At 50.0% G+C, this 57,782-nt stretch overlaps 4 protein-coding genes across 6 annotated transcripts in view; 3 read left to right on the top strand and 1 right to left on the bottom strand.

The window, feature by feature from the left end:
• SSC4D (scavenger receptor cysteine rich family member with 4 domains) overlaps positions 1-2,721 on the bottom strand; it is a 12,721-nt gene extending 10,000 nt beyond the window's left edge. Inside the window, exons 1-3 of the mRNA XM_066636391.1 lie at positions 2,604-2,721; positions 1,586-1,621; positions 959-1,264 (exon numbers count right to left, since the gene is read on the bottom strand). Coding sequence (XP_066492488.1) covers positions 959-1,264; positions 1,586-1,621; positions 2,604-2,721 — 460 coding nt within the window. The remainder of the gene's footprint in view (positions 1-958; positions 1,265-1,585; positions 1,622-2,603) is intronic.
• Positions 2,722-9,740: 7,019 nt separating this feature from the next.
• DTX2 (deltex E3 ubiquitin ligase 2) lies at positions 9,741-34,327 on the top strand. 3 transcript variants are annotated; one of them, XM_066635880.1, is made up of 11 exons: positions 9,741-9,808; positions 11,557-11,653; positions 14,730-15,099; positions 21,467-22,061; positions 24,699-24,757; positions 26,626-26,748; positions 31,048-31,118; positions 31,410-31,568; positions 32,012-32,173; positions 33,125-33,214; positions 33,791-34,327. In XM_066635880.1, the coding sequence occupies exons 3-11, from the start codon at positions 14,820-14,822 to the stop codon at positions 34,013-34,015; spliced, it is 1,764 nt and encodes a 587-aa protein (XP_066491977.1). In that variant the 5' UTR covers positions 9,741-9,808; positions 11,557-11,653; positions 14,730-14,819; the 3' UTR covers positions 34,016-34,327. The 3 variants fall into 3 exon arrangements, with proteins under 3 accessions (XP_066491977.1, XP_066491979.1, XP_066491978.1); XM_066635881.1 differs by lacking the exon at positions 9,741-9,808 and adding an exon at positions 11,182-11,276; XM_066635882.1 differs by lacking the exon at positions 26,626-26,748.
• A 7,400-nt stretch (positions 34,328-41,727) lies between these two features.
• LOC136659339 (uroplakin-3b-like) lies at positions 41,728-50,400 on the top strand. Its single transcript, XM_066636476.1, has 6 exons — positions 41,728-41,799; positions 43,722-43,923; positions 44,321-44,543; positions 46,083-46,159; positions 49,220-49,349; positions 50,229-50,400. The coding sequence occupies exons 1-6, from the start codon at positions 41,728-41,730 to the stop codon at positions 50,398-50,400; spliced, it is 876 nt and encodes a 291-aa protein (XP_066492573.1).
• Positions 50,401-54,734: 4,334 nt separating this feature from the next.
• The window catches only part of LOC136659338 (uroplakin-3b-like protein 1), an 8,708-nt gene continuing 5,660 nt past the window's right edge, over positions 54,735-57,782 (top strand). Inside the window, exons 1-2 of the mRNA XM_066636475.1 lie at positions 54,735-54,804; positions 56,166-56,318. Of these exons, the coding sequence (XP_066492572.1) occupies positions 54,735-54,804; positions 56,166-56,318 (223 nt within the window). The remainder of the gene's footprint in view (positions 54,805-56,165; positions 56,319-57,782) is intronic.

Raw genomic sequence — 57,782 nt, 5'->3', positions numbered from 1 at the left:
GTCCCTTTTGGAAGATTGGTGGGGCCAATTCCCCTGTGGGTCACTGTGATCCAGAACTGCAGTACAGGCAGCCACTTGGCACTCTGCCACCCTTCCAAAAGTCAGGGAGGAAGGGCCGCTCAGACCAGAGTAAAAAGGTAGTACTCCCCAATAGATCTCCCAGGCCTAACACTACAAGGCCCAACACTAGATACTCTTGTGTACTTAGGTGCAGAAGAATTGGGGATAGTCAGATGGGCTCCCTGGACTTTTCTTTAGTAATCCTTTAGTTTCCTTGCTGTGGGAACCCCAGGAATTGGGCTCACTCAAGAAAGGAGGGAGGGCACAGGAGAACGACCCTCTTTTTGGTTTTCTTTCTCTGGTGGCAGCAAACTATCCACTGAAGGAATGATTGTGTCAGGGTGCCACATTTGTCACAGTCTCCCCATGAGGGACCCAAGGGTGTCCAGGAAAGTCCAGTGCCTGGAACATGAGACTTTCCTGCACGGAGGGGCATGGAAGTCTAACTGGGTCATTAAAGGAGGTGATCTGGGCACTGGGGGGGGAAATGTAGGGGTAATCCAGGGTGGGTGTCAGGGTGTGATAGGGTAGAAATATGTGAAGGCAGAGGGCAGCACAATCCTATACTGAACACTATCTCCTGATCTTGTCTGATCTTGGAAGCTAAGCAGGGTCAGGCCTGGTTAGTACTTGGATGGGAGACCCCCTGGGAATACCGGGTGCTGTAGGCTTATACCATAGTCTTTCCAGACTGAAGGTTGCCAAGCCGAGGGCAGCAGCCAGCCTTGTTCCTGGGCACCAGGGGGCTTGGCCTGCTCGTGTCAGACAGGCCTGTCCCCTTCCCTCCAAGTCTGGTCCCATTTTTAGTTGCAAAATGTCAGAGGGTAATTTTTTTGTGCAGCCTAAAGCTCAACTCCTTCCCCCTCCATCACAGCCAAACCAAACCAAACATTTGTACCGTTACACGTGACGGCCACGTCCTCATAGTGGTAGCAGTTGTGGATGCCCCATCCGTGGCTGCTGCACTCACTGAGGGCTGCCTCTCTCCCCTTGCAGTCCACATTGTCCAGGAAGATGGGCCCCCGCCCTTGGCCAAAGGAGAGGGTTGCTGGCATGGCAATGGCGTGGCCGCAGCCCAGCTGGCGACACACGATGTTGGCGTCCACGATGTCCCAGTCGTCGTCGCACACAGTGCCCCAAGTGTTGTTGTAGAAGATCTCCACGCGGCCCTGGCAACGGCTGCGCCCGTTGACTAGTCGCACCTCTAGAAGGAAGAGGCCATCCAATCAGGGCTGGCTCCGGCTCCTTGGGATCCACTAGGAGGACCCCACAGCTGGGATAGTGAGAGCCAAGTCATGGCCACTGAAGGGCCAAGCAGAGGCAGAGCGTGCAAGTTAAAACAAAAGGTGCCCCAGACTTCTGAGCCAGAGAGAAACATCTCCACCTCTGTCCACCCCCTTCTAGGAACATCCAAGATCTGCTGTGGAAAAGCTTTCAGAATTGTTCTCTCAATTCTCTGGTGTTACAACAAGCTGAACAAGAAGTAGCACAATTTTTCTTTGCTTTATATAGAGCGACAACGTACCTGAAATTGGCACCTGTGCAGCTGCAGAACCGCCGACTGAAACAAAGAAGGTCATTAAAAACAGGTTGAATTAGCACATCTGAGATCCATACTTGAGAGCAAAGAGAGAATGTGGGCATTTAATGCAGACTCTGAGTCCCCCCAAAGAGGGACTATGGGACTCCTGAGATCTTGTGCGGCACCACGACCTGAACGGGGCAAAGTAGACATGAAATAGATAATTGAGACACACACACTCACGAGTGCCAAGGCACATTTCACAAACGGCAGGGTTCTGGAATAAAAAGCATCCAGTTTCACCATGAAGCAACCAACGTGATCTGGTTTTTCCGTAAAGTCCCCTGAAACAGAACCAAGTTGTGGACTTCGTGCCTGGATCATATTTAAGATCACTCAGCCCAGATTAGATAGTTGAGATTTGTTCACTGACATGAAGTGTAGGGAACCTTGGCCCATATCTAAAGTTGGAAAATATAATCATAGTTGTTGTTTTTTTAACTGAACTTTAATTGAAGTTAACTTGAAATTAACTTTAACTGAACTTGAAATTCCCAGCCCAGATTTGAATCAACCATTGGCATAGCTAGAGGGGGTGCAAAGCACCAAGTTTTGCAGGGATCCTCACCACAGCAAATGCCTCCATTTTGCTCCACCCCCCCCCATGGCTCTGAAGGGGAGGGGTCACTTGCATGCTGCAGTGAGGCTCCCTGCAAAACTTAGCGCTTTGCACCCCTCCCAGCTATGCCACTGCCGCCAACAGCTGCTTTGATTTTTGCCATTTGGACTGGGCAAGTCAAACGCAGATCTCTCGTGGGTCATCCATTTTGGCCAAAGGATACTTGGGTTGGTTCTCAGCAAAAACAATCACACGCATTTAGGGCTGGACACAATACGTGCAGACTGGCAGGACCCGAGAACCAAGTCTGAGTGACTGCTGAAGGGAAGCGGAGAAATGCCAGCGGCACTTGCTGCCTGGTGGCTGGATTTCTGCTCCAGACACACCAAACCAGCAACTCACCTGTGGGGAAAAGGAAGAGGAGATGCCCCAGCGTGGGGAGGATGAGCAAGGCAAGTGGCACCCGGAGTCCAGGCCTCCGATCTCTGTTCCTGTGTCCTGGGCAGGGACTAATTTTCATTTCTGCTTTTTACAGGGTCTGCAGAGGAGGATCTTCCTGTGGTTCCTGAGCAGATCACCGGACAGCCACACCTGGAAACTAGTGGGACAGACAGACAGATGCCTCACTCAGTTTGGCTGGCGGTCCATGTCCAGCCCTGGGTGCACAGTACTGATGGGAGTAGCAACTCCAGTTCAGGGCGTTGCCCCACTGGGACTGCCAGTCACGCTGTTAAGGTGTTGGTCAATCTCCATGATTTTAGGTGAGTCAGGCCCAGCCCAAGCTGGCCCACCTCCTCCTCTGTGAGGTGCATGAGAAGGGCTTTGTGGGGGCAGCCCTCTAAGCCAGCCCACTCACCTGTCACCTTCTCCTCGGAGATGGTGATGGCAGCCAGCAGTGGGGGGGTGGGGCACCCTCTTCCCAATCCAGGGTGGGATCACTGCTGGCGCACCTCCCCCCCCACCTCTCCAGCTGAACTGAACATAAGAACATAAGAACAGCCCCACTGGATCAGGCCATAGGCCCATCTAGTCCAGCTTCCTGTATCTCACAGCGGCCCACCAAATGCCCCAGGGAGCACACCAGATAACAAGAGACCTGCAAGGCTTCCTGGGAATTGTAGTTAAGAACATAAGAACAGCCCCACTGGATCAGGCCATAGGCCCATCTAGTCCAGCTTCCTGTATCACACAGTGGCCCACCAAATGCCCCAGGGAGCACACCAGATAACAAGAGACCTGCAAGGCTTCCTGGGAATTGTAGTTAAGAACATAAGAACAGGCCCACTGGATCAGGCCATAGGCCCATCTACGTAGTCCAGCTTCCTGTAGCTCACAATGGCCCACCAAATGCCCCAGGGAGCACACCAGATAACAAGAGACCTCATCCTGGTGCCCTCCCCTGCATCTGGCATTCTGACATAACCCATTTCTAAAATCAGGAGGTTGCGCATACACATCATGGCTTGTACCCCATAATGGATTTTTCCTCCAGAAACTTGTCCAATCCCCTTTTAAAGGCGTCCAGGCTAGGCGCCATCACCACATCCTGTGGCAAGCAGTTCCACAGACCAACCACACGCTGAGTAAAGAAATATTTTCTTTTGTCTGTCCTAACCCGCCCAACACTCAATTTTAGTGGATGTCCCCTGGTTCTGGTGTTATGTGAGAGTGTAAAGAGCATCTCCCTATCCACTCTGTCCATCCCCTGCATAATTTTGTATGTCTCAATCATGTCCCCCCTCAGGCGTCTCTTTTCTAGGCTGAAGAGGCCCAAACGCCGTAGCCTTTCCTCATAAGGAAGGTGCCCCAGCCCTGTAATCATCTTAGTCGCTCTCTTTTGCACCTTTTCCATTTCCAACTGCTTCCTCCTTCGTCTGCTGCTCTGTTTTGAAATACCACTGCAGAGTGGGTGGAACACGCGAGCATCCTCCCAGCATCCATGTTCTGCCAGCCTTGCCGCGCTATTTCAAGCCCTGGAGCAGCAGACGAAGGGATGAGGGTGGAAGTGGAAGCTACGTCAGGGAGCTGTAAAGGGGGCTGGTGGGTGCCACCTGCACCAATCTGCCACTTGAGACAGCTGCCTCACCTTGCCACATGGCTGGGCTGGCCATGAGAGACAAGTCCCTTTATGGCTTCACTCTGCTTGACATTCTGGGCCTCCTCAATTCTAGTTTAACAACCCAATCCTATCCTATGCACCCATGCCAAAACAGGCTCTGCTGCATTTTGTGGTGGGGGGAAAAACCTGGAGGCTTGGAAGAGGAAAGGGATTCTTTTGCATTGATTGTTTTGGTGTAGTGTTCTACTGACAGGCATATGTACTCCTGCACTCAGTTGTTTCATGCCTATAAGTTCTTCTTCTTAAGGAACTTTTGATAAGCTTTCAAATTACCTGGGCAACCCAAATGATCAGGGGGTAGAAGCATGACCCTTAAGAAGGCTTAAAACATTTGGGACTCTTTAACTGAGAAAGAGAGAGAGAGAAAGAGAGGGAGAGAAAGAGAGAGAGGAGGACATCATAAAGGTTTGAATAAGTATATGAAGTGTGGAGAAAGTAGGTAAAGAGAAAATTCTCTCCCTCTCCCATAACGCTAGAACTCGGGTCATCCAGTGGACTTGATTGAGAGTAGTCTTGGGACAGACAAGAAAAAAAAGAACAACTTCATACAGTGCACCATTAACTTGTGGAACTCACTGCCACAAGATGGATTGATGACCAGAGGTTTAGAGGGTATTAAAGGGGGATTTAAGACTTCCATGGTCTATCCATACCTATTAGTCATGAAAGCTATTCTGTTGTCTCCGGTCTGAATAAGGACCAATCACTACTATCACATTAGACAATCAATTAACCTAGTAATGCTGCAGGGGTAGAATTCTTGTATTGCACTGATAGACGGAAGATGTTCTCACCAATCGCACGTACCTGGTGCACCCTTAAGCTTCTTACAAGACCAGGTCTGTTGTATTTCCTGCTTTTTGACTCCCAGGTTCTCAATCCACCCCCCACCCCCCAATATCCATGCCTGCCAGCTTGCCTGCCTGCCTGCCTGTTGAGGATTTCATTTCATGCATCTTATGAAGTTGGCTGTAGTCCACAAAAGCTTCTACCAAAACGAATTTGTCAGTCCTTCAGTTGCAATAAGATACTTGGTTGTTGCTGCCGTTGCTACAGACTAACATGGCTGCCCTTCTGGAATGCAGTATGGAGCTTCCATGTACAGAGGCAGTGTACCTCTGAATACCAGCTGCAGGGGAGTAATAGTGGAAGAGGGCTCTTGCCTTTGCTCTCCGTTTGTGGGCTTCCTGGATGCATCTGGTTGTCCATTGTGGGAAGGAAGACAGCAGACTAGATGGGCCCATCTAGTCTGATCCAGCAGCCAAGCTCTCCTTGGGTTCTGTGCCCCCAAACACAGTCACAGAAACCACTGACACACCACTGGAAACCACTGGAAACCACTGGAACACACCACTAGAAACCACTGACACAGAAAGTGTGTAGGCATCTCGCCACAGTCTGTTGCCCTTCAGACTGCTAGCAACCCAAGCGACAGCAGACCAATGGCACAGCCACACTGGGGGATGAAAAATAACCTGGTCCATAAGGTTGTGTCTTTTGAATGCTCTATTCATCCATCACGCTGGGAGATGACTCCGCGAATATAATGTTGCCTTTTGTCCAGAGGGGCCCTGCCTGCCTTCCCAGCTTCTGCCATTCGCTGAGCACGACTGGATGATGGCAGACGAGATGGTCTCCAGCCAAGAGCCTGTACCCGTCCTGGCCAAGGCCAAGGTGTGCAGCTGGTTCAGGTTGTCCCCTTTTGCCCTTCCCCCAGGCTCAGCAATTTGGACGATCTCCACCTTGATCTCCATGGGTCATGAAACATGATCTGTGCAGCATAGGCTCCCGGTTTTAAAGTGGATTGACCTTCTTCCCAGTTGGGACATCCAATCTCTCTCTCTCTCTCTCTCTCTCTCTCTCTCTCTCTCTCTCGCTGATATTCCCAAGTACTATTAGCTATGGAGAAGTAAAAAGTGGGAATCTCTCTCTCTCTCTCTCTCTCTCTCCCCCCCCTTTAAGTTGGAGTCACAGTGATGGGCTAGATGGACCGATCTGACCCAGCATAAGGCAGCTTCATAAATTCAGCTTAACGTAGGAGGATTATCAGAGCACATTTGCAGGCCAGCTGCTGCATCTCCTAGAGTCAGGCCATGATCCTCCTAACCAGTTTTGTATTTTCTGCCTGGCAGTATCTCAAGGCCTCAGGCAAACAGGGGTCTTGCAGCACTGGCTACCTCATTCTTTTACCTGGAGAAGCTTGCAAGAATCGCAACTGAGCTCTTATGCAGGCAATACAAGAATTCTACCCCACACCGTTGCCACTGCCCCAAAGCCCCTTTGAATGGCCCTGTTATGCAGCTTCAGTTCTCCTGTCTGTTCATATTTCAGAATACTTGTGTGTTGAATGGGATGGAAAGTCAGGCTCATTCACACCATGTCATGAGTGCAAAATATTCATGCACTTTGCCCAGCCTTGAAGGTGTGGAGGTGTCAAATTTGACTCCTGAACCTTTAAAATGTCCAAATCAAGAGCCCCCAGCCTGGTTGCCGCTTCTAAGTATTTTAAAGGGACAAGTACCAAAATTTTGCACTCAGGCATCTGTTCCCAAGTGCAAGTTGTAAAGTATAGCCGTCCATGACAATCTAAAAATGGAGGACAACAAACCCCTTCCATCAACAGAAGTATCTGGCAGTGTCCTTTGCAGAGTTATTAAACAACAGAATGATACTTTTATCAGTTTTGGCCAATAGAATTTGAAATACTTAACTTGATCCAGATCACTTGGGTAGTTTTTATTTAAATCAGCATCTTTCAGAGGCAAAATAATATTTCATAGCGCCAGAAACTGAGAAGCAAACACCAGCCTTTTCTGGTGAGTTGTGTTTTTCCAAACACTTCCCCCTCCCAATGACGGCATTTGTTCTTTTGCTGTTGTTTCTAAATTGGGTTTGGACACCCTTCGTTCAGATCAAGTGGAAATGAAGTTGTAAAGGTCACCTACCTGTTTGCAATTCTGTCTTACACTGTAGAAAGAATGATAGACTTAAATTCCAAAAATCTAATTTTTGGAGATACCAAAGCAATCTGGGTAATTAAAAAAAAAAAAAAAGGTATCTTTTGAATCGTGTAAAATCTTCACGCACGCTGGTGTCAAAACTCCTTTTTTTCCTTTTCTTGCAAATTACAAAGCGAGATGGAGAGAAAAAATCTCTCATCCATTAGTTCAGTGGTTCATCGTGGTCATCCTTTGGGAATGTCGGTAGTCCGTGGAAGAAGAGGACTAGGCTTGAAAGGGTGTTGTCTGGCTCCCTGTTCCTTTACAATCATGCATCCTGGTTTGGGGTTTAAAAAATGATCCCCATTTGCAGAGAGGTAGGAGAGAGAGAGAGAAAAGTGACAATAAGGACCCCTTTAAAGATACATAGTTCCGCAGAGAATGGGTCGGGTTTCTAGAAGGAGCGACAGAAATGATCTCCCGCAAGAGGTGTTTGCTCCCGAGCGATGACAGAAAGCGGAGATAAACTAGTTTAGGCACTCTCAAGAGAGGAGACTGAGGTGTGTAGGGAGATTTTTCTTTTCCTCTTTAAGAAAAAAAATCTAAATTGGGAGGAAGTCTGTAATGATAATTTGACTGCAAATATTTTGGCTCCAGGCCTTGAGGCCTCTGGTGAGTCCCAGATGCTGGCAGACAGAAACTATATGGAGTGTCTCACTGCTTTGTGCTGTTTTTATTTTTTGACAATATGTTTTGAAAAAATAATGATTCTGCCATGGCTGGCCCTGTGCTGATCACTCCCCTTTCAGCCTCCATGTTCCTTGCCTGTAAAACGGGACCAATAAAAGGTTGCTGTGGACCAGATCTTTGGGTAGCTCTGTGGGACAGCTGCAGAGTTTAGCGTCAGAATTCCTGATCTGGAATAATGTGGGTACAGATTTGTACTTGTGGGTCACCCCACTGCATGGCTTATGGAATGAAGTAGGTCATGAGCTCTGCCACCTGAGTCACCACACTGCCCTGGCTCTGGCTGCTGAACCTCAGGGCATGATCATAGGGCATGACAAAATGGCAGCCTCCTGCCCCAAGGGGCTTGCAATTCTAGGACTTTCTATTAGGAAGGTGCTGTGCCTCAGTGATAGAGCCCCTGCTTTGCATGCTGAAGGTCCCTGCTTCAGCCCCTGGCAAGATCTCCAGGCAGGGCCACAAAAGGCGCTGTCTGAAACCCTGGAGAGAGACTGCAGATTGATGGGTACAATACTGAGTTAGAGGGGCCAAGAGTCTGACTCCAGAGGAGGTGCCTCCCTGTCTTCAGTCTGTTGAAATGAGTTTAAGCAACACATAGGAATTGTAGGTTGTCTCCGCATTTGAGACTGTTGTAGCCGCAAGGCAGCGCTTGCCCCAAAGTAAAGAAGAGTCTTGCAGCTGCACGTGCCAGTCCCAGACAGAACAAAATCACCTTTGTTCACTTAGGTCATTCTGCTTTGCTCTGGGCATGAGTGTCAGACCATGTCAGTCAGGCAAGGGGTCGAGTGGGGCAGCAGTCCAAGGGCACCCTGTTGGAAAGGGCTTTGGTGAGTGCCAAATGGCTTCAGCAGGAGAGACCCACAACAGCTGCCAGGGAAGAAGCCATAAAACTGCTGCTTCAAATGCACAGTTCCTCACCAGTCCTCCAATCCTGCATGGAGGATTAAGGGTGGCACACTGGACAATTGACCAGTCCAGCATTCTGGACAGCCAAACCAGCCCAGCAGGGTGACCGTCACAAAGACGGAGTGGCACGTGGAAGAAATGCCCCATGTGGGGCCCCCCTCTGGCCCCAGATACCAGCCCTGGCCAGTTTTCAGACAAGTAAGCCACAGGTGTCCTGTTGTGAGGTCTGGCTAGGTCTCTGTCCACTAGGAGTCTGCAAAGCAAATTGGGCCTGTCTGGACTGAGAAGCCAGTGACCCCACCGATGGGAGGGATTATGTGGCCTGGGCACTGCTGCCAGGCACGCTGCAGGTTCCCCCTGGCAGTGGTGTGGCTAGAAGGGGGGGGCAAAGCACTAAGTCTTGCAGGCAGCCTCCCTGCAGTGTGCAAGGGGCCCCTCCTCTTCGCAGTCATTCGACGCCATGTGCCTCCGTTTTGTACCCACTGCCTGGGTGGCTCCGAAGAGGACGGGCCCCTTGCATGCTGCGGGGAGGCTCCCTGCAAGACTTAGTGCATTGCCCCCCTCTAGCTATGCCACTGGTGGGAGGCTTGTTTTATTTTATTTTAACAAGGTGTGTCTTGAAGTGCAGGAAAACGAAGCCTCATTGAAGATCTTTTTAAAAGGAGTCCTAAAAGAACCACTAATAAGCACATTATGAGCCTTAGAGGGACAGGTATTAAAAACCAGAGTACTACCCAGCCACAGGGCCACGTGCACACTCTCTCCAATGACTACAACCCCCACAATGCTCTGCGGCGGACAGGCGGCGTGGAAGGGGAGGAGCTAGAAAGGGCACCAGCGCTGGGCTGGCGCATGCGTGCTGGGCGCGACCGTCGTGGGAGCGGAGGCGGCCTCAGGTGAGGGTCTGGGTGGCGCTGATAGCCGCAAGGAGGGCTTCGGGGCCCGGGGGGCCAGTTGGGGGGGCCAAGCCACACCTTGGGGGAGGCCGGCAGCCTGAGCACGTGCCCTGAGCTCCCGGGACTGGGGAAGGCGGATGTGGCTCGTGTCTCCTTCCTTCCCCGCTTCTCTTCTCTGCCCACAACAACTCTGCGAGGTAGGCCAGCCAGCCAGCCACCACAACAACAACCCTGCGAGGTAGGCCGACCAGCTTGAGAGGCAGGTCATCAAACCGCAGCAGCAACAACCCTGCGAGGTAGGCAGATCGGCCAGCCAACCACAACACCAATCCTGTGAGGTAGGCCAGCCAGCCAGCCTCCAAGCTGGGCCAGTCAACCACAGCGACAGCAGCAACTCTGTGAGGTAGGCAGGCCAGCCAACCACAATGACCGTGTGAGGTAGGCCAACCCAAGTTCCTCCCCTCCCCCCCCGGAAACTTTCCAGGGGAGCAGAGACTCTAACCCAGCTCTTCCTCTTTTCTTGGTCGTGCCAGGTCCAGTGCTGCAGCTGCCACACTTCAGCTGTGCCATCTTGCACATGCTTTCCCTTGGAGTAAGCCCAACAGTGGGGCTTGCCTCTGAGTAGACAAGCATATGCAGAGGTGTAACTAGAAGCCCCAGTGCCTGGGGGCAGTGATGTCATGCTGTTACATGATATTGTAATGTCACTTCCTGGTTCTTCCTGGAGGAAGAGGGGCTGGCGGCCTCGTGCCCCCTTCTGGCTCCTTCTCCGGTGGAGGCTCCCAGAACCACTACACCATCCTGCCTCTTACTGTGTGCGTGTGCACATGCTGTGGTTTAGCGTTCTATGAAAGGAAAAGTTGTGTGGGAACTTCCAGATGCAAAGGCTGAGTTGGCCGAAGGGGGACAACCCTGCTTGTTGACTTACCAGAAGCATCTGCTTGGCTGCTGCTGAAGGTGGGACACTGGTCTGGTTGGGGGCCTTTGGCCTGATCCAGGCAAACAGTTTGGGGCAGGTGCTTTGTTTCTCCACTCCGGCCCCTTGGCTAGGCACCTGGCCTGCATGGGTGTATATGCCTGATAATGGGCTCTGCTGTACAGATAATATTTGGTTAGCTGGCTTCAGAGGAGGGGTAGGCGGGACCTTGTGTCGTGATCCCCGATGTCTGTTTCCTGTGCTAGAGAAACTAATTATGGGAAATTCGTCTTTGTCTTTCCTGTGTCAGCAACTCTAATTGGGAAGAGAAAGATGAGCACCACCCAGCTGTTCTTCAAAACCCGCATCACTGATGAATTTTACTGACGCTCATTTCTCCTTTCAGAAAGTGCTCCCTGGCATTTAATTTTCACCTGGGATGTGGCCCTGGCAGCCTTGGCATGTGCCCTTATTTCTTGAAAGCTCTGGACTTTGTTTTCTCCTCCCGCCACCCTGCCGGCACTGTGGGGAAATAAGTTGCGCAGCCTGCTTGTGAGTGGGTGGAATCTCTTCGTTAGTGTGCCAGGGTTGCTGTGGAGAGCAAAGGAAACACAAACAGCCACTGAGTCTTGCCAGGCTTGGGAATCCTGGTGATGGCACCCTAGATGGGGGGGCCAGGGGGTTGGAAGGCAGAGATTTGACCACTTGGTTCCAGTGCTGGGATGGGCCGTGGACACTGCTTGCTCTTATCCTCAGTGCTGCCTCCTTGCAACTTTTCCTAAAAGGTGTATTTGTTTAAAAGATTGATTTGCTGCCTTTTGGTCTTACTCAGGGAGGCTCACAATATGCAAGTTCAAGCAAATCCAAAGCAGAGCAAGAATGCCCTTAACTGAGACCAGGGGAGAATAACAACAAGCTGAATGAAAGAGGTAGGTCTTGACAAGCTTCTGAAAGACTGCTCGCAAAGGAGCCCAGTGGGACTTGGGGGGGTGTATTCCACCAGCTGGGTGCTGTCACTGGAAAGATGGGTGATGAAAGGGGGCCTCAGGTGCTTACAATTGTCCCTTGTGCTCTAAAAATTGTAGAAGCTGCAGTTAAGGCAATTGTGTTAAATTCCACACTGTGTAAGGAGTTAAAAACTTGGTGCAGCCTCATATGTTATGCTGGCTAGACTCCATGCGTCCACACATTGTCTTGATTTTTCAGCATGACGTTGGATTGGGGGAGGCTGTGTCCGAGAAATGGTGGCAGAAAATGCAGGAGGTCTGGTCGCTTGCTAGAAATGTACTTACTAAGGCCTTTCTGATCCCTTTTATGAAGGCACAGTGCTTTCCCCCAAAGCCGCTAATGGTAGTAAATGTCCTCAATGTGGGAATTGGTGACATTCACTGCCAGAGGAGATGGTGATGGCTGCCAGCTTAGGTGGCTTTAAAAGGACTTTAAAAGCGTCAGTGGCTGTTGACCACTAGGGCTATTTGAGGTCTCCCATGTTCAGAGGCAGTAGGATGCTATCCTGCTCTCCAGCATAGAGGGCTGTTGCCATCGTGCCCTGCTTGTGGACATCAAACTGGTCACTGTGGGAAACAGAACGTTGGACTGATCTGGCAGGCTGGTCTTAAACTAGCCTTATGGTGGATAGGCAGTGTCAGCTGTGAGACAGTTAGTAGAGTCAAGTCTGCATGTTCAGAGGCTGTCTGTCTTTGAATGGCAGGAGCTGGAGCAAGCAGCAGTGGAAGGCTCTTGCCTTCATGCCTTCCTGTTCTGAAGTGTCCAACCAGTGCAAGAAACAGGATAGCAGATCTTTGATCTGGCCCAGCAAGGCAGTCTTTGTTGTCCTGTGCGTGAAGTGCTGCTGTTGTCGCTGTTGCTAGTCTAGAGTTGTTGAAAGAGTCTGGATTTTTCAGAATGAATTCTGATAGCCCCATCATGCCCTTCAAAGACAGAGACATATTGCTTAGGAGCTCCAGCAGTAAACAGCAAGGTGAATGCACAAGTTGTCATTGTTCAGGTTATCTCTGGAAAACGGAACTCCAAATTGGAAGATCCTCAGGGCAGGGACCTTTCTTTTAGTTGCTTTGTAAAACATTCCAGCAGGATTGTGAATTGGCCCACAAGTTTTTTGACTTGAATGTGCTTCTTCGGGGTTGCTTGTCTGTCACCTGGGTTGTGTTTTTCTCATGCGCTGAGCTCCAAAGTGTCATGTCTTCCGAAGAATCTAGATCACTGTTTCCCAAATTCCTACAAGGAAGTTGGGAGCACTGTGAGTTTTTGTGGGGAAAGGGGGAAGGCAGCAACACAATCCCCAGGACCATGCTGCTGCCGGGGACATGAGGGGGTTTTCTACATACCTGCAGCCAGCACTGCAGCCGTGGGGAGTCTGGGGAGCCCTCCTCAGGGCTCCCTATGTCTGCAAAAGTGTAAAAAAAGAAAAAAATTGGCACTTCAGGAAGTGGATCACATCACTGCCTTCCCTCCCCCCCACCCTTTAAAGGGGCATTGGTCCAGTGCTTCCAAAGCTGGTGGGTCACAATCCACCAGTTTGGGAACCAGTGATCTAGATCCAGTTTTGACTTGGAAACAGTCTCTAGCATTTTTTGCAACATGGTGAAAGCTGTGACCTCTTTTCCTCTCCTCTGTTGGCTTTTGTGGTTATTATGCAGGCTTCAGGATTTTGAGAATTTTTCAGCCAGATGTCCTTCCTCAAAACCTGCAGTGATGCTTTAAACTATTATCTTTTTGAAACTGCTCCACAGTCCTCTTGCCTCCTTGGGGCACAGTAGAAGTACAAAGTGAAACTTAAACACCAAGAAGAAACCGACAAGATAACATTACATCTCAGTCCGCCATGTGGGAAGACACCTCTTTCTCTGTCTGCATTACCTCAAACCATTTAGACTGTCCTTGTTTTTGTTGGCCTTGCCCTTCCGACTACCCCAAGAGAAAAAAGGACGAGACAGGCAGAGTTTTTGGCAGAACCTCCCTGTCTCCCAGGCAGAAATTTCTTGCTGAACCTGCCCTGGATTCTTGGTTGTCTGTCTTAAGGTAGATGTCCTTGTTTCCGCCTGTAGTTTGTGAATTGATCTAGACAGGGGCTCACCACCAGTGGCTGTGGTAGCTGTTGGGGCCTGTGTGTGTCACTTTTACTGAGAGGTTTTTAGTCACATGAAGTCTTGGATTCAGAAAGGGGAGACCAGAACACCCCTAGGTTTGTTTGTTTTTATCTTTGATTCTCCTTCTCATGCTGCTCACTGTCAGCCCCCCACTTTCTTGCTGCTGTTCCTGATTCTGTGCAAACACGTGATGTGCATTACCTTGTTAGCAGTTTAAAGGCTGCAATGTTCAGTTCTGTGCAGCCTTTTTTTAAAATTATAGTTTTATTTTAAAAGATCAAGAATTGAAACATACAAACGCACAGCACAATCACTGCATGTTAGGCTGGTGCAGGTCCCTTGCGCCACCCCGGAGGGTGCACCTCCTCAAGAGGAAACTGTGCCAGCACATGGAGGCTGCATTCAGCTTTCGTGGCAGCTTCCCCCAGGTAAGTGGTTTCAAGCCACTCTGCTCTCCTTGAACTTGTGCCACCTCAGGAAGTGGTACAAGTCTGAGGAGACCCATAGGGGCATAAGGGTGAGAGTTTCCCCTTACCTCTGGCTGAGCCACTTTGGGCATCTGTCCTGCCCTGGATACGGCTCAACCCTCTTGGCTTGCCTATTCCAGCACAAGCTAGGATTGTACCCTCAGTAAGTTAGAAATACAAAATAGAAATAAATGAAAATAAAAATTAGAAAAGGAAAAAAGAACAGATATTGAAAGTTGTGTGGCTGGTGTGGAGTTCTCAATCTACGTTTCTTTGTTCTACAAAATCATGTAACATGTTGGGTATCGCATCTTAGACAGTCCGGTAATTATTCCGAAGTGAATTTTCAATAACAAAAAAAGAAAAAAATTATATATACCTCTGTGTAGTTTGGTGACAGACATCTCTGTGTTCCTCTTCCACCACAGGCCCAGCTAGCTGCTGGAAAGATGAAGAACTGAATTCTGGTTGACACCCTCCTACAACTCTCATTCTCTTGCTCTTGGTTTTAATTAAAAATGGCCACTTTGCCAGCTGCCTCTACTGGCCCCCCCTCCACTCCACAGGACCCAGGGGTGGCAGTGTGGGAGTGGCAAGACGAACTGGGCAGCTGGAGGCCCTATTGGAGCAGTGTCTGCAGCTACATCGAGCAGTCCTTCCAGGCGCTCACGCTGAAGGGGCAGCGATCATCAGGGACCTGGCCAGCCCACGGTAGCATCCCTCTGGGGCAGGCAGATCCCTCACTGGCCCCCTACGTCATTGACCTATCAAGCCTGACGCAGTTTCGGCAGAATACAGGTAAGAGAGGACGATGCCAGTGGGAGAGGGTGGGGATCTATGCTGGCCCCACCCATCTGGTCCAGTTAACAGCAGCAGCTCCTCAAGCAGGCATCTGGCCTCTCGCCCGCAGTCCTGCGCTCACTCAGTCTGATGAGCACAAGGATGTCAATGTCCTTTATGGGGCGGGTGCTTGGGTGACTGAGATGTAGGTGAAGTCCTTTGACCATTCGGAAAAGTGCTGTATAAAGGCTGTTGGAGGAGGCATTTTAACTGTCATGGTGCCAGCCTAGCAAAACCCAGGCACTGCCACCTGAGTCTCCCCATGTTCTGAAGGACCTGGGCATTACCTTGCTAGGTGTGCATCCACTCCACCCTCCCCAATACTGGCCAAATTTTAATGCCCACCCCCACTGCTCTGACCTGCACCATTGAGACCAAGTTCTGTCTGGGAGGAGATATTAATCTGCAGGTTTTCTTCATGTTTTTAAAAGAATTGACTAGCTGTTTTCTTGGTTTTTGTCTTTTATGAAGCTCTTGGGAATTAATAAGTCTAGTTACTGACAGAAGGAAGTTAGTGTGTGTTTGCGAGAGAGAGAGAGAGAGCTGAGTGGAAATCTAGAGCAACAGTCTGAAGTGTTGTCTAGGGCAGTGATTTTTGATTGGTGTGCTGTAGGACTTAGGAGATCAGTAGTTAAAAGTTGCTGGAAAACTCTTCTGGGTTCCGCAGCTCCATTTCTGGGGCAACTGTCTGTAGTAGTGACTCTGCAGGCAGAGGAAGAGAGACAGGCAGTTGCCCTGCAAACAGAGCTGCAGGATCCAGAAGAGTCTCCTGGAAGCTGGAAGTGGCAGAGCAAGAGGCAAAGACCATAGAGGTCAGTGTGCCATGAGAAGAAGAACATTGACAATCGCTGGTCTCGGGTATGGCCTTGGCACCCCTGCACTAGAATATATCTACTTTACCTGTCTTCCTTGTGTATCACATTCAGATCTCTGAAATCCACCTGGCTGCCCTCTTCTAAGCCCCAGAGTGTTGTCTGAAAGGCACATAATGTAGCAGTCTTTTTTGAAGTGAAGGTGTGGGGTTGGCTGGGTGACTGCCTGGGTGCCCCACATATCACAGAGTGCTGGAAAGGATCTTGGAGGCCATCTGGTCCAGGCCCCCGCTCAGTGCAGAACTATAGCATCCTTGATAAATGGCCATCCAGCCTCTGCATGAACACCTCCAATGAGGGAGAGCTCACAACTGATGAGTGCGAGGGAGCTGTTATAATTAAGAACATGAGAAGAGCCCTGGGTCAGGCCCATTTAGTCCAGCTTTCTGTATCTGACAGTGGCCCACCAGATGCTTCAGGGAGCACCAAAGGTACCAAGATCCCTGCATCCTGGTGCCACTCCCTTGCACCCACCATACATAGACATGCTAACTCTAAAACTCAGAGGTTGCATATAATCATGGCTTGTAACTTCTGATGGAGTTTTCCACCATCCATCTATTCAGTTCCCTTGTAAAGGCATCTAGGCCAGGTGCCATCGCAACATCCTGTGGCAAGGAATTCCACAGATTAATTTCATGCTGGGTAAAGAAATATTTCCTCTGCTGTCTCTGCTGTTACAGTTAGGAAATTCTTCCTCATGTCCAGCCTAGATTGACCTCCTGTAGTTTCACTGCATTGGTTCTAGTCCTGCCCTTTGGAACAACTGAAAGTAAGGCCTCCTCTTCTTCAGTATGAGAGCCCTTGGGACATTTGAAGGTGGCTCTCATGTCTCCCCTTAGTCTTCTCTTCTCCAGCCTAAACATACTCTTTTTTAACCATTCCTCTTAGGATTTGGTTTCCAGACCCCTCACCATCCTAGTTCCCCTTCTCTGAACTGCTCCAGCATATCAGTGTCCACCTTAAAACGTGTCCAAGACTGGATGCAGTATTCCAGGTGCAGTCTTGCCACTATATAAATTTTAAAGAGGCCGTCTGTGTACTAAGTTCAGGCATCTTTTAGGTGTTGGAACAGGACAGTGTTTTTAGAAAGTGAGGTGCCTTCTGTAAATGCCCAAAAGTGACCCTCTTTGTCTGAGAGGTAGCTTGTCGATTTATCTCTTGTTGTGTTTGCCTTTTCTTCTCCCAAACATCCTGCTTGCTCCAGCCTTTGTGCGACAGATCTTTTTGATGAGGCCAGCTGAGAGGCTCAGGAGCAAGGAAACCATCCTGTCCCACAGCTGCCATTCCAGTGGCTGAGGTGGCTGCTTTTAATGTCTCGTAGAGACTACGATTTGCCTCGTAGCTGAAAGTTATTCACAGAGTGATGATGAAGGGCTGACTCATTGGGTGGAAAATACCCAACAGAAGAGGAAGCTGTCTCCAATTCCAATACTGCAGAAATGCTGGTTTTTATTTTTCTTGACCTGGTCAGAAACACACTGGGGGACCCTCCCATTCTGTGTCCTCCTTTGGTTTTTGTCTCTGAGCATGCATCTCCACTGCCATGTGTGTGCATTTAGGCAGTCAGCTGAAGGGCATAATTGGCTTGATGTGGGATACTGGTGTTTTGTTGGTGGTGGTTGTTAAGAATATTTACATACCCTTTTCCACAAGGAGGTTTAGAGAGAAAATCAAATAACACAATGGCCCCCTGTCCCAAAAGGGCTCACAATCTAAAAAGATGTGGAAGGAACACCAGCAAACCAGAAAAGACACTGGGCTGGGGTGGAGAAGGACAGTTGCTCTTCCCCCTGCTAAGTTTAAGAGGGTGTCACCACTTTTAAAGGTGCCTCTGTTTAAATCTTCCCCCTTTCACTGCGGTCCCAGTTTAGATCCCTGTTAGTTTTTACCTGCAGGGCAGATCACAGCTGTCTTATGTTTTTAATTGTGAAAAAGAGCACAGCAGGAAAAGATGGGACCTTCACCTTCTTCCTCCCATCCCATATTTGCCTTCTGACTTGGCAGGACTGTTCCCAACCCTGAAAATGCTGTTTATCAAGAACTCTCCAGAACAGCCATTTTCAATGTTTTCCTTCTCACAACACACTGATTGTGGTCTTCTCTATGGTGTTTGCTTCTTGTGATGTCACTTCCTCTTCCAGAAGCCGGTGGAGGAAAAGGGACAGACAATTTGTTACTATAGGCAGTTGCCCTAAAAACAGAGCCGCAGAACCCAGAAGAGTTTTTCAGCTATTTTCAGCTGCTGTGCTCCAATCTCCCGCAGCGCACCTGTGGACATTTCATGGCATACCGGTTGAAAAAGGCTGTTCTGGAGGATTTTAGTCATGAATCTCCTATGATACATGTGGGGGGGGGGCGGAGCACCTGCTTTGTCTGGAGAAGAGCCCAAGTTTGATCCATGAGAGCCAGTGCAGAAGTGGTTGGCCCGTCAGATGTGGGCCAGGAAAACAGAGGTTCAAGTCCCTACTCATCCCTGAAGCTCACCAGCTGTCCCTTGGTTGGCTGCCATCTCTGGGGCTAACTTTCCTCACAGGTCATTGTGCAGAGTAAAGGAATGCGAGGAAGGATGGTGTGTAAAAATGTGAATAAAACAAAAGCATGGAAATGTCGGCCTCTGGCCTGAATCCCTGGAGAGGCCCTGCCAGATGAAGTAGCCAGTGCTATGCTAAATGGGACTAAGGGCTGACTCGGGGGGGGGGTTTCCTGTGCCATGTTCAGTTTGTCTTCAGAACAAAGGCAGATTTTTTTTTGGGGGGGGGGAAGAAAACACCACTGGAGGTACCCTTGGGGTGAAAATCACCCACTGCCCACATTAGTCACAAAACATCCTGAAAATCTCTCTTGACCTAGAAATGGTCCCTCCCCGACTATGGAGGAATGATTGATTTCTCTCTGACTTTTACGCAGTCAGATGATTTCTGCCCTCAAGACCTCAAACTGTGCAGGAAACACCTTTCTAAAAATGTGCGCTGAGTGCAGCAATTAGACACCAGCCTCTATGTTCTGCCTGTCATCTGCCAGCTTGCAGACCAGGCTCTTCAGAGGATGCTGGGGAAAATAGCAGGAAGGAAGACTCTCTTCCTGGGCTTGTGAGCAGTTGGACGCAGGGAGCAGCAACTGCAGGGGTGCGCCCCAAGTACTGAGAGCTTCCGCCAAAGAAGGAGCCTGCCTGATGGCCCGGGGGGGGGGGATGCTCCTGTCTGCGTGTCTGAACTTCCTGCAACCTGACTTCCTAGGGATGGGGCTTGGGGCCCAGTGACAGGGCAACTGCTTTGCTTGTAGAAGGTCTTGCATTTCATCCCTGCAACATCTCCAGATATGGGACCCCAAAGCCTGTGAAACCCCAGAATTCCTTGGACAGCATTGGGTTCAGTGGGCAATGGGTCTGACTTGGGAGAAATTGCTTTCACATGTCCAGTGTGCTAACCCCAAATTAGACAGAAGGACCTTTATTGGCTGCCGTAAGCAAATAAACGCTGGCGGTGCAGTTTTCCTCTGGGATGCAGTTTCCGCTGAGGAAATTCAGTGTAGAACTTTCCCGACTTACAGAGATTTGAGTTTCAAATGGGCTTGGTTGGGGCTTTGAAGCAGGCATAACTGCAAAGACCTTGGCAAAACAAACAAGTTCACACTGGATGAAAACCTGGGGTTTTGGGGGGGGGGGGGAGAAGGGACAGAGAGGACAAAGAGCAGCAGTGCACAAGGCATGGGGGAGTACTGATACTCTGACCACAAAAACGATAGAATATGCCACCTTTTACCAGAGAGGAAAAGAGGGAGGGCTGAAGCTGTGCTTGATCACGGCCCTCTGCAGCTGCTGTCTGCTCTTTTGGCAAGGCAAACACAGAGAAAATCTCACTATCTAAATCTTATAATGTAGTTATGATTAATCTGATTAAAAATTAAGGAACAGAGAGCTCATAACAGCTCCCTTCTGTGTTGTAATTGCTTTGACCCAGTGAACATCCAAGAGTCCCACTTCTGTCACAAGCAAGTCTTTGGAATTGCACCAACTGCCCGAGTTCCAGGCAGCTGAGCTGGTGCTTTTGCAGAGGTGTGACACGTCCTTTGGTGGTGCTTTTGTGCGGTGCTGTAGCACTGAGCCAGCAAGAACATCAATAAGCTAGAAAGTGAAAAACAAAAGGATATGTCCTGGGACCCGTGCTTTTCAACCTCTTCATAAATGACCTGGAGACAGGGTTGAGCAGTGAGGTTGCAAAGTTTGCAGACGACACCAAACTTTTCCAAGTGGTGAAGACCAGACGTGATTGTGAGGAGCTCCAGAAGGATCTCTCCAGACTGGCAGAATGGGCAGCAAAATGGCAGATGTGCTTCAATGTCAGTAAGTGTAAAGTCATGCACATTGGGGCAAAAAATCAAAACTTTAGATATAGGCTGATGGGTTCTGAGCTGTCTGTGACAGATCAGGAGAGAGATCTTGGGGTGGTGGTGGACAGGTCGATGAAAGTGTCGACCCCATGTGCGGCGGCAGTGAAGAAGGCCAATTCTATGCTTGGGATCATTAGGAAGGGTATTGAGAACAAAACGGCTAATATTATGATGCCGTTGTACAAATCTATGGTAAGGCCACACCTGGAGTATTGTGTCCAGTTCTGGTCGCCGCATCTCAAAAAAGACATAGTGGAAATGGAAAAGGTGCAAAAGAGAGCGACTAAGATGATTACGGGGCTGGGGCACCTTCCTTACGAGGAAAGGCTATGGCGTTTGGGCCTCTTCAGCCTAGAAAAGAGACGCCTGAGGGGGGACATGATTGAGACATACAAAATTATGCAGGGAATGGACAGAGTGGATAGGGAGATGCTCTTTACACTCTCACATAATACCAGAACCAGGGGACATCCACTAAAATTGGGTGTTGGGAGAGTTAGAACAGACAGAAGAAAATATTTCTTTACTCAGCGTGTGGTTGGTCTGTGGAACTCCTTGCCACAGGATGTGGTGATGGCATCTGGCCTGGATGCCTTTAAAAAGGGATTGGACAAGTTTCTGGAGGAAAAATCCATTACAGGTTACAAGCCATGGTGTGTATGTGCAACCTCCTGAGTTTAGAACTGGGCTATGTCAGATGCAAGAGAGGCGCCAGGATGTGGTCTCTTGTTATCTGGTGTGCTCCCTGGGGCATTTGGTGGGCCGCTGTGAGATACAGGAAGCTGGACTAGATGGGCCTATGGCCTGATCCAGTGGGGCTGTTCTTACGTTCTTAAAAGAAAGACCTGGATTGTTTTTATTTGAGACAGTTAAAAAAAAAATTCCCTGCCTTTTGTGGCACCCTCAAGGGGACTTGCAATAAAAAGCCCTATCAAGGAAACAGGAAATAAGAGGCACCCCAAACAGAGCAAGGAGGGTGTTGAGCCGGCATGCTCAGGAAGGGCATTCCGTCACTTGAATACCGAAGGTTCAATGCCTGTGGCCCTCCTTTCTCCCCACAGGGACCATGCGTGCCGTCCGCAGGCACATCTTCCCGCTGGACTCGGCAGCAGGGCAGGGAGTGGTCTGGGAGTGGCAGAATGACGAAGGTGGCTGGTTCCCTTACGAGATGACTATATGTGTTTATTTGGAGCAAGTCTTTGCGCTCAGTCAGCCCCAGGGGGACCTGACATCTTTCGGCTTCAACTACGAGATTGACTTTGCGTCACGCACCCAGCGGAATAAGACCACTGGCTACCAGCGGAAGATTCGGAGGCGAGTGGACTCGCCGTATCCAGTGGCCACAGTGGCCGGGCCCCCTCACACGGGACCCACGTGCTCGTGCCAGCAGTGCTTGCTGAACAGCGGAACTGGGCCCATTACCTCGCGGTACCGGCACTCCATGGGCAACCTCCCCGGGTCGTCCGGCATGCAGGGGGCTGCTGGCAGGACAGCTGGACTTAGTTCTTCCCTTGTGGGCTTTGTGCCTTATAACAAACCAACCATATCTGGAGCGCGGTCGATGCCAAAGCTGAACGTGCACAATACGGGGACAGCACCACAATCAGTGGCTGTCGGGGGGCCCAGCTCGCTGCATGCTGCAACCGGAGGAGTCAGGTACGCTGTCTTAAATTTCTGAGCACTCTCTCTTAAAATGCAGATGTTGCTTGATGTGGACATGTGTCTCATATGTGTCAAAGAATTTCAGCTCCGTAACGTTGTCTCTGTAATCCTGCAATGATATACTTTGCTTTGCAATCCTAAAGCGCTTGAGGAAATTCATGAGAGACGTTGATAGGATTATGAATGACTTACCAAGGCTTTGAGTGAACTGTTTGCTAGTCGTCCCTGGAGATGCCGCTAGGAATCAAACCTGGAACCTTCTGCATGAAAGCAAGTGCTGTACCATAGTTCTGTGGCTTCCCCCCGAGGGAAACGCTTTGGCAAACTTGGAGAGTCATTGCATATTGACTGGGACCAGGCGCAGACCTTTTGAAACTTGTGTTCGGTTCCGATTCAGTACACCAGTACTGTAGCGCCCCCCCACCCCAATCCGTGGGGATATGTTCCAAGACCATCCATGGATGCCTGAAACTGGAGAGTAGCGAGTCCTATATACCAGTGGGCTTCAACCTTTTTTGTGGCAGACCCTAATAAAGTATGAAACTGGGGATCCACCTACAATTCCATCCGCTTCCTGGAACCCAGTCTGCACACCCATCCCATTTCTTCCTTCTTGTCTTCACAACAGCCCTGTGAGGTAGCTGCCTGTACAGGGCTGACTTTAGTAGCTGTGGGGCAGGATAGCGAGAAGAGGCTGTGCAGGATTATTTCAGGAACTCGGTTTTGATAAGGTAGTACCGTTATTGGATTGGCTCCAAACCCCCTCTTGCACAGGCGTTGAAAGGTTGCAGTGACCTCCCAAACTTCACAACTCCATTAGGGTTGCAACTCACAGGTTGAAGAACACTGCTATATACAGTGCAGTATTTGAAGACAGTCTGCTTAAAGACCCAGAGGTAACCTGCCTATGTGATGAGCTGCTTCCGTGGTTATATTATTATTATTATTATTATTATTATTATTATTATTATTATTATTATTATTATTATTAACAACAGTATTTATAGATTCCGGAAGCATCCTTGGGCTGGAGGAAGCCATCAAATGTGGTGCTGCAACCTACTTTTAAGAAGGAAGGAAGGAAGGAGAACTTGCTGTAATTTTTAAAAAAATATTTTCAATCCATGGATAACAGAGACCATGGATACGGGATCTACAGATGGGGAAGGGGGCTACTGTCTTTTCAACTCTCTAGTCCAGTTCTGTTCAGGCACTGACTTTCAAAAGTGGATCGGGCAATTATATTGATAAGTTTCAAGTGAAATAATTATTTAGCTTGCCATGAAACTGTGGAAACTAAACAGAATAATGATTTAACTTGAGAAACCAATACTTATTAAAATGCTTTATCACTGGATGTTTTAAAAGGTTTCTACAAACAGAATATAATCATCCAGTGGAAAGCCAAATGCCAAAGACTCCTTTGAGGCAGTGAGATGTAGGGCTTGGTTGAGGCTAAAGGCAAAGGAGGGATTTTTAGCTTCAGTTGCCATTGGGTTTCCCTGAAATGGTTTGGGTCAGACTTGATGTGCCTCTCTGGTCAGGACAGAGATTAGGCATTCTTCCACCTTACTGAGTGGGGCTTGATACAGGATGATCCATCTTGTCAATTCTGCCCTCCAAGTGCCGCTGCTCTCAGTGGAGTTGCGCACTTATATGCATGTCTATGTGAACCACACAGGTAATTAATTGGGGTTCAGAATGGGACCATGAACAAACAAGGATTGAGAAAACCTGATCTCAACCACTGTCACGAGTGAGTTGCAGTAAGCTTCAGGCTGGTATGCCTCCCCTCCCCTCCCCAGAAGGGGAGGGGTCATAGCATGGTAGCAGAGCCATCACTGCTTGCTTGCAGAAGTTCTTTTGTTCAGTCCCCAGCAGCATCTCCTGGTAGGACTAGATCCCTAGAGAGCTGCTGTCACTCAGTGTAGGCCATCCTGAGGATCTGAACTGTGATAAGGCTGCTTTGTATGGAATTCCCACTTGTTGAGGTCCATCCCTAAGTCCTTCAGATCCCTCTTGCAGATGCCCTTATATCGCAGCTGTGGTCTACCTGTAGGGTGCTTTCCTTGCACGAGTTCTCCATAGAGGAGATCCTTTGGGATCCGGCCATCATCCATTCTCACAACATGACCGAGCCAACGCAGGCGTCTCTGTTTCAGCAGTGCATAGATGCTGGCCTCTGAGCTGAACCCTGGCCTCTGAGCGGCCCGCTTGGAGACAGGCTGTGCAGCATGGCCTTTCCCAGTTTGAAGAGACACTTGGCCAACAGACTGAGGCAAAGAGGCAAAGAAGGAAGGCCCATAGCCAGGGAGACAGACCAGGGACAGACTGCACTTGCTCCCAGTGTGGAAGGGATTGTCACTCCCGAATTGGCCTTTTCAGCCACACTAGACGCTGTTCCAGAACCACCTTTCAGAGCGCGATACCAGTCTTTCGAGACTGAAGGTTGCCAACATGGGTATGGAATTAGCGCACCTGGTAGTTTGGATACTGCACTTCCCAGACGTGTATTATGCTGAAATGGCCTCATCCTTTTAAAAAATGCTTCGAGGTGGTGCTGGTTATCTGTGGTGGTGAACTGTCCATTTTTAAAGGCTTGCAATCACTTGTTTTGTTTCTTCTTCTCAGCGTACCAAACCTACCAGTCAGCGTGAGCAGACTCAGCAAGGTGAAGCAGGCTCTGGCAGGTAACATAGCCCTGCCACTAAGCCCGTGTTGGCTGCGGCAGTTTTTTTTCTCTCTCTCTCCTATTGGGGGTCAGCATCTAGCAGCGCTTTAGGCAAAATCTGATCCATGACCAAGTATTACCAGCTGACCCAGCAGTCCTGGAGTAGTCTGCTTCTTTCTGAATCTCAGAAACTGGCCTGCATTGTCACCGTGGTTGAAAGCCCGTGAAAGGGCTCTAACAACTGCTATCTGCCCCCCCCCCCTTGAATCCATAAAGCTACCTTTAGCCAGAATGAGACTGTGGTTCCCATTAGCCAGCATTGTCTGCCCTGAGCCGAGCACCTTCCCCTTCTTAACACTGTAATATCGCAAAGACTTCAGTATTTGAAGGCCGATCTCTGTAAAGCACTGATGGCAGCGGGACATAAGCTGGTGGCCATTTGGATGCTTCGAGGAACCCATAAACAAACATGAAGGCAATACTCTTTTGGACATATTGTTTGCTCCCAGCACCTGGCATTCTGAGGTAGACAGCTTCTGAAGTGGAGGTTTTAATAGGCCTACTTAATCTTCTCGTCCTCATTGCCCTCTGTGAGTTTGTCTAATCCCTCTAACACAAGAAGAGCCAAACGGAATTTTCTTGCCTGAGAAATATCCTGGTAGCGCTCTGGCCCTGGGCAATCTGTATGCGCCCCCCTGGCTCCTCTGCATCCCCTCGAGGATTCAATGCAGTGGGGCCTGGGTGGACCACCTCACCAAACAAGCGGATGTGGAAAGGATTTCCTGAAGGCATTCGGTTTGGAAAATGTGGGTGTGCTGGATTTAATTAAATGACTGCCTTGTCTGATCTCGGAAGCTAAGCAGGGTCAGGCCTGGTTAGTACTTGGATGGGAGACTGCCTGGGAATACCGGGTGCTGTAGGCTTATACCATGATCTGGGAAGCTAAGCAGGGTCAGGCCTGGTTAGTACTTGGATGGGAGACTGCCTGGGAATACCGGGTGCTGTAGGCTTATACCAGAGTCTTTCCAGACTGAAGGTTGCCAACCATAAATGCCAGCAGGGTCCCATGACTGCTAACTACACATCCAAAGTGCAATAAAACATCATTAAAATAAGCAGCAAAGGGTGCAGCCCTAACCCATTATGTCAGTGCCTTCAAGCACTGACATCAGGGCAATGAAGCTTCGAGTTAAGGGAACAAACATTCTCTTACTTTGAGGAGGTCTCTGTGAGTGACACCCAACTGCAGGAGGCAGCACACGTCCCATTGGCACCGCTATGCCAGTGCTGGAAAGCACTGACATAAGGGGTTAGGAATACGCCCTAAATTTGCTATGAGGAACAACACAGAGATGGAAGAACGGCCACCCGAAAAGCAATAGCAGTTATCCATCAATGGCCTGGTGGAATGGGTAGGTCTCCAGAGCTCTCTTAAAAGCAGAGAGGGACATTCTGAATCCCCTGCACAAGGGGATTCTGGACCCTGCGGGGCTGCTGCAGAGAAGGCCCTGCCCCACGTGTTATGTGTGTTTCCTATACCTCAGTAGGAGATGGCATGCAGAGTAGAGCCTCCCCCAGAGAGGTGGGCATCTTGGCCACTGTTCTCTGTCTGACCTACCTCTTTGTAACCTGTGAACTCCAGCCCTTTGAGGACAGAGAATTAAAGGAGCCTTGCTTAGTGGCTCTGACTTTCGCCACACTTCCATGCCACGTCGCCTCTTCTCTGTGTCTTGCTTTTGTGGTTTTATTTTGTCCTTTTGCTCACCAAATCAAGGTTTTGATGGTTCTTATTTTCTCACAGATTTTTTTGGAAATTTTCTTTCCACCCCTCCTTCCCTTTTCCTTCCCCCGCCTCCCCCCTGCATGATGATCTCGTGTACCCTGTAGGCATGATGGCCTTTCTGATGTCAGTCCCTGGATTTCCTGTGCACCTCACACAGGCGCCTCATCCCACTAAAGCACCTAAAAAACGCAGTTCAGTTAAGACGGGGAGGAGCACACTCGCCAAAGGTAGCTCACCTGCTTGGACGCCACCAGGACCTTCTTGCTGCTGCCTCCTCCTCCTTTCCACATCCCACTCTCAGTCTGCCATTTCCTTCCTTATGTCTGGTCTTTTATTTTTTTAATGATTGGAGGGCTCTGGATTCTCTTCCCATACAGCTTTCCTCCTGCAACAATCTGTGCCTGAGTGCTCTTGCCACCAGCTTTGTGCTCACTAATTATTTGCATGGCTATTGTAGTTCTGTAGCCTCTTTCTCGCACCCCCACCCTCGCACCCACAAGTAGCCAGGCTTTCAGTTCCATATGAGCATAGGGAATGTTGCCCCCTACTCTCGATTCATCCAGCCCAGTGTTGCCTACTCTGACTTGACAGCAGCTTTCCAACATCTCAGGCAGGAATCTTTCCCATCATCTGCTACCTGATCTTCTTAAGTGGGCATTTGAACCTGGGACCTTCTGCGTACAAGCCTGTGCTCTCCTCTTGAGCTGTGACGCTATACAAGGCATATGGCATGTGGTGACACCAAGGGTATTTCTCCAGCCCTAGGTAGTTGTACCAGGGTGGATCATGAATGCTTTTTAAAAAAATTGACACTGATGCATTTGTGTATATCTAAGCAACAAATTAAGCTGTTTCTGCCCCATGTTGCGAATACACAACAGGGACCAAAAGTGTACCCCTATGGGCCAGGCAAAAATGGGTTAAACCACATGTGAATGAGCAGGAACAATGAAAGCTTAATGCGCCTAGCTGTCTGTTTCAGGCAAGGAGAGGAGGAGCTTCTCCACAGCCACTGCTGTGGATCTGGCAAGGGGGTAACAGCAGCCAGGAGTCCTGGGGAGAACACTTGATCCATTCCATCTTTGTGTGTATAGGATGGGTGGGTTGGAGCCAAATGCAATTTATTCAGCTGGCCTTTAAGGTTTGGGCACCAAAAATACGCGCATACACCAGGCCAGCTTCCTGGGGAGAGCATTCCAGCTACAAGGTGCCACAACCAAAACAGTCCTGTTGCCACCTGCTCTGCCTCCAAAGTAAGGGAACCTGGAGAAAGACTTTGGGGGAAGATGATCATTGCTGGTAGATAGTGTGGTAGAATAAGGTCCTAATGGCATTCCTGTAGGCAGCTTCCTTTCCCAGCAATCTGCAGGGCCCAGGCAGCTTGACAGAGCAGACCTACATGGAGAGGCCTCCAGCCTACCAAGCCACAGCTTCCTGCCCTTCTCGCTGAGAAGCTGCATCCTCTTGAAGACTTTGTGGGCAAGTGTGCTCCAGCCTGTATGTATATCTGGTTGGCTTGAGGAGTAGCACATTACTAGCCCATCAAAGGGGAAGCTGTCTCTGCTGCAGCTGCATTTCCTGTACATGCAGCTTCACAAACATGCAGGAGCCCACAGCCCAAGGAAGTGCTTTGACACCACTTGCTTGCGGAATGATCCTGTGACTTCCTACAAGTTATTGACTAATGCACGAAACCAGCAGCTTGCTGTGCGGGGGGAGGGGGTGTTCAGAGAGCAGGGTCTCAGCTGGTAGCTTTCAGGAGTCAGCCCTCAAAAGGAAGGGTCTCTGGTGTGGAATGGAGGCTGTTTCATGTGGGAGAGATGGTCCCAGGTCAGGAAAGGCTCTGAAGGATATAACCCACATTTTGAACTGAGCCCAGAAACATGCTGGCAACCAGTGGGTGCAAAACGCATGGCAGCAGCTAATCTAGCTGTGATGAAGGCACGTGTGGCTCCATTCAGATTAGCCTTTCTCAAAAAGAGGTGCAGGGGCTTGCCAGCTCAGCTCCACACTGGTCACTTCAGCAGTCCAGCTAGTCAGCCACAGAAGGTCTGCAAGGTCATCAGCAGAGCCCTTTGAGCTGAGATACTTTTAACTGGAGATTTGGGGTGTTGAACCTGAGGCCGTCTGCATGCAAAAAATGTGCTCTGCCCCGATTAACCCTGCAAGACTTTGAAAAGAAGGTCCTGACCTGAGTAGGGGATGGGAATTATTTCAGTGGGTGCCCTCTTTATTGGCTGTCCAAGGCACCCAGGTCTGTCTAAATGAGACCCTTGTAAATGGCTTCTTTCTTTGCTTTTCATTCTCTTATGCTGTCCCTAGTTTTGTTGTCATCATACTGCTTTATTTAATAAGAGAAGTGGTGCCTGTATGTCTTTTGAAAAATCAGCATACAGCTCAACAAGCCTGCAAGGGCCAGCTGCTATGATGTGCAGCTCCTTCCACGCATGGGATCTGGTTTTCTGTGTGCATTGGAGTCTGGTCTTGTCATGGCGCAGTGGTGGGGGCTGATGGGCACCCCAGGCCAGAGTTTGCACAACTGTGACTCATCCCAAGTAGCTGTAGAAATAATAGCCCCCAGCCCCAGCTGTGTCCGGTGCACAAAAACATCAAAAATACAGTAAATGTAAATAAAAGCTTTCTTTGAAAATTCTTGGAGCTCTTGGAGAAGCTTTCAAGAATAATCCCCAGGAGAAAATCACTTTCAAGTTCAGAACTGGGACCAGAAATTACTATGTTTCCATGTGATGCCAGGGTTGTCCAGGCCAGATTCTCTGCTTCGTCCTGCATGATGTAGGGTCTCCTTCTGTCATCACCTTCCAGGCAGAGGCATCTTTAGATGCAATTTTTAATGCTTTCCACCTGGCTGTTATTCAGTTGTGTGGGAAGGTCTCAGTCCCTTACAAGGGGCTGCTTGATCCATCACACCGTGGTCTTGGTCACAGTGCCACAAGGTGGTTTTTTTTTCCTTCCGCACCATCGCAAGTGGGAGTGGTCAGGTACACTCAACATGTGATCCCACATGCTTCTCCTTACTCCATGCCACAAGCCCATGTGGAGTGTCTGCTCAGCAGCAGTGAGCTGAATTATTCACTTCGGGAAGCATTCAGAGAACTCTGTAAGCCTCCCCCCCTTTTTTTCCCGTCCTTCCCTACGAGTAGTGTTGCAGGTCACAGTCTTAATTTGGGCGCCTGAGTCCGCTCTCTGTGATGAGCCCTTTGCACATGCACAGAAATATTCTTCTCCCTGCAGCTTCCAAGCAGTGCAAACATTTATTAAAACAACCGCCCCTCTTTCAGTTTTGAGCCACTAGGCCAGGATCTCCAGGTTCAGAGGCATGTGCCTGTCAAGTGCTGGGCGCTGGGAAGCAACAGCTGAGGGCAGGGCTGTTGCCTTCATGTGGTGCTGGTGGGTTTCCCAGAGGGCATCGGTCAGACACTGTCGGAAACAGGATACTGGGCCAGACAAGCCTTCAGTCTGATTCGGCCAAGAAGGCTGCCCTTGTGTGCTTTCTCAAAGGAGAGGAGACACACCTGTGAAGGAGGAGGACAGGACTCTTCATGGCTGTTGGTCATGGCAGCTGCAGGGAACCTCCAGGATCAGACGTAGCAAAACAACAGTAGGAGAGAGCTGTTGCCCACTTTCTCTGCTTATGGACTGCTGTCTCTCTACAGTTGGAACCAGGGTGCTGGGTTGGAGGCACCCCTGATCTGACCCAGCAGGGCTGCTCTTACGAGGGGAAAAGTTGCATTACATAAACTCCTGTCCGAAGTTGCGTATCTCAGTAGGCATGTGGCTGTCTGCTTCAGTATCCTGTCCTTACTTCCTCCCAGGAACCCTATAACAGTGGAGTGATACGTTCGACCCCTCAGCCATGGAGACCACGGCTCTGCTTTGAGCCTGGTCATCCTGTGCCGCAGAATGATACGGTCACATCCTGCTGGGGTGGAATGAACCATTCTGCTTTTGAGTGCTTCCCTGCATCAAAACCTCTGCACTAATAAAAGCAACAACGTGAGAGCTGGTGGCAGGGCAGGGGGTCCTGTGCTGGGCCACATCTCTCCACTTAGAGGAGAATTCCAAAAAAGATTCTCCACCTACAGCCTGGAAGTGGTATAGTCCATTCTCTTCCTGCTGCCCTTTGATCTCCTCCCTGGAGAAACTCCATCATGTATTCAGCTGAGCCTCTGTGTTGCCTCCTCTCCAAAGTGGCTCCCTCCACTGGCTCCCCTTCTAGCCTGTTTCGCTTTTCTGCTCCCTGGGTCCTCTCAACTCGACTCTTTTGCAGGAGGTGGGAATCGACGGCCTTCCATTGTGCCACATTCCTTTCTGAACCTTCCTGGCTGCTGACTTGGCCCATAGGAGGCGGCCTTGCTGGATGACCATGTTCCTGCGGCTTCTAACCCTTCCTCCTTGGCCTCTTGCCTTGCCTGCCTCTCCTGCCACAGCCTTTCCACCTCCTCTTGTTCATGTGGTGCCTCGGTCATACAAGGGTGCCTCCCTCTGGTCTCTCTCTGTCCGTTCAGGTGGTGCCGACAGCCCTGAGGAGGTGGTGAAGAAGTATTTTGAGGAGCTGAAGGTGCCCCCTGCTGACGAGGTAAGGGGGCAGAGGAGGCTGCTGCCTGTCTCCCAGCCAGGGGTCGCAGTGGGAAGCAGTGAAGGCAAAGGTGGTTTTGTGCAGGCCGAACGGTCTTCTGTCCGGCACAGAAGCACTGGTTGGTGGCCACCTTCCATGAGGCTGTAACGTTGTTGCTGGGGAATATTCTGGGGAAAATGGCTCTCGCTAGTTGGGACCCATTGAGACAGTTGTCCGGGATGCGAATGGCACAGGGGCGCTTTAATTGGCTTGGCTTGAGGAAATATCAACGCTCTTTGTTCTGTTTCGAAGGACTGCACTATCTGCATGGAAAAATTAGGTGTGCCTTCGGGGTATAGCGATGTCTGCAGCAGCAAGACCATCCAGCCGGAGATTGTGGGGAAGCTGACCAAGTGCTCTCATGCCTTCCACATCCTCTGCATGCTGGCCATGTACACCAACGGGAACAAGGTACTGGGGCTAGGGGGTCTTCCAGCACATTGTGTGGTTGCCACAGTGGCCTGAGGGTTGGGGAAAGTGCATTTGTCACGAAGGACTGGAAACTTAGACCCAGTGTGGGGTGGTGGTTAGAGATCCTTTCCAAGAGACTTTCATGCAGCTCCCTCCCTTCTGGAAATTGGCAAAACCTTTTAAAAAAACTTCTTTCTTGCCCTGAAAAATATTCATCTACCGCTAGTTAAACAAATGGGCAGTGTTGTTGTGTGTTACCATAACCGTGTTGCTGCTTCTTTATTTGTCTTTGGGTTTGGATGGGGTTTATTTAGATTTTATTTTATGGATGTTGTGCTTTTATTTGCCTTTTGAGCTACTTTTAAAATCTGACAGGAAAAAGTGGAGCATAAATGTTTTACAATGAAATCACTCTTGTGTGTGGTTCTGCCCCCCCCCCCCAGGACGGCAGCCTGCAGTGCCCGTCTTGCAAGACCATCTATGGTGAGAAGACGGGCACCCAGCCGAAAGGGAAGATGTACGTTTCCACGTTCCCACGCTCCCTTCCAGGGCATGAGGACTGCGGGTCAATACGGATTTCCTACTACATCGACAAGGGCATCCAGGTGCACTAGGAACATGTGCATGGTAGAACCATCTTGGGTGGGACATGTGGCACAGAAGGAACTGAGCTGTGGACAGAGGGGTGGGGTGACTTGCTCCTGGCCAGTTCTTCAGTTCCAGTGTTTACAGGGCTGAGCTGTGCTTCTAAGGAGCCCTGGTCACATCTCCCTAGTAGGGTTTTTCCTGGGATGGAGACATAGTGGCGGCTGTCAGACTGTTGCTCAGTGGTAGGGCGCCTGCTCTTCTTGAACAAGGTCCCAGGTTCTCTTCCCATTTGGAGGGTGCAGGAGAGTGTGCTTGACTAAATCCGAAGGAATGCACCTTCACCTTCCAGTTCAGCAGTGATGCATCTTTGGACCAGTTGATCTCTCTCAGCCTGGCCTGCTTCACAGGGTTCTTGCACAGATACAAGACGGGAGCCTCGTCCACCATCCTTAGAGCTCCTTAGAGAAGGAGCAGGACAACAGTCTCATCCGGGCACAGCCCTACCCTGCCATAATGGTGGGCATTTCACCACAAGGGCCCCACCAACAGAAGTTGTGTTCAAATACCCGGATATTTTTATCTATAGTTACAGAAAGTCTCCCATGTTTCCTCCAAACATTTTCAGGACAGTTAGTTTCAAGGGTGTTTGTTGTTGTTGTGTTACCCTGCACATGCGTGATCTCGGAAGCTAAGCAGGGTCAGGCCTGGTTAGTACTTGGATGGGAGACCGCCTGGGAATACCGGGTGCTGTAGGCTTATACCATAGTCTTTCAAGACTGAAGGTTGCCCATCATCATCATCATCATCATTTGCTGGCATGTAATAGCCACAGTCTCCAGAAGTGTCATGTTTCCATCTTCACTGTAGTGTGTGAATCTGTTCTTCTTATGGCTCAGGCTGAAAGCAGCTCCTGAAAAAACACCCTCTTCCAAGAGTTGTGATTTGTTTCCCCTTTGGATCTGTTCCAGGGTCCAGAGCATCCCAGCCCGGGGGCGCCGTACACTGCAAGAGGCTTTCCACGTTTCTGTTACCTGCCGGATAGCGAGAAGGGAAGAAAGGTATCGCAGAGCTGCCGTCGGTGTGTTTGGCTTACCTATGGCTGCTGTGGTCCCGGGCCTCTGGCCTTGAATGCATGTCATACTTTGCCAAAGCTAAGCAGGGCTGCTGCTGATCAGTGCCTGGGTGGGAGATCTCTGGGAAGTCCGTGGATGCCACCTTGAGTTGGCATATAATGTAGGATATAATGTAATGCAAATGAAACTGCACCTTTCAAGAGGGTCAGGCAGTCTAATAGGCCGAGAGGGAGAGCAGGGTGGCCTGTCCAGGATCCAGATATTTGTGGGCAGGGTTACATCAGGCAAGCTAACAGCACGCGGCTCTTAACAACACCCATACATGTTTACTTGGAAGTAAATCCCACTATGTTCAGTGGGGCTTTCTCCTAGGCAAGTGTATATAGGATTGCAGCCTAAACGATCTAGAGATTCCTTCCCAGTTTAAGGGGTTCTAGAAAGAAGCATTTCCCCCTTGCCTGAACGCCAGACTTCAGGTGGCAGGATCATGAGCCCTGCGAGCGTCACACGCACATGGAGTCGCCTTGGCGTGCTCACTCTTCCCCTGTCCCCCCACCCCAGGTCTTGAAGCTCCTGAAGGTGGCCTGGAAAAGGCGCCTGATCTTCACCGTGGGGACATCCAGCACGACGGGAGAGAACAACACAGTGGTCTGGAACGAGATTCACCACAAGACAGAGATGTACTCGAACACCTCAGGCCACGGCTACCCAGACCCCAACTACCTGGACAATGTGCTGGCCGAGCTGGCCGCTCAGGGGGTCACAGAGGACTGCTTGAGACCTTGAGCATGGCCGGTGCCCAGGGGCCAGCTGGAGCCTGCTCTCTTTCTCGCTTTCGGGGCTGCGGGTGCCTCTCTCCAGGGTGGCGCCTCTCCTGCAGGCACCCTTTGTTGCCTTATGTTTGCTTGTCCTACTCTGAGCAATAAGATACACCTTCTCTCTGTCTGTCTCTCTCTCTCTCTCTGGGATTGTCCAACCGGTTTTTTTGGGGGGGGACAGGGCATCTGTATTAGTTTTGTACCATCTTTCAGGGCTCCCAGTCATGATCCAACCTGAATGTACCCCGCAAGAGAAACGCATAAAGGGATGATGGCTTAACTCTCTCCTTGCGTCCTTCCATCACGTGGTCACAGTTGTATGTGAGTTGCAGGTATTCCAGGGGCCCAGAACAAGAGTATAAGATGAAGTCCTGTTGCTTGTCTCTTCCCCTCCCACAATCTCCACATGCCAAGCATTGCTCCTGCACTCCATGCAAGTCTCCTCCTCCCACGGAATGGGATTTATCTGTCTGCGTGTTGCAAAAGTAAGAAATTCAGTGTAGAGGAAGCAGCATTGTGGTGTGATGGTTGATGTGTCTTTCTGGGCCAGGGTTCTTCCACAGGTGGGTCAAGACCTTTGGCCAAGCTCCCCAATCTTCAACAGGCCCCCTCAGTCTCCCAGCCACCTGTCCCCGCCCCTCCCCCCCGGTTGTAGCAGTCCTGCTTTGCCTGCCCTCTAAAACTGCACCCAGACTGCTGTTGCACAACTCTGCCTCTCCTCTCTGTCAAGCTGGCCAGGGAGGAGAGAGAAGGGGTGGAGCAACACAGATGAAGCACGTGCTGATTGGCTGCCATTTGGGGAGGAAGAGGGAAGGAGTCGGAGGCTGTGCACTGTCTCAAAAATTCTGCTTGGTGGGACAAGCACATGGAGAAGCCGTAGCTCTTGAGCTGGCTCTTTCAGTGGGCTCTTGGCTCTCACCTTCCTGCTGGGCTCCTTCAGGGGGCTCCTGGGAGAGGAGTCGCATGTTGCAGTCTGGGGCTGGAGCCAGGTCCTCGCTCTTGACACACTGAAGTCCACTGGCGAGTCGCATCAGAGGCTTTGTGTGATGCCTAGAGGCGGCTTTTGTTGATCTCTCTGCCAGCACTTTTTAGTACTCTTGACCAGGGATGCTTCTGGAGCTCTCGTCCCAGTTTCTGTCTGGATTTTGGGATCATGAACTGTCCTCTCCTGGTTCCGAAGTGGGACTGACACAGTGAGGGGCCTCCGTTGTTCCGAAATGTGTTCATTTCTGAATTTTGTAGAGAGTGCTAAGAATGGTCTGGTTGCAAAGGTTCAGACACAGCGCAAGAGATTGCTGATATCCCTGTGTTTACGGTTCTGGGTGGAGCGGCTGAGAGAGAGTTGGGTAACAGCAGCCAGCAAGGTAGCCGCTCAGAGCAAGCTCAGATTCTGACTCCATAGCCCAAAATGCTTTTATCTGCCTAAAATCTCCAGAGAAACAATGGGCAGAGCTGTGTGTAATTTGGATTTTTTGCGGTGCCAATAAAAACTGGTTTTCTGCAACTTGCGCCAGTGGTTGCAAGTTGAATAATTTTATTTTGCGTCTTTCTGTGCTTCTTTGCTAGCTGAAGAGAAGAGCAAGAAACACCAAACCTTCTCCCAGCCGCAGGCTATCTCAGTCATCCTCTGGTGTCTGAGGTTTTAGCAGGCCGTGCCTGCACAGTGTGTTCCTTCATGAGGACTAGTGACTTCTTTTTTTAATTAGTACACAAAAGCTGAAATTTTTCAAGAAGCTCGGTTTTGTAGCTTGTACTACCTTCCATGTCTTTTGATGCTGGAAAATTGGAGGTGTCTACTCAGATCTCATGTCAGAGAAGCTCTGTGGGCAGAACCTGCTCTCTTATATAAAGCTCCAGGCCCACTGAGGACCCTACGTATATAACACAGGGAGTCAGGGCTTGAGAGTCTCTCCTTTCATAGGTTAAGTATTTCAAACCCAGTTCAAAAAGCATGGGCTTTTGACAGAGTGGGTTGAGTGCATTGTGGGCATACAGGCACAGAGAGTGGCGTAAGATCTCTTTTCACCATCCTCCCTCTTTGTTACTTTTTTTTAAAATTTTTATTGGGTTTTTTTAAATAACACACACAAACATCACACAAAACACCACAAACATTGGGGGAGGGTGCAGGACACCATCTGCCAATTTGGTTAGTACATCATTCTACTTTCCCTAATCTACTATTCTTCTACTTTTACCCCTCATTAACCAGAAAATAAAAGAAATAATAAAAAATAAAGAATATACTTCTCTACTTATCCTATACTTTATATACTTAATATACCGTCTATATCAGGGGTGCTCACACGTTTTTGGCTCGAGAGCTACTTTGAAACCCAGCAAGGCCCGGAGATCTACCAGGGGGGAAGGAAGCGTCTGACAGACACCCTCTTTAATGTATGGAGCCCCTGCTGGAGTCTAGTCAGTTTCGTCAGTTTTGTTGCTGCATGCCTGAAGAGCAGCTAAGGTGTCAGTTTCAGTGCCAGTTTAGTGTCAGCTAAATATGTCAGTTTCATCTAGTCACTAGACGAAACTGACATATTAACAGTTTGGAGAGACAGGGCTCCGCGATCTACTCATTTTGCCTCGCGATCTACCGGTAGATCGCGATCCACCTATTGAGCACCCCTGGTCTATATCATCATTTCTACCATTCTTGGTTTCATCAACATTCTAGACTCTTTCCAATACCTCCCTCTTTGTTTCTAAGGATTTACCTGACTCTGGTCAGATGCCTTCCGGATATCTTTATCTGAAATTCAGTGGACTAGGAACTTTTTAAAAAAATAAAAGCTGAAATCCTCAAACTGCTACTTTCTGTGTCAAATAGCAGATTCTGAATTGTGCACAGCAAGGGCAAAACAGATATGACAACACTCCCAGCCCTAGTCTCTGCGTGCTTTTTTTCTTTCTTCCCTGATCTGCAAACTGCTTTCCAGCCCAAACCGTTTTCAGAGGGGTCTGCAGAATAAAATATTAAAATCGCAACAGTAAATCACGACCGGAGAGTAACCCGAAGCTAAAGCAGTAGTTTGTGGACCACAGGCCAAAGTCTCCACCTTCCCAGGCCTTGTTCCTCCCACGTTGCCGGAGGAAGGGTAAGTGGGAGGGGGGTGGGCAATTAACTGCATGCTTTGCTATCTCCTCCAGTAACAGTCCTGCCTATGTGGAAACACCAAAACCTTCACATGAATGTTGCTGTTGTTGCGCTAGCAGGAAAAGTCGGCCGAAAAGACAGCTTTGCACCTGCTTGTCTAATCTCCTGTGTCAAACTCTGAGCAGGCACTGGGGCTGAGGCACTTCTGAAACCTTCTGGCCTTCTGAAGCCACCTTCACTGAGCTCTTGGTGTCAAAGGTCCAACCAGTTGGAAAGCTCACCCTTTTTCCTATCCCGGGAAAGCAGATTATATCTCTCTGGAATGTAATCTGAGAACTGTAAGGAATGCAGGCCAGGAGATGTTGAGGGGGGAGAGTTGTATATCATTTATTCATACCTTTGTATAAGAATTTCAGAGCAGCTATTGATTAAAACAATATTTTTTCAAAAACAAGCCATACAGCAAGCTATACATTTCTCAAAGCAACCAGCAGCAAAATTTAAAAGTACTGTATTTGCAAATCAAAAGTTCTGTATATTGGAAGCTGCACACAAGGAAAAGGAAGGGGACCCAAGCATTGAAGGCTGCCACTTGGCGGCTTCCCTGTTCAAGCACTGAAGCGGGAGATGGGTGGATGGATGGATGGCTGGAAGCCGCCTTGCCTCTCCGCAGTCCGGGGTTTGGATTTTTGATGACCCCAATGGATGAGCCCCATTATGAGGCCTGGCCACTAGAGAGAGATGAAGAGCCACAGAGGAGATGGGGAAAGGTTGTGGAGTTTTATCCTGTCTCTGGTCACTTTCACTAGCACTCAACAGACTCTGGTCACTCAAGTAGCAGAACCCCATGGTTGGGTGGGGCAGGGCTTTGGATGCCCCAGAGGGTAAGGCGTGACTGGCCAGTGGCAGCTCTCACAGCCTCCCATCTTCTGAGATGGGTCAGGTGTTTTCTGCTGGAAGCCTGTGGAACAGAAACTTGGCTGTGAAAAAATTAAAGCAAACTGGCAAGTAGACAAGCCCATTCACAAGTAAACCTCATATCTCCCCCCCCCCCCCGGCTTGCTTGCTGGGTTCCCAGGGATCCTGGCCTCTCCCATCACCCTGGTTTTTATACAAGGTTTATGGAGTATGCAGATTCTCCTGGGCAGAAGTGGGACTTGTTGCCTGAAGTGCCTGCCACAACAGGGCTGGCTTGAGGCTTCAGAAAGGTCTAATCCACTTACTTCCATGGAGACCTTTTGCCTGGCCAGGCCCAAAGACCGCTGCTCCACCGCTGCTTTCCCACAAGCACTAGAGGCTCAGAGGATATCTTTGAGTGGGCAACAGGCCCTTTTGGGGCTCCTTGCCAGGGACCTTCCAATGCCGTTCTGCTGGCAGCCTTGCGGGGCAGCAAACAAAATGGGTTTGGTCCCAGAGGCTCCTATGGTCATTCACACAGCATTAAAACCATTTCAAGCGGCTCAGAGTGAAGTGTTTTGCGGAATGGATGGCTTTCCCGCTTGTCCACCTCCTCCCTGTTTTTCACATTCATGCGGCAGGGCCGGTCTCCTGATTGGGCCTTTCTGCTCTGCTAAGATCTGAGGCTCCCTTGGCTGCAGGGTGGCCACACCCTGGTCCTGAAGCACCATACCAAGCGAGGTTTCTCAGTCCCCTCTGCGGATCCCCTTCCGCTAGCCAGGACAAACCTCTTCAGAAAGTTCATTTGCCCCAGCGGTTTTAGTGCTCTTCTCCTTGGACCCATCTAGCCATGGATAGGCTGTGCAGTTACGGCTGCTTCTCTATTACTCTCTTGCTTTTAATTTTGATCATTGCAGTGTTTGTGAGCTGCCTTGAACATCATCCAGAGAAAGGCAGTTGATAAATATTTTGAGTAAATACACAAATGATAAAAGAATAGCAGCACAAGCCTATGCATTGCCTACTCAGAAGTAGGTCCTGTTGTGCTTACTTGCAAGTAAGTGCATAGGACTGCAGTGCCAGTCTCACCTGCCTTCCAAAGAGCCCACCTGGGTGTTTCTGTTCCAGTGAGTTTTCTGGCCCAGAGACACAACAGGAAGCACCTTCTGAGGCTGCGAGTAATTGAATGATCCATTCACTTCCATTCACTGCATCCATTGAAGCAGAGAGGTGGTGGATCTCTGGTGGAGCAAAGGCTCATTGGAAGGCGGAAAACCCAGTGCAAAGACTGAGCAACTTGGCTGTTCAGCTTCCTTGCAGGTGACTTTGCAAGGGGCCTGGGCCATTCATTTGAACCCAGTGCAGAGACATGGCAGAATTACCCTTCCCCCAGAAGCGACTGGCTAGAAGAAAGGAAGGTCAGAGCAGTGACTCCTGCAGAGATGCAAGAACTAGCCTCTTCCCAGTGCGGGTCGTTCTCCATCTTTGAAAGGAGGGAGGCCTGGGTCATTCAATTGCACCAGATGTAGAGATGTGACAGAGCTACCCTCCCTCAGCAGAGGTTGCCTGGAAGGATAAAAAGCCAGTGCAGGGACTCAAACAAAGTACCACTGGGCAGCCTCTACTGTGAATGGGTGTTTTGGAGCCATTTGTTGTGTCACTTCATTTATTCCCGGGGGGGAAGGGACGGGACGGCACTGATGGTGTGGCTTAGACTGGTCCTTCCACATTACGGGCCGCCCAGTCCCACCCCACTTATCTTGAAGAACAAGATCTGCAGCATTGTCTTCCCTTTTTTGTTGGCAACCTGTGCGGCTGCTAACATGGCTGGGGCTCCTACATGCCCCCACCCCCACCAGACGAGCCTGGTGGCATTTTTGGAGTACTTCTGCCCTTCCTGTCTCCCCTTGCCACTCCCAACACAGCCCAGGGTTCTGCTGGTCCACGCAGGCCCGTTGTGCCCCCATAAGTGCTTCTCAAGGGTCTGAGGACACGTGTTGTCAAGCAAGGTTGGTTTGGTCAGGGCTGAAATGGGAGATCACTGGGGGCCGTCATAGGCTTGGCCTTGCGTTTCACAATGGCAGGAGGGAAATGGCATAGAAAAAGTAAAGGGAGAAGCTGCTGTGGCACCCCCCAAAAGCTTGGGGAGGTTGCCACCCACAGACTCTCCTCCAGTGGCATCACTACAGGGGTGCGGGGGGTATGGGCTGCATCGGATGATGTGCACCGGGGGGGTGACACCGCTACAGGCCAAAATTTTTCAGATCTTGGTATTTTCAAATAATACCATCATGTTATATATCATTTGATGCATAATTTCATGCTGAATGCGATGAAACAAACAATTGAGTTATGCCATTCGCTGCCGTAAGAGGTGCTGATGCCGTTGGCTTAAAAAGGGGATTGGACAAATTCAAGGACGAGAAGAGGTTGACAAGATAGAGCTTCCATGTTCAGGGACAGTGTACCTCTGAACAGCAGTTGCTGGGAGGCAGCAGCAGTTGTCCAAGCTTATTCATCACAGATTTAATGGGAGATTGAACCTGCGACTTCTGTACGCAAGGCATACGCTTTACCTGCAAACGAAACTTCTCACAGCGCATAGTTTGCTCTCCACTACAGTCCTTAAATCTCCGTTCTTGGCCAGGTGTCGTCCATCGCAGACCCCGGTCCCTTCCTAAACTGCCCATGCCGTAGCTTCTGCCTTCCCCTGCTTTTTGTCATCTCCTCTCTGCCTACCCCCCCCATTGTGCATGAATACCCACTCCCACTGGAGCAATGGCCACCAGATGTTCTTACAACCTTGCACATCATTCTGATGGCAGCAGGATTAGTCACCAGTATGAACAGCAGCCCAGTTGTGGCCTTTGCTAGGAGCGGCAAATTCAGACCTAATCTTGTCTCCCCCTTACTTGGAGAAGACCGCCAACCTCAGGCTTATGTGCTCAACCCATTTTTGTTCTTTTACTGGCCCAGCTGTGTGTGTTAAATTTGCAAAGCAAAAGTTGTTCAGAATCTCACACCAAATCGTCGTCAGTACGAACAAAAAGATCCTCCTTCTGTTGAGTTGGATCACAGACCCATCTAGCGTTGTCTACGCTGACTGGCAAAAAAGCTCCAGTCCAGTCGAAGAAGGAAACTGGGACCTGTTGCAGGCCAGTAGATCTCCCACTGTTGGCCATTTGCTTCTGGCCAGCCTTGTCCTGAATTCTTTACAAGATTCCAGCAACCAACCAATGCAAGAGAATCCACCACAAGTGAGCTGTTGAGCTCCTACCCTAAACATTTCACCATTTTTCTGAGTCTGATCCATCTTGGTTCTGATTCCATAGGAATTTTTGTCTGATATTTGTCATCACGGCTGGTTGCACCCTACTTGTTCCCCCAGCGATGCCTCTCTTGGGTCATGTGTCTTCTTGGGGTTTCCCCCCCCCCTCCGAACAAACAAGACAAACCTGCCTGCTATCAGGGTCAAGATCCTTCTGCGAGATGAGAGGAATGCAGAAGGTTGGCATGGAAAGGGCTAAGGTCAACTTGTGATAAGCGAGAGTGGGCTGGTTGGATGGAAGGGGAAACTTTTACCTGTATGGTCTTCTCCTCACTTTCACCCAGGCCTGCGAGAGCAACAGAGGGGCTTCTTCCACTGGCCCTGAACATCTTCTCTGGGAGAACCAGCCTCCACGGGGATGGACTCTGTCGTTCTGCTTCTCTTCCTGGCTGCTACTGGGACCATCGCCGACATTGGTGATTATTCTCTGGTTATGATCTCAATTCTTTTTTAAACACTTGTAACGGGCCCAGGCCAAAAGATTTAGGGCAGTTGACCTTATTTCAATGCCCCATGCTCAAGGTCTCCCTTTGTTCCTCTTGCTTCCTCCTCTCTCCTGTGTCATCGCCCACTGGGAAACTGTTGATTGCAAGCTCCTGGAGACAGGAAGCATCTTCTTTGATGTTGTTTAAGCTGTGCGGTCCATTGATGGTATTCCAGGAATAGCTGCCCATCTCTTCACCATGAAGTGCAAAAAATCTAAAATAGCCTTCCTAGAAGAAGAGTGCTAGAAAAGAGCTGTTTGGATTCAGGCAGGGCATGTCCTGCAACATCCATTTTGATGGCCCTGCTTGTTCCAGCACTTTAGAGTCAGGCAGCTCTCCCACCTATTAGATCGGGGTTTTTTCTTTGTTCCTTTGAAGTGCTGGGAGTAGATATTAGATAGGCATCTAGCTGCCTACTAGTGCAGCCAGGTTGCCTGTCACAGACTGAGGCTGCGAATCTATACACACTTTCCTGGGAGTAACTTAAACCCCACTGAACACAATATAACTTATTTCTTGAGTAGACATGCATAGGAGTGTGCTCTTGCACATGGAGAGACATTGTTCTTGCAGCTGTGCAGCCCAGTCCATATCACTTTTGGGATCCCGTCCTGTGCTTTGTGCTTTTGGGGTGACAGAACGATAGAACGTAAGAACAGCCCCGCTGGATCAGGCCATAGGCCCATCTAGTCCAGCTTCCTGTATCTCACAGCAGCCCACCAAATGCCCCAGGGAGCACACCAGAGACCTGCAAGGCTTCCTGGGAATTGTAGTTTAAGAACATAAGAACAGCCCCACTGGATCAGGCCATAGGCCCATCTAGTCCAGCTTCCTGTATCTCACAGCGGCCCACCAAATGCCCCAGGGAGCACACCAGATAACAAGAGACCTCATCCTGGTGCCCTCTCTTGCATTGGCATTCTGACATAGCCCATTTCTAAAATCAGGAGGTTGCACATACACATCATGGCTTGTAACCCGTAATGGATTTTTCCTCCAGAAACTTGTCTAATCCCCTTTTAAAGGCATCCAGGTCAGACGCCATCGCCACATCCTGTGGCAAGGAGTTCCACAGACCAACCGCACGCTGAGTAAAGAAATATTTTCTTCTGTCTGTTCTAACTCTCCCAACGCTCAATTTTAGTGGATGTCCCCTGGTTCTGGTGTTGTGTGAGGAGGAAAAGAGCATCTCTCTATCCACTCTGTCCATCCCCTGCATAATTTTGTATGTCTCAAAATTAAGACACTAGGCACAAAACCCAACAAGGCAGCTTAACGTTTTGCTGTGTGCTAAATCGGTCTCCTTTCCTCTCCAACTTTTGGCTCAGGTAACCTGGAGCTGTGTATTTGGGTAGGCAACTTGCCCTCTGCTGGTGGGAAAACACAGTGGAGTGGTGGGGGCATGGATAGACTAATCATAGAGGGGATACCAACTTCTTTTTTTCTTTTCAGAATAAAAGGGAACCGTAACCTAACTTGCTAAGTAATACCACAACCCAGCAATCCCTGAATTTCAGGGCATAACTCGTGGTAGGGTTTGGAGTATTGTGCTTTGACCTGCATTCAGATTCTCACAAGGCCATTAAGCTTCCTGGAAGACTTGGGGTGGATGTATATTCTCAGCCTAGCTAAGAATAGCTAAGAATCAGGAGGTGGTTGTGGAAGATATAAAGGGAGTCCATGCCCTGAGCAAATCTGTGCAGCTGTCAGTTAACCCATTTTGCCCAGCCACAGGTGTACACATTTAGTGCCTGTGGCATATATGTAAGTTTGGGCAGAAATGGCCGTCTCCAGGCCAGGAGTTGGCAGCTGAGAGCCCGGTGCCTTCATTTGCTCGTGCTCCTGACCATTTCTCAAGTCCAAGTAGCTGCCTGACCTTAGGGACTCACTATTCACTCTCTCTCTCCCTCTCTCCCCAGAGTTGATCCCCTACAATCCTCATGTTACTGAGCAGAACATGAAAGGAAAGATTACAGGTAGCACTTTTGCCCTGGAACTCCCAACCTGTGTCTTTGACCCGCTCGTCAGTGCCTCGGACAACATCTGGCTGGTGGTGACCTTCGCGAATGGTGAGTCTGGCCAACACCTCTTGACCCCAGACTGCATTTTCCATCCGTGCTCAGAGAGGCTTTCAGAGGGGCTGGTGCTACTGCTAGAGCTCCTTCTGTAATGCTGTGTGTAAAGTCCTGATAAAAAAAGAATTCCCTCCAACATACACAAAGCACTACTCTCTCTTTCCACTAAGCAGCATTCACAGCCAGTTCCCACACACCTGGGTTCAGGGTGGGCCAGTGCAGGGCAGAAGGTGAACTGCTTGAAATCCCAGCTGCTCTCACTTCTCCAAACAAGTCACTGATCCAGCAAGGTTGTTCTTAATGCCCTCACGTAACGGAGAAGCTGCTGAAGCAAACTTGCTTCCAAGTAACCTCACTCTGGTCCCCTTTCTCCTTCTCTCTGCCCTGGCAGCCACAGCCACCTTCCAAAACCCCACGAACCCTCAGCAGATCCCACCCTACGAAGATTTGCACTCCACTTATGGCTACATGACCATGAAGTCCACCATCTCCCAGTACCCCTGTAGCAAAGGCAGGAGTGGGGGCGTGCTCCGGGTCGGCAATGAATCAGCCTGCAAGAAGGACAACAGCCGGACCAACTGCAACGGCCCGCTGCCTTCCCCAGGCCCTTACAGGTGAGCTTGGCGGGGCAATCAAGGGACTACTTTGCACAGGGGCAAAATGGAGTTTAGCTGGAGCTTGGACTGGAGTGGCAATTTTCCTCGAATAATGTTCTGCCTCGAATTTGAGGTGGTGGGCAGCACTTGGAGGAGCGGCAAAAGTTTTGGCGGCGGCTTGGCAACAGGCAGATGGGCATTTCTCCGTACTTATCCTTTCTGCCCACCACCTGTGGGGGTTGTCTTCCTGATCAGACCCCATTGGCTGCCACAAACCCCCATTCATCCCCAGAATGCCTCACTTACAAAAGGATGACGGAGCCAAAGGAGGAGCAAATCATCTCTCCCCTGGCTGGAGTCGCAGTTTTGATCCTCTCCCTCCCCAGCGGGTGTTGTGTTTTAAGAAACTAAAAATAAATACACAACTTGATGGACTTGGGATGGTGCTCCCCTCATCACAGCAAGGTAGAGTTGAGAAACTCAGCACTCCCATGAGAGACTGGAAGCCCAGCCCACTTCTTGCACCCAGAGCCCATCTTCTGACCCAAACATCCAAGGAGGGGCTGGTGGGTTCATCCAGATTTTCCACATTGCAGTCTCTTGAGCCGACCTCTTCAACTGCCTGGAATGAGGGCTGTGGCAAAGTGACTCATGCGCACACTCAGGCATGAGTCAGGCTCTGTCCCCCATTCTAAGTCATCGTGTGCACCTGAGCAATGTGGCAGAAGCTACTGTGCTCTGGTCAGGTGGCAACAGTCTTCCGACCGTGCAGGGTCTCTCCTTTCACTATTGCAACAGAGAAATGTGAGGTTGGCATTTTACCCTCCAAGATATCTCCAATGAAAAGAGGAATCATGTTTTATATTAGCGTTAATATTAAGGCAGCCTCTAAGGGTTGGCATTGGGAGGAACAATGGGGGAGTCCCAGCCCCATTTTTCTGGAGTACGAGGCCTCCCAAACATGGGGATCCCTTTGGTCACACTCTTGGGCTTCTGTTCCAAGGGTGTCTTAGGACCCAAACCACTGACTCTTGACGTAGCTGTCAAACGCTCGACTGTACCTGTCTTACACAGCCTTTGCAATGTTCTGGGCCTGCCTTCCAGTTCCCTTTGCCCAGCGGCTGTTTGTTCTTCTGTGGTTCCTCTGGCCGCTGGATGCCAGTCTCCCTAAACCTCAGCTGGTCTCTTCAACCGTCCTGCAAAACAAACACAGCCATTCTTGCCCGCACATGCTTGATTGCAAACTTTGAGCAGAGCCGAGAAGTCACCTGCTAATGTTCTAATGCAGTAGATGACTTCAGTGGTCTTCTCTGTGGTCTTTGCCGCTTGTGATGTCAGGATGCAGTGCCACAAAGCAAGGGGGGGCCAATTGGAGACCCTTTGGGGAGCCCCCAAATGCTTTTTTTTATGCCAGTCTCGTATGCCTCCTGAACTTTAGCTCTGCTGCAACCTATACAGCCTTGGAGACTGTGGGAATCCTTGACACTCTCTCTCTCTCTCTCTCTCTCTCTCTCTCTCTCTCTCTCTCTCTCTCTCTCTCTCTGCCATTCATTTCAGGGTGAAATTCCTCGCCATGAATGCCACCAGCATCAAAGCAGAAACAAGATGGTCTGCATCCATCAGGCTGAACGAAGGTACACTAGAAACAGGGGGTCTCTGTGGAAGAGAAGGTTCTCCAAATGTCTGAGGACCTATAGCAGCCTATTTCTAGTGCACCCAAGAGGCTGTTTTTCCTGTTGCCTTAAACCAAGTCTGTCCATTGATCTGTGTAATCCAGCATTGTCCCCTCTGCCTGGCAGCAGTTGTTTGAGGTCTCAGAGTAGGGTCTTCAGTGGGGCCCTGAATCCTGAGATGTTTTAAGCTAGAGGCTCCAAGGGTTGATCCTGGGATCTTCCATACGCAAAGCAGGTGCTGTCCCACTAAATTCTGGCCCCTCACACAGCACCAAAGCAATCCTGATGTGGTTTGTTTGTATGTATGATTGCTTCAAGGGTCTTTTTGTGATGGTGTTTTGCTCAGGAGTGCATGAGTGCATCAGAGAAACACTGCACAAAAAGAGTCTTGAGGCAAGCAACTTGTCAAGGATCTCAAGAGTGCTTTCCTTGTAGTGTTTTATCATTAATGTAGGGGAGGGGAAAACAGAAAAAAAAATACAGTAAAGAATCTGTAATGCAGAACACCAAAAATTGAGGAACAGGTTCGGGTGAGAACTGTGGAAGCCTCCCTAGAGCAGGATTTAAATACAGTAGAACCTCTTTAAGTTGACCACCCAAGGGACTGGAGGAAATTGGTCAACATAGGGAGGTGGTCAACATACGGGAAAAATATCATTTAAATATTATCATGTTTAGCTCCCAGGACAACAAATGCAAGGCCAAGTCATTATTTAGATTGGATTTTTAAAAAGTTTTATTGCAAATATCAATGAGAATTGATCCTCTTGTGATGCTTACTATTTATATCATCTATATCTATATCAAGAGACAGAGAATAAACAACCCACAATCAGTGTTTAAAAAAACCCCTGAAAATTCATAAGCTTAAAAAAAAGTAAGTTAAAAAAATACTTGGTTTCATAGCAGACAGGCAGACCAATGCTATCCCTCGCCAGCCCATAGCATGTAGCATGTTACAGAGCCCCAACAGCTAAAAGAAAACAACGCTTTTTTACTTAGGCTGCCTGGCCTCCACTGGGTCTCCACAGATTCACTAAATGCCAGAAGGTGTTTGATATGGTCCCCCACTAAAAGCTGTTGAGAAAACTCCACAGTCAGGGAATAAGAGGACAGGTCCTCTCGTGGATTGGGAACTGGTTGAGGACCAGGAAACAGAGAGTGGGTGTCAGTGGGCAATTGACAAAAAGGTAGAGAGAAGTGGAAAGTAGAGTGGTGAAGGAAACCTGTCTGCTGGGGGGGGAGGGATGCTCAAAATGGCTTGCTTGGGATAGCAAGATGGGCCTATGGCCTGATCCAGTGGGGCTGTTCATATGTTCTTCTATAGGCTATCCTGTAGTAGTTGGCAACCTTCAGTCTCGAAAGACTATGGTATCGCGCTCTGAAAGGTGGTTCTGGCACAGCGTCTAGTGTGGCTGAAAAGGCTGATTCGGGAGTGACAATCCCTTCCACACTGGGAGCAAGTGCAGTCTGTCCCTGGCCTGTCTCCCTGGCTATGGGCCTTCCTTCTTTGGCTCTTAGCCTCAGACTGTTGGCCAAGTGTCTCTTCAAACTGGGAAAGGCCATGTTGCACAGCCTGCCTCCAAGCGGGCCGCTCAGAGGCCAGGGTTTCCCACTTGTTGAGGTCCACTCCTAAGGCCTTCAGATCCCTCTTGCAGATGTCCTTGTATCGCAGCTGTGGTCTACCTGTAGGGCGCTTTCCTTGCACAAGTTCTCCATAGAGGAGATCCTTTGGGATCCGGCCATCATCCATTCTCAGAACATGACCGAGCCAACGCAGGCGTCTCTGTTTCAGTAGTGCATACATGCTAAGGATTCCAGCACGTTCCAGGAAATACTAAAAGTGATAGCCAGTCCCAAATCAGTGTTATAAGAACAGCCCCACTGGATCAGGCCATAGGCCCATCTAGTCCAGCTTCCTGTATCTCACAGCGGCCCACCAAATGCCCCAGGGAGCACACCAGACAACAAGAGACCTGCATCCTGGTGCCCTCCACATGGGAAAACACATGACTCTGCATGCAGCACCTGCACTGGGATGCATTAGCAGGTACAGTCAGCAGTCTTTATATGCGAATTAGCTATCTGTGAGAGGCAGAACTGCCACCATCTCTTGTTATTTGCAACTCTGCTTTCATTATCTGCTAATATTGTGCTGGTACCGCATCAACTGGAGACTGGTATTGTCCCATGGGGAATTGTCAGATCCATTTGTGTCCGCTTCCAGACCTGCCCCACCGTCTCAGAGACTCCAGCTGAACCTTCACAACCCTGGCAATGATGAGAGGTCTCTGGAAGGCTACTTGAAGGCTGTTCTGGGACCTCTCATCATCACCAGGGTTGTGAAGGTTCAGCTGGAGTCTCTGAGATGTAAAGAGATGTAAAGCGTAAAGAGTGTTATGTGAGAGTGTAAAGACCAGAAGGGATTGTGAAGTGCTCCAGAAGGATCTCTCCAAACCGGGAGAATAGGCAGCAAAATAGAAGTGAAAGGACAGTGGCTTCACTATGCGCAAGCAACCTCATGTCCCTCACTACTTGGTACACGTCCAGGTACAATTGGCAGCTGGCGCAGGTCTGTCGGCTCTGTGCAGTGTGCCCACCTAAAAAAACCCTTTCGCACACGCGCTAGCAGGCGTAGGGGAGGGATTGTCGCGTGGCTTCTTGCTTTTCCAAGATGGGACAAACCAGACAAAACACAGGCCCACAGTGTCACGTTCAGTGGGCAACTTACGGAGGGTAAATTAATACTCTGTGCAATGGTCGAAGTGGTCAAGATACAACTTACGGAGGTGGTCAATATAGAGAGGTTGGTCTCCCACCGTGTACATGCAGTGTCTGTCCATACTGTGAAAATTAGGTCAGCTTAAGGAGGTGGTCAATATAGAGAGGTGGTCAACTCTGGAGGTTCTACTGTATTTTTAAAAATAAGTGATCAGCCGGTCTGTGGGAGTTTAGCTCCTTTGTCAGACAGGCAAGTGGAGACGGAGATGACCTGACGCCTTCCTTTCTCCTCCATTCCAGGCCAAGCATGGAAAACAGTGGACACTTGGCCTGGGAGGCGTAGCGGAGACATGATCGTCATCACCGTCATCCTCTCTTCCCTCTGTGGTGTGGTCACAGCTGGTTTTCTTATGACAGTCTGCTACGAATGGTAAGCGCTGTCCCCCAGAAGCCCTGGACTGGAAGCCGCCCACGGTTTATACCAGCCTGCTGTCTCTAGTGATGATGCAGCCACAGCCGTGTATGGCAGAATGAGGCCGTGGATTCTGTGGCAGCAAAGTGCACTGCACTCTTTCTAGGAAGGCATCTGGGGTGGGGTGAGGAGATCCAATTCCGAATGTTCCCAGGTGACAACAAAACCTTTTTCTAAGCCCCTGATCCATCTTGTTTTTCTACTAGTGGGGAGGTTTTCTGTAAGGAGCATTTTAAAAGAAACAAACAAGCAAGCAAGCAAACAGTGATTCCCTACCTGTGGTCTTGAAATTGTATCCTCCATTCCTCATTTGGTGATGAGTGGAAACCAAACCTGGGTGAGAGCCTCATGAAAACATAAGCCCTGCTGGATCAGGCCAAAGGCCCCTCTAGTCCAGCTTTCTGTATCTCACATTGGCCCACCAGATGCCCTGAACACACACAAGACGAGAGATCTGCATCCTGTCTGGCATCCTAAGGTAGCCTGCATCTGAAACCAGGAGGTTGTATGTCACCATCACGGCTTGTAACCTGTGATGAACTTTTTTCTCTAGAAATTCATCCAATCCCCTTTTGAAGGCATCTAGGCCAGATGCCATCACCTCATCCTGTGGCAAGGAGTTCCACAGACTAATTACTTGCTGGATAAAGAAACATTTTCTTTTGTCTGTCCTGACTCTCCCAGCACTCAGTTTTAGTGGCTGTCCCCTGGTCCTGGAGTTAGAGGGAAAAGAACTTCCCTGTATCCACTCTGTCCATCCCCCGCATGATCCGATTCTCCCACTCGCCTGCTCTGGGTTGGCTTTGGCATTTCAGCTGCTGCTCTGTGTCTTGACAGCCTCAAGCTTTGGCACAACGGGCCCCCAGAGAACCATGAGGAGCAGCAGCGACCAGAGGCCTTCCAGGCCAGCCGCTACGACACCCACCACATTCCCCCTGCCCCGCCAATGCCGCCACCACCTCCCGCTGCAGACCTGCCTGCACCTCCGCTCATTTCTGCTGCCTCTTAGAGCCACAGTCGCCTCCAGCTGTGTGCAACTTGGACAGAACTGTGTCGCAGTTGCACCTCCACTTCTTCCTGCAGAATTTCTCCCTCCAGGGATGCCTGGACTTGCCCTGGAACCTCTCTGCACCCAGTTACGTTGTCCTGGGTCTGCCCTATGGGTCGAAGGCACGGTGGCAGGTGGGGCTTCCTGGAGCATGATAACCCACTAGCCCCTCCTAAAGGCCAGCCGAACCCTAAATTTCCTTGGCCTTTGCTCCTGGGCTTAGTGGTCTCTGTGGGTCTTTGCCTTGCCTCCCTTCTTCCCAGGTCTGCTTCCTTTTCTCTCCACTCTTGGTCCCCTTTCCGGCTCATCTTCTCCCCGCTGCTTTCATCCCCTTCCACTATCCCCTCACTGGCTCCACTTGGCTTCCTCTCCCTTGGCCACCACCTCTCCCTTGCTTCTGCCAGGTCCACACGCACCCTCTCTCCCCTTCCTCCATGCCTCTCCCTCTCCTCCTGCTTGCGTCTCCAACTCCACCTCCTCCCACTCTCTCCTCTTATCTCTCCTTCAATCCCCTGCTCCTCTGAGGCTCCACTGCCTCTGGCCAAGGAGGTTCTGCTGCGGTCCTGTGCCTTCCCCTGGGGGTGATGTCATCACTGCGCTATCAGAGTTCCTCTGGCCGCAGGCGCCACAGTGGTGAGGACCTCCACAGCTCCCCTGTCTGAAATTCAGCAAGCCGTGCTACCATTAAGTCTCCCCCTTTCCTACCAATCTAAACATCTCCACCCACGTGCTTTGGAAATTGTGCTGTCCAATTCCTGTGCACTCTTCTCTGCAAAGGAAGCATTTGTATTAAACCCTTTTGTATTCGGAAATGTGTGTAAACATTGTTATCAATCATAAGAAAGCACTGAGTTCTCTGTTCCAGGCAAGCTCGTTGTAGGAACCGTCATATATGGTGGGCCTTTGGTATCCGCAAGGAATCGATTCCAATACTCAAATCCACAGATAATGAAATCCCCAGGGGGTGGGGACTGGGGGCCAGGGTCATGGCATTGCAGAAACTCACCTGGGGGCTGCACTGGGCTCTCCAGAGGTTGCACTGGCCTCCCAGATGCATCCAGAAGTCACTTTCAGTTCATGTTCGCGACTTCCAGTTGTGTGCAGGAGGTGTTCTGAGGCCAGGGAAGGCCTGTGGAGTGGGGCCTCCCCAGCCTCAGATCACCTCCCGCACGCAACCAGAAGCCACTCCTGGTCACATCTGGGTGGTCCTCTGAAGCCCTCTGGGCTGGTCATGTGCAGATGCTCAAATCCATGGATGCCAATCCCACAGATAAGGCTGGCCCACTGTGAATATATTTATCTCTCCTGTTGACAGCTCACCCTTCCTTCAAGCTCACGGGGATGTACATTGTTCCTCCATATTTTATCCTCACCCTGTGAGGCAGGTGAGGGTGAAAGACAGAGAGACAGACTGGTCCCCCACTAAGCTTTGTAGTCAAGCAGAAGTAAGAACCTCCGTTTTCTTGGTCCAAGTTGGACACTCTTGCAGTGGCACCTCAGTGGTACTCATCCAGGCCTGACTTTGTCTTTGAAAAAAGGGCATCATTGTTACCACCAACCACTGCCACCTTCCCAACAAGCCATAACAACACACACACACACACACACACACACACACACACACACACACACACACACACACAGTTTTTGGGTGTTGCACAGATGATGAAGCTCTCTTTTCAAAGTACAAAAGCCCTCTCGCGTCCTGGACTCGGAAACCCCAAGCAGGCAGGGCGTCAGCTGCACCACAAATACCTCCTTGCCGTTGAGCAGTGAAAGACCGTGAGTCAGTCTGAGCAAAACGGGACCCACCTTTGACACACAGGCCGATCCTGACATGTCAGCAGAGCGCATGGGTTTCTGGGCTGACTCCTGATCGCCAACAGAAGGGCACGTAGGATGGGCGACCTCTCACGTTGAACATGTGGAGCTCCATATAATGGGGGTGGGCAGGGGGTTTGCCATTGCAAGCCCACCCCCCTCTTTGTACAGCCAGCCGATCACCTGAATGCTGACGCTCGGTGGTGTAGCTGGGGGGGAGCACTCAGCCTGGAAGGGAGGCTCAGCGCGGCGGGCAAGCGGCCCCTCCCTTCGGAGCCATTCCCAGGGGGGGGGCAAAATGGAGCTGTACAGCTCTGTCAATTTGAAATTGGCAGAGCCAACAGGACACAAAGTGTGGTTGTGGGGTTGCCCAGGCAGCGATGCCACAACAAGAATTGTGCTGGTTTCCTGTTTTCATCAGAAGCCCCGCCTCTGTCAGAGCTCAGTGTCACAGCCACCGCCTGGCAGTATCTCTCTGGGGTTTCTGCTGGGTGGGTCTCTCCTTTCCCCCCCACTAGAGGTGCTTCTAGGGATGGGGCCTGAGGCTCTGTCACTGCGCTCCGAGTGATTCAGGGGGGCTCAGGTCAATTTAAGTGACGTCAGCAGTGGCAGCACCAACAACAGAATGGTTAGGTGCGGCCACAGCTCCTCGGGACCCATTGCTCAGTGCTCAGGCTTGTCGGCCACATTCTTTGCGCGCCTTCAAGCTCGGACCTGGCATGTTGTTTTAGTCTGTGAAGGGATGGGCTCTGACAGGTCTGTTGAGGCACTGCCGGGTGGGGCTGTGGCAGACAAAGGACTGTCTCTCTGGTGAAGTGGGATTACCGTTTGACTTCTGGGAGGGGTGCGGGGCCTCTCTCACCGCATCACAGGTGCAAAGTCACCTTTCTGTTCTTCGACAGCTCATGGCTAACTAATGAACAGCTCACTGCAAAAACCTGGGGATGATGAACTTTGTCCTGTTAAAGTTTCTTTGGGTAAGGGAATATTTGTTCCCTTCCCCCAGAGGAAGCCCCAGCTGCCGCCATGGGTCAGCTTGTACCTGCACCAGGTGGTAGGGTAGCTAGAGGAGAGTGCAAAGCACTAAGTTTTGCAGGGAGTCTTGCACAGCATGCAAGCAGCCCCTCCCCTTCAGAGCATATGCCTCCATTTTGCTCCCACCACCTGGAATGGCTGCGGAGGGGCCACTTGCGTGCCGCAGTGAGGCTCCCTGCAAAACTTAGTGCTTTGCATGCTTCTCCTTTAGTTATGCCACTGGATGGTCCTTTAGTTTGATCAAGCAACGGGGATTATCAGAGACATTCCTGGGGGGGGGGGTCAGGCCTAAGTGATGATTAGCCATAATGGCAAAAAGAGGCTTCTGCATTCAGGAGCAGTTGTTTCGGGTGGTCAAACATCACGGCAAGGCTGGTGCTTGCTGGTTGCCCAGAGGCACCCACTTGGTCACTGTGGGAAACAGGATGCTGGCCTAGTCAAGCTTTTGATCTGATCCAGCAGGGATCTGTGCCCCCTCTGATCCAGCTAACGCCTGTGCCCCCTCTTTAGTATGCAAAGTCACAAGGGACAAGAGTACCCTCGAGCATGAACGAAGTGCTGCTCTCTCTTTCCTCTGAGCAGCATCCACAGCCAGTTCCCACACACCAGAGCTCAGAGTGGGGCAATGCAGGACAGATACTTGGAATCCCACCTGCTCCCACCTTTTGAAACAAACCACCTGCAGTGATGTGGATGCAGGAGGTCTGGTCTAGAGGGCAGAGCCTCCGTTAGCCGGAAGATAACATCAGAAGGTCGCCAGTTCGAGGGCACCGGCAGCTCCCTGAACGGCTGAAAATGGCGAGAACTTGAAGCAGCTGACAAGCCCAGCTGAGTGATTCCACCTGCTCTTGGTGTGAGCAAGAAGCGTCTTGGCTGCCCTCCATGTGAGAGATGGAGCTGCTTGTGAGCCTGTGTGGGAGAACTGGAGGCCAGAAGTGAGACCAAACCAGGAAGATCCATCTGAAATGTTGTTGGTTCTTGAAAGAGAGAACCTCTATGACTTCCCTTGAGGGATTTGGAAACGCCTGCCTATGTAAACTTCCTTGAATAAAGTCAGAGGAGTAATCCGATGACCAGAAAGGTGGTATATAAATACCGAGTTATGATGATGATGATGATGATAATGATGATGACGGGAATATCAGTCCACATGAGACACATCTCTTCCCATCCTACCCACGCCCCTCTTGGGCATGGTCCACCAGCTCACTCATGTTCAATCCATCCTTCACTTCCCCAAAAGTAACCAGACCAGTTTGCTGCCCTCTCTGTTGAGATGAGAAAAACAAGAGGAAGAATGTATGTACGGGAGTCTGCAAAAGAAAGGACAGGTGTGGGCGAGGCCTGGTGAGGTGGGACCAGACCTGGAGGGGAAGGCTTTTAACTCCATTCTCCCCAGCTGGCGCTTCTGATCAGAACACCAAAGGACGGTGGTGGAGATGGCAGCTCTTCCACTGGTGGTAGTGGCCGTGGTGGCAACGGTGGCCATCAACGCAGTGGGAGCTCAAGGTAGGTCTTCTTTGGGTGACTGATGTTGTCTGTTTCAATAGAAGCTTAGTCAGTCCTTCACTCAGCCACATTCTCCTTGAGGCCCTGGCTGCCAGTCCAGGCAGAGCTGCTTAGGCGAGACAGACCAGTGGCAGATACTCTGCATATCACCGTGTACCAAAATTTGGACAATTTCATGTTTCTCTGCATATTTTGGTGTCTCTTTGTTAATTTTGGGGCGAGGATTTAAAAAGTGCTTGCTATTGTCGGCTTCGCACCAACGGTTTAGCCACAATTTATGCGCGCAGTTGTATAATATGACACGTATTCGCAATGCATTAGGCAACAGGATAGGTAAAAATACATAATTTAAGGTAACTAAAAAAGTTTTGATGATACAAAGAACTAAGATTACTATTGGAACCAGAGCCTCCGAATTGTACAAGAAACATTAAAAATTAAACAAAAACAATTTGTGTTGCACAGTGTATTCAGTCTTCAGTTAGAGCGCTGAAACACTGCCTTCTAGAAAAGGAAGTCAGACAGCACTGGGTTTTTTTTTTCTTTATCCCATTTGTAAAACCTGGTTCATTTTTTGATGGACAAGTCAGCACAGAAGTCAGCCTTTGACATTGTTTCTAGGGCAATATCCGTGTTTTGTGTCCTGCTGCAGGCAAGGAGAATGCACTCCAAAGGTTCCTTCTAGAATGGAGTGGGAATTGGGGGCTTTTTGGATGCTACCATCCCTGTGGAACTTGTCCTCCAGGGGAAGGTCTTCTCTAAAAGTGCAAGAAGGAGGGAACATAAAACAGGCCCTGCTGGATTAGACCCAAGGCCCATCTAATCCACCAGCTGCCTCTGGGAAGCTCATACAAGCAGGAATTGAAGACATGCCCTACCCCTGCTGTTCCCCTCCCCAGCAGCTGTTACTTAGAGATAGACTGCCTCTGAACTTGGAGGTTCCTTCTAGCTGCCACAGTTACCAGCTAGCGATAGATTTCTCGCCCTCCATAAATAGCTAATCCCCTTTTCAAGACAACCAAACTAAGTGGCCATCACCACACATTGTGGCAGTGAATTCCACAGCATAGTGTTGCGCCAGGTGACAAAGTATCTCTTTTGACCCATCCTGTTTCTCCCACCAATTCATCCCTTTGGATGTTGTCTGGTTCTAGTGTGGGAAGGGAGAAAAAAACCGTCTCTCTGTCTGCTTTCTCCACGCCATGTGTCACTTGATAAGCCTCCACCATGTCGCCCCACCAGTCACCATTTTTTTTTAAAAACAGTCACCAATTTTTAAGCCCCAGACGTCGTAGTTTTTCCCCATAAACAAGGCACTCCAACCACCTGATCAAGCTGTTTTTTTTACAAACTTTCTCCAGGACCCCCTGAGTCCTACAAGCCCCATCTGACAACTCAGAACATAGAAGGAAGAATCACCGGCTCCACATTTGTCTTGGATCAGCCACGCTGTGTTTTCGACGACAGTGTGGATACCAGTGAAGGCATCTGGCTGGTGGTCGCCAAGAGCGATGGTATGTGATGGTTCCAAGCGGTTTTCTAGCAAGAGCTGGGCAGAGTGTCTGATGGCACCTGAAAGCTCATCAGTGACAGAGTTATTGAGATGATGCGTCGTGCACCCAAGGCTACATCACCAGATGCAAAGAGGGCTCTCCTTCCTTGGCAGAACATGCCAGGGGTTGGCACTAACATTTCAAAAAAGGGATGTTTGAGACAGATATCAGGATTCCTCCCCCGGAGCAACACCTGAGAAATGAAGGGAAGCCAAAAACTTCTATAAGACAAATGGGGGCAGGGGAGACTGTTCTGCACATCCCTGCCTAGAGGAAAGAAATGTCAGTGGTGGGATTGGGGCCAAAGTCCTGGGAAGTGCAGAGGCTCAAATTGAAATCTTTTTCTATGCAAAACTGATACACGTGTACACAAGATCAGCACTGGTGATAGACAGTTTCCAAGGTTTGTTGTGCTGATTTAACACCTGCCATGGGAGACTCTTATGAAGCACTTATGCAGCTTCAAATGCATTCAATTTATCAGCAGATTGGATGGAGCTCTGTGCAGGGAAGCCCTCTGTGCATGCTCAGAGGCACTCTCCCACTTCACCTGCTCCCACAGCAGAGGTTTGATGAGCCCCAGTAGGGCTATTCACACATTACGATGTCTGCTAGTGTACTCGGAGTACGGAGCACACCGGCTGCTGACCTGAACAAACATGCAGGGATGCATAAATTAGGGCCAGTACACACGCAGCGCTTGGGGGCAGCCGCGCCCCCCCTTTGTGGGCTTGTCCCTGGATACCCAACAAGAGGAGATGCACTTATAGTTCTTTGCATCAGGCCCGAGAGGGTCCGCCTTGGCCAGTCTCTCTCTTGCCCTGCCTGGGTGGTCCCTCTCCCTATGTTGGTGGTGGGCACGATCCTGTGAGGTGATGTGGGAGGAAAGCCCCTCCCAGTTACAAAATGGTTACTTCTGCTTCTGGCTCACCGAGAATGAAAGAAACCCATGTCACAAGAAGTGAGGGGAGCCCAGAATGGGTGGCCACTGAGTGCCTGCTGGGGTCCCATCCTCCCCAGGGAAGGGCACGCATCGCAGTGCATCCATCAGGGCGCTGGGCCCTCAGGAGCTGTCCTCAAGTGCCTGGTGCTGACATCAGCCCTGGTTCACAAGAAATATACACAGACAGACAGACAGACAGACACGTGTAAATGTGTGCAAAGTCACCTGTGGACAGCTGTAGACTGGAATCTCATTGAACTTAATGGGTGACTGAGGGCTCAATTCTATCCAGCTTTCCAGTGCCAGCGCAATTCAGTTGCATTTCAGCCCCAAGTTGAGGGAACAAACATTTCCTTCCCCACCACAGGGCGCAGCAAACACTCTCTTGGCACAGCTGTGTTGGCACTGAACAGTTGGATAGGATTGGGCCCAAAGTCTCTTGTTGCCCTGCAGTTCAGGATTTGATCGGGCCCTTGATTTCC

This window comes from Tiliqua scincoides, chromosome 8 (assembly GCF_035046505.1).
Source record: "Tiliqua scincoides isolate rTilSci1 chromosome 8, rTilSci1.hap2, whole genome shotgun sequence".
Classification (NCBI taxonomy): domain Eukaryota; kingdom Metazoa; phylum Chordata; class Lepidosauria; order Squamata; family Scincidae; genus Tiliqua; species Tiliqua scincoides.
This window is presented reverse-complemented; position numbering and strand designations above follow the sequence as displayed.

Bases quoted from the DNA above. Each gene is read 5' to 3' on its own strand.
- DTX2 (XM_066635880.1), top strand. From the start codon at position 14,820: ATGGCCACTTTGCCAGCTGCCTCTACTGGCCCCCCCTCCACTCCACAG. The intron at 15,100-21,466 runs GTAAGAGAGGAC...TTCTCCCCACAG, and splicing joins GCAGTTTCGGCAGAATACAG to GGACCATGCGTGCCGTCCGC. The intron at 31,119-31,409 runs GTAAGGGGGCAG...TCTGTTTCGAAG, and splicing joins AGGTGCCCCCTGCTGACGAG to GACTGCACTATCTGCATGGA.
- LOC136659339 (XM_066636476.1), top strand. From the start codon at position 41,728: ATGGACTCTGTCGTTCTGCTTCTCTTCCTGGCTGCTACTGGGACCATC. The intron at 46,160-49,219 runs GTACACTAGAAA...CCTCCATTCCAG, and splicing joins ATCCATCAGGCTGAACGAAG to GCCAAGCATGGAAAACAGTG. The intron at 49,350-50,228 runs GTAAGCGCTGTC...GTGTCTTGACAG, and splicing joins ATGACAGTCTGCTACGAATG to CCTCAAGCTTTGGCACAACG.